The sequence below is a fragment of the Myotis daubentonii genome, chromosome 2 (assembly GCF_963259705.1).
Source record: "Myotis daubentonii chromosome 2, mMyoDau2.1, whole genome shotgun sequence".
Lineage (NCBI taxonomy): Eukaryota > Metazoa > Chordata > Mammalia > Chiroptera > Vespertilionidae > Myotis > Myotis daubentonii.
Genome location: NC_081841.1, coordinates 56,355,162 through 56,422,132, shown reverse-complemented (window position 1 = coordinate 56,422,132; position 66,971 = coordinate 56,355,162). Strand labels below are relative to the sequence as shown.

Here is a 66,971-nt window from a genome sequence, read left to right as displayed (position 1 = left end):
GATGAGGCAACACAAGGGGGGGACGGAGAGAACCTGGAGGATCTGACGGATGGGGTCTCACCGGCAACTGTGAACGATGCTGATCAGCTTTCGTTCTTCACTGTAGTACCAAACAGTTAGTCTCACCTGGCCCAGAGGCCCGGCTGGGGCCTCGCGGGGACTGTGGAGAGACGGAGGCCGGTCTGGGAGAAGGCGGTGCCCAGGGAACCTGTCGCTCACCCCTTATGTTCCTGAGGCACCCCATCGTCCCACCCGTCCTTCACCTGTCACCGTGGGTCAGGCGCTGCCGGAGCTCGGGGGCTGAGGAGGTGGTGGGAGGCAGGCCCCCCCAGGGCTCCAGCTCTTCACTCACAGATGAGGAGCTGTGGCTATGGCTGTGGCTATGAGCTTCCACTCCTGAGTGCTGGGACACCAGGATCTAGGAGGTCAAGAAAGCGGTGAGCTGGGCAGAGCTCTGCTCCACTCACTTGCCATGATGACGCAGCCCTCTGTTCCCGCCCACCCTCCCCTTCCTGCCCACCGTCGCCTGGCACTCACCCCCAGCTGTGCTCTCAGTAGCACCTGCCCTTGACCGTTGTTGAGTGTAAACCAGCGGTCCACGCAGAGCTGGTCAGCCCCCAGGAGCTCCGAGAGGGGCAGGGATAAGGAGCCCAATGCACCGGTCCCCTCACCCCGAACCTGTGGGGCCACAGCACTGTGATCAGAAGACAAAGGTGAAATCCGAGGGCTCCAGGCCCAGACGCTCGCACTCGGGTGGCTTTGGTGAGACTCCCTTTTGTGCAGGGCCAGGGAGCCCTGGTAACAGCTGTAGGTCCCTCTACCTCCCTGCCTTTCTTAACCAGAGGAGATAAGACTATCTTTACTTCCTAAGCTTTTACACACTGTACCAGCAATACCTGCACAGGGAGGAGGAAAGAACAGCAACAATTGAATTAAATTTAAAGTAAATGTTTTCTGCCCATCCTACCCCTATTTTCATACTCCAAATATGAGCAACATTCAAAGCCTCCCAGTTTCCTCTGTTTGAACATAATTCTAATTATTAATATGCCTGTATCCCTACTTCATGATTTGCCAGCTTTGGTATCCACTGCTTGCCCGCTGTGTAAGATGAGGAACTGAGCTCATTTACATCTCTACCTCTGCTCGTGTTGTGAATAGTTACATTATTTTCCTATCAACTTTCGAAGGGATCTGATTACTCCACCAGAGGAGGGAGCCAGCACTCCTGTATTACCTTCCACCTTCCCGGGCCCTACCCCCCATTCCTCTTCACATTCTGTTCACCCTTCAGCCCACTGATACCTAGCTTCCACTCCATTTATCCCACTGAAGGTGCTGCAATAATCAGTGACTTCCTAGTTTTCAAAGTCAATGCATACTTTTCCGTGATCTAATTTTACCTCTCAGCAACATCTGGCCGCTTGCTGTCTTTTGAAACACTCCTCCTTGGTCTCTGTAACCCACGCTTTCCTGGTGAGTGTCCCACTGCCCTGGCTACACTCCAGGCCCTCTGAAGAGCTCTGACTCCTCCAGCTGCCCGGCATGCCCACCCCTGGTCTTTTCATATGCACCTTACGGTGCCCTCACACTCATGATGGCCGTGGCCACCTGTCGCTTGCTCATGATGCTCAAAGAAGAAGGAAAGGGAAGAACATCAGAACAGGCCATAGATGGACCTTCTGGATGGCTCTCTGAGATCTCAAATTAAAAAAACCCTCCTTTGTGCATTCACTGTGTTGTCAATGGCACCTTTATCTGCCCAGCCACCCATGCTAAAAAGCCATGAGTTAGCATCGAGGCTGTACCTTGCTCCTCCTTCCCCCTCCGTGTCTAAACAACCACCAGATACCATCTGGCCTCTGTCATTTCTTGCTTCAGTTACTCTAATTTCTTAACCGATCTACCTGTCTCCAGGGTTGTCCATTCTTTATCCTGCTCCTCAAGTACAAATCTGGATATGTCACCTCTCATTCCTTCACATGTTTCCCTATACCTTTAGGATAAAATCCAAATTCTTAGCATAATACTCAACAGCCTCCATGATCTTGCTCCCTGCCTGCCTCTCTAAGTCTATAATTTGGCTTCTTTCTCCTCCAGTCTTTTCTCAGGCTGAAGAGTTTTCCTGCCCTTTTTTTCCTGGCCAGAGCCTATTTATCCTTAAGCTCAGGGGATATCTCAGGATGGATGCCTTTCTTACTGCCTCCACCTTTTCGCCTAGTCTGACTGAGATGCATCTTTTCCCCCGATAGTGCCTTTTATTTCAGCAGTTATCAGTCTGGAAGTATTCTCTGGTTATTTTTCTTCCAAAAGAGTGTGAGCTCCATAAAGATAAGACCTAGATCTTTTATCTCTAAATGCCCTGCGCCCAGAGGCTCCAGAACACAGGGCTTAGAACACTGGTCTCAAAATGCCCTGTGCCTGTGCCTGGTTCATCATGGGAATCTGCAAATGTTTGTAGAATGAATTTATCGCACCTGCAACTCCAGGCTCTCAGTGCTTGGTTTCCTGATGAGAAAGGAGGCACACTCGTCCCAGATGGGGGCTGAGGTTTGGGAAACAGTCTGGTGGAGATGAGGGGAATGAGCAGAGGTTGATAGTCTCTCCTCTACTCCTCTTCCCCTCCCCCACCCCACCCCACCCCACCCCACCCCCACCCCTGCTTCTTATCCCTGCAGCATTTCCTAATACCTTAGTTTTATGAGAAGTATCTCCCACAGCGATAGTAGCATAAGGGCTGGGAGGTTTGGTGCCTTTCCGGAGCTAGAAAGAGAATATTGTGTTAAATATTAAATATTTAGTATTTGATATAAATAGCCGGTTTGGCTCAGTGAATAGTGCGGACTGGGAGGTCCTGGGTTTGATTCCGGCCAAGGGCACATGCCCGGGTTGCGGCTTGATCCCCAATAGGGGACGTGGAGGAGGCAGCCAATCAATGATTCTCTCATCACTGATGTTTCTATCTCTCCCTCTCCCTTCCTCTCTGAAATCAATAAAGAAATATATATATTTTTTAAATTGTCTTAAATTGGGAGCTGGTGAGGCAGATTCCCCCCTCTTCTCACAAGTTATATCCATAGCCAGCAGTCATGTCCCTATTATCACTGAACAGCCACCACCCTCCTTGCACAGACAATTCTTCCTACCCCAGCACCACCCTGGGAAAGAGAGGACTTTAGAATTTACTGTTATTCCAAATACACCAGGAGCATCCAAACCTGAGGGAGGTGCGGGGAGGGCCAGGGAGCTATGGGGCGTGGGGCGGTCTCACCGGAAGGTCCTCTGCCCGCTCCACGTAGACGGACAGCAGGGCTGCTGCCAGTTCTCCACTTTTCTGAGTCTGGATCAGACTGTTCACCTGCAGCACCTGGGGGAAGACACACAGGGGTTGGGGAGTGGTGACTAAATCCTGGGCCTGACGTATAGAAGTGTCCCTTAAAATCAGAGAGAAGTGTTCACCTTGACCCATCCGGGCCCCCTCCCTCCTCCCGTCGCCTTCCTTACCTCCTCTAACTCAGCAGCAGTGGGGCGGGGCGTCAGGCGCTCCAGACGCAAGTGCAGGCGGCCAGACGGGACGTCCTCCAGGGTCAGCCACTGTGGAAGTGGGCAGGGGTAACATTAGCGGGGCAGGGGCTGTGAGAGTGAGACTTGGGTCAAGATCAGGCGGGAGGGCTGATGCTAATGCCATGCTCACCTCATCGAGGAAGCCGCTGTTGAGGACTGCGGTGAGGCTCACTTTACACCTGTGAAAGCGTGAAGCCAGGAGGTCAGAGCCACGTCTCTGTCTCCTGAGGCCACACTTCCGAGGCCTCCAGAGGCTCAGCCTGCCTCCCTGCTGGACTCCCACCCTCTCACCTGCCCAGAAAGTCATCCTTGTCCAGGTCCTTGTCAAAAACCTCAACCCCGAGCTCCTGGCCTGGAATTGATGTGACAATCACCTAGTGGGAGAAAAGAGTGCAGACAAAAGGGGATTCTCCTCCCAGTGTCTGGAGCCTCTCCATCCAGCCAGCGGAACCCAGAGCCTTTGGGACCACTCTCAGAGAGCGGGGAGAGTGCGGCAGGCCTGGGAGGAGTCCTGGCCACTCAATTCTGACCTCAAAAACCTCGTTCCAGCGGGGATTGAGATCCTCCCGAACAACACGGCTCCGGAAGCTCCGTCCCGCCAGCTTTAGTTTGACATAGGGGTCCGACTTGCCCTTCACTAATCCTCCCAAGAAACGGTCTTTGGCGATCAGGTCCTGGGCCTCTAACACATGGATCCGAAGAACATTCTGCAAAAAGGGATGGAGGCACCCGATGGCAGTCAGTCAGCGAGAAACCTGTCAGAACCGGCCCCAAACCGGCTCTGCACACACAGGGTGGGCACACAGACCCCATTCCTTCCCAAACAGAGGCTCACCTCAGTCCCAAAGTGACTGTCAGGAGTCGTGTGCTGGGGTCGAGGTGGGGCATCCACACTGCTGCCTGTCTGGGGGCTCTCACTGTCCAGGTCTGAAGCGCCAGGAGCACCAGGCACAGCGGGGAAGCGCACTTCTGATGAATCCAAGTACAAGATCTGGAGGGGAGGGTTATTGCCGAATCAGAGGTGTGGCTAGCCCCCAGCAGGCAGGTATGTGGGGGTTGGGGGGCGAGCAGGGGCTATAATGGGGAAACCAGGTCCCATCTTTCTGGGCTCATCTCTATGGGGTTCCCTCCACACTCGTCCTATTCCTACACCATGTCTTCCCCCAGTCAGATTTACAAACATTCTTCTGTGTGCCTGCTAGGCATCTGCACAGATACTGGCTCGTTTAATCTTAGCGGCTTCCCCCTTCCTTACCGTTCGTTAATACCCAGGAATCTACAAGACCCTGCCACACCCTCAGCGCTCCCCACCTCCATACCCTCATAACCAGTTTCATGTAGAGCCTGGAGTTTGGGCCAGAGCTGCTGAGCTGGAACCACTGGTCCAGGGTGAGTTCGGAGGCAGTCAGCAGGCGAGCCAGAGGCAGCGTCAGTGCCCCTAAAGTCAGGGCCCTGGAGTCGTCCTTCACCTATAGGCGCAGAAGGAGATGCATGAGGAGGCACTAGGGAAAAGGGAGGCCCCCTGGGAACTGTAGGGCAGCAGCTTCATTCTCTCGGTGCCAATCACAGACCCTTTGCTCTGGCCTGGGCCATCTTTTTACAGCCCTTTGCCCACTCCATGGTCCCTTCTGCCTGTGCTCATTCTGTTGCCATTACCTGCAAAGTTCTCATTCTCCTCCCTGCCTATTTAAATACTACTTATCCTGGGGGGTGGGGGGGGGGGAGGATGGGGGTTAATGGGGGGGATGATGACACATTTGTAATTCCTTAACTAATAAAGAATTTAAAGATTAAAAAATAATAATAAATACTACTTATCCTTCAAGGCCCACATGAAATCCTACTTCCTTCACAGAATCTTCAGTTACTCCAGCCACTGTACCTTTCTCTGGCCATCTTAGCACTATACTATGGGTATTTTACTCCCACTGATCAGTATTTGCTCCTCCTTGGGTGACTTCACATATGTATGTCTTGTCTATGAAACTAGCTGGTAGGCGTCATGAAGGCAGGCAGTCTTTCATGCTTTTCCTCTGACCTTTCAAATACCAGGTACCTAGCCCAGCAAGTGACCCGGGTAACTCAGTTGCTTAGAGCATCATCCTGATATGCCAAGGTTGTGGGTTTGATCCCCAGTCAAAAAAAAAAATTTTTTTTTAAAATATATATTTTTATTGATTTCAGAGAGGAAGGGAGAGGGAGGTAGAGATAGAAACATCAATGATGAGAACCACCAGTCGGCTGCCTCCTGCACGCCCCCTACTGGTTCTCGAGCATGTGCCCCTGACTGGAATCGAACCCGGGACCCTCCAGTCTGCAGGCCTATGCTCTATCCACTGAGCCAAACCACCTGGGACAATTTTTTTTTTTTTTTTTTAAGTGCCCTGGCTGGTGTGGCTCAGTTGGCTGAGCATGTTCCATACACTAACAGGTCGCCAGTTCGATTCCTGGTCCGGGAACAAGCCCAGGTTGCAGGTTCAGGACCCAACCAGTCAGTGTGTCTCTCTGCCTCTCCCCTCCCTCCCTCGCTCCCTTCCACTCTCTAAAAATCAATGGAAAGAATATCTTCAGGTGAGGATTAACAATAAACAATAATACTAGGTACCTTATAGCTAATCAATATTTTCTTTTTTTTTTAATTCAAGCACAATTTACATATTTATATACCATAAAAATCACTCATTTTAAGTGTACAATTCTCAGTTATAAAAAAGATTCTAGATATAACGGGGGACAGTAGAGAGTAGAGGAGGTAGAATCTAGATAGATGGATTAAAAACAGAGATCAAAGGAGAGCATGGAGAGAAGAAATGGTACAGCTCCGAGAAGGCAGAACAGATGACCGTCTCACCTGGACATCGAGCTCCTGGCTTTGAGGGTCTTGCAGGAAGAACCGGAAGGCCTCCTCCCATACCGGGCAGTTGTTGTTGTAGACAGCCTGCAGACGTGCAGCATTAAGGCTACAGGCCACCACTTTTATTAACCGAAGCCACCCCAATACATTTTTTTAAAGGGACATGTCACAGTACCACTCCTGTTTCTCAAGAAAGCCCTTACCGTTCCAGGCTTCCCGAAGGGAAACTCCATCCCAAGAGCAGTCCTGCCCCAGCCCCGCAGCCAAAGGACACTTCCCACCGCTCCCCTGGCCTCACCTTGCTCTCCCGGGTCACGTCCTGAACTGACAGTTGTACCATGGGGCTGGGTTCTTTGTTCCCCTTCTTCAGCTGTGGGAGGCAGAAGGCAGAAGTCGCTATCACGGGTGTTTTTCTTTCAGTGGAGGAAGGTGGGCTCTCGTCAGAAGCTTTTCTCTGAGATGCTCTCACCCCTCCTTGGGACCCTTGTGTTACATGATGCTTCTTCTGGAGCAAAGCAGGCAGGGGCAGGGGAGGTGTGGGAAGGCTCCCTGTTCACCTGCTCTCAGAAGCCACACTCACAGGGAGATCCTGGGCCCGATCCAGGTAGACAACTAAGATGGCAGCCGATGGGGGCTCTGGTCGGGAGGAGACGCCTCGATTCCACTGCAGAACCTGCAGGGGTGGCAGGAGTCAGGCCTTAGCCCCCGCGGTTCCCCGTACTTCCAGACGACTTTCTCCCCTGCCCCTTCCTGCTGCCCATGTGGGTTACCTGCTCCAGTTTTTCTGCATCTGGCAAGAGCGACAGCCATTCTAGCTTTAAGTGAACTTGGCCTTGCCCGCCTTGTAGCGGGAACCACTGAAGGAAGTAGAAGGAAGTGAGGCATGGCTGAGATCAGATAGCACCCAGCCTCTGCCCCACCAATGTAGCAACTATCATCTGCTGTAAGGGTGAGACCACCCCACCTTCCTCTTTTCTTAACTTACCTCATCCAGGACTCCAGCCTGTAACACCTTCCCTACATCCAGCTTCATTCTGGGAGGGGGGCAGGGAGAGGGGAGAGGGGGAGGCCCCTAATTAGTAGCATGTCACTGGTCCTCCACTCACTGACCCAGAAATAACTGGCAGATCTGACTCCCTTCTCCTTATACTCAGGAGAGGACTGTGTGTGCACGCGCACACGTGCATGTGCCTGTGTGTGGGTGGGGGTAAGGGATGGGAGGTTGGGAAGGAAAACGATACACAATTCCCAGGCCTGGGAAAGGATTATAATTAGCCCTAGATGGTTTGGCTCAGTGGATAGACCGTCGGCCTGTGGACTGAAGGGTCCTGGATTAGATTCCAGTCGGTGGCAAATGCCCAGGTTGCAGGCTCAGTCCCCGGTGGGGGGGCGAGCAGGAGGCAGCCAGTTAATAATTCTCATCATTGATGTTTCTGTCTCTCTCTCCCTCTCCCTCCCTTCCTTTCGGAAATCAATAAAAATATTAAAAATCTTTTTTATTTTTTTTATTTTTTATTTATTTTTTTTAATATTTTATTGATTTTTTACAGAGAGGAAGGGAGAGAGATAGAGAGTTAGAAACATCGATGAGAGAGAAACATCAATCAGCTGCCTCCCGCACATCCCCCACTGGGGAAGTGCGCACAACCCAGGTACATGCCCTTGACCGGAACCGAACCTGGGACCCTTCAGTCCGCAGGCAGATGCTCCATCCACCGAGCCAAACCGGTTTCGGCTTAAAAATCTTTTTTAAAGAAAAGGACTATCATTACCTTTGTGGCCCTGCGAGCACTGGGGCTTTAGAATCCTAACACAGGCAGAGTCTCACCTGCCCAGAAAGTCATCTTTGTCTGGGTCCTTGTCAAACACCTCCACCTCCACCTCCTGGCCTGGGACCTCATGTACCATCACCTGAGGAGCAGAGGAACAAGGGTCTCATGGGCTGTGGCTGTGAGGCTCAGCCCTCAGCCTTCCGAGGCCTCCCCATTCCACACAGCCCCATCCCCCGCTCTCCCACCTCGTAAGTCTCTCCCCACTGGGGGTTGAGCTCCTCGTCGATGACACGACTGCAGAATGTCTGGGTGCCCACTCGCACAATTGCATAGGGGTCTGACTTGCCCTCAATCAGGCCCTTCACATATTTGTCCTTGGAGCTTAATCCTCGAGCAGCCAGCAGGTGAATCCGAATAATGCCCTGAGGGTAGGAATCAGAGAGTGAGAAACGAAGGGCCTAGCACAGGGTTCCTAAGAGAAGGCTCAATTTAAGGAGCGAGGGGCCATACCCTGGGAAGAGGGGAGCGCAGCTGGGCCACATCATGAAGGTCAGGCACCAGGGGCACCAGTAATCGGTTGGGCAATACCAGGAAGGCGGCGATGGAGTCCATGATCATGGTGTCAGAGAGCGAGCTGCATCCGGGAGTAGAAAAGGAGGTGAGGGTGGCCTCAAACTGACAATAGCCCTGACCCCAACTATGTCTCCCACAACCAAGAGGCCTAAAGCCAGAAGGAAGTCCTTTCTTGAAACTCTCTTGGCTACTCTCCTTCCCTAATTTCCCACCTACGGCTCTGTCCCTTCTTCACCGCCACCCCAGCTCTCCTTCCTCTTTTCGCCCCGTGGAACAGTCTGCAATGCTCTTCATTCTCTACCAAAATGCCTGCTCCCCACAGAAGGAAAATCACAGCAGGGTACTTTTCAGGGGCATCTGTCCTATCTCCCCAGCGGCTCCAGCTCCTGGAGGGCACGGCTGCATCTTTTACTGCTCCGAAACCCCCAGGCAGGCTGCCACACTTAGCAAGTGCTCAGTCAGTCCTTGATACCTGAGTCCTGGGATGTCCAACAGGTTGGTCATCCCTGTCCAGTTGATATCTAGGGTCTGGAAGGAAAGAGCATGTGGAGGCACGGTCAGACCCACCCAGCAGTTGCCAGAAGTCAGTCTTCTTGTCAGTTCCCTCCTCCATTCCCCCCAGTTGGCCACCCTCACCCTCCCAATCCTCTCTTCCTCGTCCTTCCTCAGCATCTCTCCTTACCGGGCGTCGAATAAAGAACATTGACACAGCCCCCACAATCGGAAGGTCTCCTATGAGCGGCTCAAGAATCACCCGCAAGACACCATGAAGCTGGGACAAGAGAAGATCAAAGCCTTTCCTCAGAAAAGGCCTTCCCTCCCCACACGTCCCCAGCCTTGGTTCTTCTGACCTCCCACGTCCCCACATCCGAGGAACCTTAGGGCCAGGGCTCCCTCCTGTGGGCCCCCCCGACATCTGCCCCACCTGCATGCCCTTGACTCCTGCTTTGCAGAAATATTTCTTCACTTCCACATCAATCTGTATATCGCCCACGTAGCTGGGGGTTGGTGAGGAAAACAAAAAGGTTAGCACTCGGCTGTCGTGGGGGCAGGAGCATAAAGTCTGCGTGACCAGGATCTGTTAAATGGGAGGGTGGTGAGTGGTGTTACCTGATGTTCAAGTCCAGCAGGATCTGTTGTTTGTTCTGACCAGGATGAACTTTGACTCCTAGGATGCGCAATGGCTAGAGAGAGATGAATTCTTGAGAGAAAGGAAGGGAAGGGGAGGAGTATCTCAAGCTCCCCGGACCTCCCACTTTCCCTGTTACTTTCTCCTCCCATCACTTTCCTTCTCACACACATACCTTTTCACCCAGTTCCACTCGGGTAAATGTAAATGTTTGTAGATGAGGGTTAGATCCTCGAACAGATGGGGCCACAGTTTCAGCCAACAGCTTCTCCATATACTGTCCCAGGAAGGGCCAGACCTGGGCCACAATCTGGAGAGAGGGAGCCGGTCATAGCAGAACCCAGTCCTCCCTCTAAGGACAAGTTCCTTCAGAATCCGGCCCACAGGGTGCACTGAGGACTGGGCTGGGGCTAGAACTAAGTGTGGCAGAGGATGGCAAGAGGATGGGCCCCATTCACCACGTAGGAAAAGTAAAAATGAAGACCATCAACCCTCACCTTATTTAGCCATTCAACCTTTTCCACATCTGGGAAGCTGACCTAGAGGGGGGAAGACAGAGTCCTGAGCACACGCCTGTGGTTTCCTACTCAGGGGCTGGGGTTGGCTGCTCAGAGGGAAGGAAAGGTAAGTGTGGCAGGGGCTCCTCCACAGGTCTGGGGGCACTGAGGCCTCTGACAAGAGGAGCTCGGGGGTGTAGGCCACACTTCCTCGCTTCGTGGCTAGCTCAGGAAGGCGAAAGGACAGCTGCTGGGGCCCAGAGGAGTGAGAAGGGCACATTCTTTCTGGAGGGGGAGGTCCTGCCAAGTCAGAGTTTGAGAAAGAAATCCTGGGATTGGAGAAGGCCTGGGTCCTTTGTGCGGCCTGCCCTCCTCTCTGACGGGCACCTATGCCGGGAATGCGAAAAGGGAAGCAGTTCCTTGAGTCAGGGAGGGACCAGAAGAGCTGCGTAGGCCCTGGCCTTTATTATTATTTTTTCTTTATTTCTTTGGATCAGTGTGACTCCTTTGATGGGAAAGGGCCCCTGTGCTCTGTTCGGGGAGGAGCTGGGGTAGTGCTTCCGAAGGATCAGTTTCCATGTGGAAGAGCAGGAGGAACAAAGGACAGTGGCTGCCTGGGCGACGCGTCCCCAGGGACCATTCCTCCCCTCTGGCCTCTCCAGTCCTGGGAACCATGGCTGTGCCGGTCTGGTGTCAACTTTGATTCCTCCCTCCTGCCTTGTCCCTCTATTCGGGCGCCTCTGCTGGGAGGAGCAGGCAGGAGGGGTGAGGAGGGGCTGGGTAGCGGGCTCGTCTCTGAAAGGCCTGAGAAGGCGTCAGGCTCCCCACCGACGGAGAGGGGCAAAGAGATAGGATCTGGGCCTCAAACAGACGCAGTCTACAGTCCGGAAAAGGGTGGGGCTGCCCGGCGGCGGAGTGCGGGCTGCGGGCACTGCAGCAGCCGCTCTGCCCCCTCCTGGTACCCCCGCCCTCCAGCCCGCATCCGCCTGTGCTGCGGTCGGGCTGCCTGGGGGTGAAGGTGGAGACGCCGGAGGGTGCGGCCAGGTGCAGGGGCTCGCTCCTCCTCTCCGCCTCCTCCCCGTCCGTCAGGGCAGTGCGCCCGGGGCTGGGTCCCCGCGGGAAAAGAACCTTACAGCTTTGAAATGGGGGTGTGGGTGGGGGAGCCCTGAGGACAGGAGGGCGAAGGAAGCCCTCTGAGCGGCTGTGGGAATGGGGATGCCCAGGGGCCAGTCGGGAGGGGTGTCCCGGAGGGAGGGAGCGCCACGGCGGCGTGGGCACTGCTCTTGCCCGAGCGCAGAGGAGAAGCCCCGGTTCCGCGGCAGGATCGGGAGCCGGGCGTGCGAGGGGGCGGGCAGGGGGCGTCCGAGCGGGCCCACGGCCCCAGGTGGGGAGCTGAGAGAGGGTGGGGAGCCCGGCCGCCGCGGTGGAGGGTCGCTCACCCAGGCAGGGAGCTCCCGATGGCTCATGTACAGCGTTTCCGCCGTGAGCCGCTCCTCGTCGTCCAGCAGCTGCCGCGCCACCCGCAGGCTCCGTTCTTTCCCGTCGCGGACGCGGCGCCAGCCCAGGTAGAGGGCGAGGCCGAAGAGCACGAAGCCCACGCTGAGCCCCATGGCCCCCGCCAGGTACACCGGCACCAGCACCAGCAGCCGCCGCCCGAACGAAGTCAGCACCGCCAGGGCCTCGCCCGCCGCGCTTGGGCCGGCGGGCTGGTCTCCAGAACTCAGGTCCGGCTTCGGGTGCGCAGGCGGGGGCTGGCCCGGGGGGTCGGAGGGAGCCGAGGGCTGGTCCTGGGCGCTGGGGCTGGGGCGATCTCCCGGGGAGCGCTCCATAGTGCCTCCTCTGGGAGGACCCTGCGGACCCAGAGACCCGCTGCAGGCTGCCCCCCTAGCAAACCGTAAACCCCCAAATAGGGAGGGGACGCCAAGCCACGCCCTTCCCTCCTGATGGTTAGGGTAGGTCCGCGCCGCAGAGACCGAGGTGGAGTCGGCATCTCCAAGCCCCGCCCCTCTTCCGCCGGGAAGGGCGAGGCTCCGGGGAGGCAGGACCTCCCGGATTGGGCCAGAGTGCCAAGGGGGCGGTCTGAGATGGCGGGAAGGGAAGAAAGAGGCTGAAGAACAGCACCGGACTGGCCAGGAAGGGAAGGCGGGATGGTGTGCCATTTAAACCGGAGAGGCGGGCCCCGGAGCTCCCCGGCGCGGGGCTGGGCTGCCCGGGGTATGGCGCCGGCAGAGCCGCACCGCCAGTTACTCGGTTTTCGGAGAGGAGTCAGGATTCCCTTCCACTCCATTCGGTTTGGCAGGATTTGGCCTGCGATTCCCACAGGTTCGTCTGTCAGCTTTCCCTAATGTTCATATCCTAAGCACTTTCCTTCATATGTTCTGGCTGCCCTTAAAACAGGAAAGGAAATTACCCTATTTGGAATGAAAGTGTTCCATGACCTACCCCGCCTGTCCTGTCCTGTCCTGAGTCCTCCGGCAGACGCTAGAGAAAACTGGAGAACCCGAGAATTACAGGGCTGAGATAGTCCAGTCTTCAGGCAAGAGGGGGGAAGAAAGCAGGGTGAATAGGAAGCGAGCCTTTCTTTCTTTTTAGAAATCTCCAAGAGTTATTTAGTCCGTTATAGCATAGATGGCTGATTAAAACTAAATCGGCTCCAAAAAGGGGGGGGGGGGAGGGAGGCTCAGCTGCAGCAGAAATGATTACATTTCCAGACCCTGACGACTGATAACATGAAAATAAGAAACGAAGAGTAATGAGACGATTCCATTCCTCACTTGCCGGAGTTAGAAGGAAGATCTGGGACATAGTCATATGTAGAACTAATGCAGTTCTACATTGTACAGTATATAGGTTTAGGAAGGGGAAAGTGCAAGGTACATTGATGATGACCACTATCACTAGTTAATTGGATTTAGAGGGTGTTGTCTGGGGACTTAGACACTAGACCAGTGGTCGGCCAACTGCGGCTCTCGAGCCACATGCGGCTCTTTGGCCCCTTGAGTGTGGCTCTTCCACAAAATACCACATGCGGGCGCGCACGTACAGTGCGATTGAAACTTCGTGGCCCATGTGCAGAAGTCGTTTTTCGGTCTGGGCGAGTCTATTTTGAAGAAGTGGCATTAGAAGAAGTGGGGGGTGTTGGTTGGGCGGGAGATGCAGCGCGGGGGAGGCGCTCGCGATTCATGCACAAGTTGAGTGAGACTGGCTACAAGAGGAGTGTGGATGGGAGAGTTGGAAGGGGTCGACCTCAGCCAACGTACCTCAATCAGATTGAGGACCTTTTTAGCAAAGGCCATCTTAGGAGTACCCTAATTAAGTTAATAACAATGTACCTACCTATATAGTTTAAGTTTAAAAAATTTGGCTCTCAAAAGAAATTTCAATCGTCATACTGTTGATATTTGGCTCTGTTGACTAATGAGTTTGCTGACCACTGCACTAGACTCATTGGCCCTGGCTGGTGCACTCAGTTGATTGTCATCCCATGGTGGATTTGATTCTCGCTCAGGGAACATATAGGGTACATATCCAGGTTGGGGTAGGGGGACGTACAAAAGACAACTGATCCATGTTTCTCTCCCTCTCCCTTCCTCTTTCTCTAAAATAAATAAAAACATATTTCTCTCTCTCAAAAAAAAAAACACCAAACCCACAAAAAACTGGACTAACTGGAAGCCCTAGAGGGAAGGGTTAGTCATAAAATGGTTACTGTTTAATGCAGTGTTTGTGGAGCTTGTTGTATTATTCTGTTTGGTGCAATAGAGGAACTAGGGTTGATCTTTGAGGAAAGATTAGGTCTGCAGCTCATACATTTTATCTGGCTCTGCAGGGCATGGATTTCATCAGGCTGTTTCATCAAAGCTGCTAAAACCTATTCCTTCCCAATCTTAAAAATGTCTCATTTCCCTTTCTCTACTTCTCTGAGGCTTATCTAGACTATTTCATCCAGCTTGCAGAACTATCTAAGAAACAATTTTCTACTTGCCTCCTATGTTCTCCATATTCTCAGAAGTGAGCAGGTAGAAAAGGAGCTCAAGGAGTTTGGGGGAGGTATGAGTGATCTGTCCCCAACTGATGAAGCAGAACTAGAGGAGAAAAATGAAGTTCCTTATAGGAAAACCTCCCTATAAACTGAAATTTGCCAAGCACTGAAGTCCCTTAGGCCAGGAGAGACGAGGTTCTTTTTCAAACATCCCCTTTCTCACCATCTAGATCAGTGGTTCTCAACCTTCCTAATGCTGCGACCCTTTAATACAGTTCCTCATGTTGTGGTGACCCCCAACCATAAAATTATTTTCGTTGCTACTTCATAACTGTAATTTTGCTGTTATGAATCGTAATCTAAATATCTGATATGCTATGTTTTCCGATGGTCGCGACCCACAGGTTGAGAACTGCTGATCTAGATTATCAGACCCTTCTACTGAAGACGGTATATGGAGCACAAAAACTCATCCTAGGAAGGTCTCTTCCCAGCTGGCTCAGGGGCCAAACAATCAGCAGCTGCAATGCAGGCACCAGAGCTAGTCAACAGGCTGGGTCCCCGCCCACTGACAATTCTGCTGCCCAGGTGCCACCTGGTGGTGATAAGCAATAAGCACTTTTTTAGAGTGTCTAAGTGAGCCAGAGTGCTGAGACTTCCTGGATTTGCAATCTGCATTTATATGTAAACCACATTAGCCTAGGAGGCAGAGGATTGAATGTGGTCATCTGGTCCCAGCTCACAAGATGGAAGGGGCAAGGCAACAGAATTGGAGGAAATTTCCTCTGTATTATTCCTAGCAAGTTATAGCAAAGTAGTGGTCCCATTGTTGGATTGCTCTACATTAGAACTTGGCTCCATACCACACTAGTTGTGGAACCGAGCTGATGAACCCTCTTTAAACCTGCTTTCTCCTCTGCCAAATGGGTATGAGAATAATACCCATCGTGTTGTGCCAATTAGATATTGCAATTAAAGTGCCTTGCCTTAAATTTTAAATACTCAGTATCTAGACCAGTGATGGTGAATCTATGACACGCGTGTCAGAGGTGACACGTGAACTCATTTTTTGGTTGATTTTTCTTTGTTAAATAGCATTTAAATATATAAAATAAATATCAAAAATATGTCTTTGTTTTACTATGGTTGCAACTATCAAAAAATTTCTCTAGCCGAAACCGGTTTGGCTCAGTGGATAGAGCATCAGCCTGCGGACTGAAAGGTCCCAGGTTCGATTCCGGTCAAGGGCATGTACCTGGGTTGTGGGCACATCCCCGGTAGGAGATGTGCAGGAGGCAGCTGATCGATGTTTCTCTCTCATTGATATTTCTAACTCTCTATCTCTCTCCCTTCCTCTCTGTAAAAAATCAATAAAATATATTTAAAAAAAAATTTCTCTATGTGACACGGCCCCAGAGTTAGGTTAGGGTTTTCAGAATGCGGACACGCCGAGCTCAGAAGGTTCGCCATCACTGCCCTAGACCTCCCTGTTTATTTCCTATGCAGCACAACAGTACCTTTTTCTCCACTGGGCAGCCCTTCAGATATTCCAAGTTACCTACTGCGTCTCCCCTCAGTCTTTTCTTAGCACTTTCTTTCAGCTCCTCCACTGGTTTGCCAGTGGGCTCTTTACAAATCACATTGAGAAGAATGCACAATACCTTAGGAGTTGTTTCACGTACAGACATGGAAGAGCTGCTATATTTACAATGCATGCCTATGGTTCTGTTATCCTTATGGAGCTCCTAGAAAGGCCTAGAACATAGCAGGCTCTCACTATTTATGAACTGACATACTATAGGGACAAATATTTTTTAGCCAATTAGAAGTCCTGTGTTGTTCTCTCATTGTTCCTGTGTTGTTCTCATTATTGCTAATGTAGATCTCTGAATTTATTCCTCAGGCAGGCTCAAGCAATTTTTTTGTTTTGTTTCCCTGACCAGGAATGGAACCTGCCACCTTTCAGTGCACAGGATGATGCATCAACCAACCAATTCTTTAGAGGGTCAACCAAATTGATCCAAATTGACCCCTTGGATTTAGTCAATCCAAGTTACACTTTCAATATTACTTAGTATGTCCTTGTGTTACTGTTGATAAGAGTCTTCCACATTTTCATATAAGTTTTTAATAAAACATACCTCTTGGGTATATCACTAGAGATTTCTCTAACATGAATGCACTAATCAACATTTACTACGCACTCATGTTCAGTTTGATTCCACCAAATTCTATTATTAATGGAACCATAATTATCCTTTTATTTGTAATGATTTAGGTGAGAAAGAGGCAAGCAGCTCCTGACATTTACGAACTGGCTTCAGAGTTGTCGGGGCTGACCTGGGCTCATAGGTGGGAAATGGTGCTCTACTATTGGACACAATCTCACAAAACACCAACACAGGACAAGGGCATTCAGTGACTATGATGAAGTGAGGCAAAAAAGATCACTTCACAGTTTTGTTTAAGTACAAAGCAAGGTCAGTGTGCAAACCACAAGATGGCAAACACCTCCCTCACCCAGCTGAGTGACTACTGTTTCATTACCAATTACAACTTTGCTTCACTCTAGTCTTCCCTTTATCGGGATAAAAATAAAGAAACCCAATCAGCCCTAGCCGGTTTGGCTCAGTGGATAGAGCGTCGGCCTGTGGACTGAAGGGTCCCAGGTTCGATTCTGGCCAAGGGCACATGCCCAGGTTGCAGGCTCGATCCCCAGTCAGGGGCATGCAGGAGGCAGCCAATCAATGATTCTATCTCATCATTGATGTTCTATCTCTCTCTCCTTCTTCCTTCCTCTTTGAAATCAATAAAGAAGTATATTTAAAATAAAAAAAAGAAACCCAATCATAGAATTATCCCCGCTTTTCAAAGAGCACTCAATCCAGAATGAAGTCCCACTTCCTTAAACCTTCCCCCAAATCGCTTAACCAAAATACAAGTCCTATAGCTCCTAATACCCTTTCACTTTCTAATACCACAGTTCCCCACGGCATGCTCTCTCCATCATTCCTATGAGCATTAAACCGAACTTGTTCAACTGCACGTGTATTCCTGGTGGTCTTTAGCTGGAGGATGTTAATAAAGGACATACAATGTATAGTTTCCCAAATCTACCTCTTTCGAGATACTTAGCAAAAAGAAATAAAGTTAATGGGTCAGCATTGGGCTGGGATGAATTCATGTTGGTATCTATGATCACACTTGTCTCTAAAGTTCATAAACCATCTCTTTAATAATCCAAACTTGTACTAGAAAATCAACATTTAACTTATCAATGCGTAGTTTCTAAAATCCACAAACAATACTTTAGTATTTACCCATTTTTAGTCTTTAGATTCTTTTTTTTCTTTTTTTTTACTGGCCTTGCCTTGACCTAGCCCACCAACTCCAACCCCAGGTATATCCTGAATGATCAACCAGACAAGAGAGCAAGAGGTAGCAGGAGATATGATGAGGGAGAACACAGGATCACTGTCTCTACCCCCAAATCCACAATCCCCTTAGATTAGACACCTGAGTTGTTTCCCCGTATCAGCTATGAGCTGAGGAGGAACTGAGGTTTGGCTATTGGGGCCCTCAGCCTTGACGTTTAATTAACTTTAAAACCAATGTGGTCCTATGTGGAAGCAGAGGGAAGGAATGAATTCTGAGACTTGTATCCCCAGAACTCTCCTTTTCCCAGCACCTCCCAAGCCTTAAAGGTGTAAGGCACTGGTAACTATGGAAGGGATTGGAGGGACATTAACTGCCATCAATAACTAAAGACAGCAACCGCCACCCGCCTTGCTCTGTTTGAATAAGGGAAGGCTCTGTCAATACAGATTCCATTCCCATTTTCCAGCACATCCACCCTCCTTAGTACCTGCCCCCCTAAATGACCCTAGGAGCCCTGGTTACTAAGGCAACCTGGGAATAGTTCATGCAGATAGAAACCAGAACAGATGGGACTATTTTTAAACTGGACTAGGTGGCTCCAATGCTTTTACCTCACAAAGTGCCTTCCCCAAAGTCTCATCTGGTCTTCCTCTGGGTCCCTACCCTTGTTCCCTGGTCTCCATCCAACTTTATCCCAGCTCTGAGGGTGGGGGGTCTTTATCCCATTTTGGCATGACATCTATTTACTGCTCCCATATTCCACACAGGAACTCTAAGCAAGTTTTCACTGCCCTCATTTGTTAAAAATAATTGTTTTTTTATTTCTTTGGAAAGTGGTGGGCCCTGCCCTATGAATTTCCAGGCCAAGCCAAGGTAATGAATCCTCCCCTAGTCACTGGGCTGGATTACTATGGTCCCCGCCTTGCTACAGGCCCAGGAGCAGTTACTGTCCAACTCAACTACGTCCCCAGTTGTCTGAAGGCTCCTATTAGGCCTCCTCTTCTGGCTACCCACTTCCCAATCTTTCCTGGCTTTCCCTCTGGGCACTGTTTTCTTCCAAAGCCAGTGCTGGAACCTGTGCTGAGCAGAAGAGAGGACAAGACCAGGCATGTCCCCATCTTCCCATCAGGGGACATTCAACCCCTCAGTCAGTCCTTCCTCTCTGCTGGCTTCAGTCTGCACCCCTATGCAAGCCCCCTCTGTGAGACTTAAAGATGGACAAGAGGGCCCTCATAAAAGGGAGGTGAGAGAAAACCCACCAGCCAACCCCTTCTCAGAAGTAAACTTCTTGTAGTCTCTTGTCCTAGTTCTTGAATAAGCCCTTAAGACAGGGCACGGGAGGGCTAGGCGAGTGGGTGGGTAAAGGACTCCCCGGATCCCAGCCTGGGAGGCTATACCATGGGAGTGTCCAGCAGTAGCTCCATCAGTGTGGCATGGCTGTGATACGCATGCTCTGGGAAGCAATGGGGTAAGTCACCATGGGAGTGGTGGTGTGGCTCATTGTGATTCCTGCCAAGGGTTGGGCCATCGATACAGCCACAGGGGCCACAGGAGCCACAGATACAGCCACAGGAGCCATGGAGACAGGTGGGGGTGCCATTCCCTGGGCAATTGTTTGAGCCAGAGCAGCTGACAGTGGCGTGATCTCTGGATTCAAGTGTGGGGGTGGGGGTGGTGGAGCAGCAGGAGGTGCAGCATTAGTTGGGGGAGCAGCTGGAGCTCCCGCAGGGGCTACCAGTTCTTGCTGAGACACAGGCCGAGGCTGTAGAGCCTGGCTGCTGAGAGTAGTATGAGTCTGGGCAATGCCATGGTTAAAAGTGGCAACAGTACCCACAGTGGGAGCCAGAGTCTGCTCAGTTGCTGGTGCAGTGGAGCTCAGGGTCATGACCTTGGCTTGATTGCGGAACTGGGCATTTTGTTCCAGGAGTACCTCATTGGTAGCCAGAAGATTGCTGACCTGCTTCTTTAGCTCCTCTACCCGCTTCCTGAGCATGGCATTCTCCTCTTCTAGCAGCCTGCACTCTACCCCTCGGGGTGGAGCCAGATTATAGTCATAAGATTCAAAATGGGGGCCATCTGGGGGACAGCATCCACCTCGCCGGCGCTTGGGACCTGGCTCATGGTCCTCAAAGCCCCTGTCAGGGAGGTCATAGATATCATAGAGATCATGACGTCGTCCTGGGGGGACTGGGCCTGTTGAGCCCCCACCACCAGTGCCTCCTCCACCCCTAGTATCAAATTCAAAATCCCGTTGTAGATGACGGAACTTGCACTTGGCTCCTCTCTGGCAGTCACCTTTGAGAAAATCCCGGCAAATAGGGACCTCCTCCTTGCCATTCGGTAGGTCAGCTGGAGAAAGGCCCAGGCCTGCTGCGACTTTCTGCCTCAGCCGAGGGGGAAGCTCTCCTGTCTTCTTATAGCCATCCTCATCCTCCTTGGAGCCATGAATGAATCGGCAGTTTGGGCGACTACATTCCTTGTTCTGGAAGTCATGGCAGAAGATGAACTCATTTTTGCTCACCCCCAAGTTGGACACCTCACTCATGTCTGGATGGCGATACCGGCAACGCTTGCCTCGCTTGCACACATTCCTCAGGAAGTCTCTACAGATGGCATCTGAGCTGGCCCCTCCACTGCCTGGCCCTGTCCCACTGGCCTCCTCGCTGCCACCACTTCCAGGGCCTCCACCGCTGCTCCCAGTGCCGTTGGCATAGCTGTCCCGGTCAGGCATCCTGGTCCCCCCCAAATCAGGGCTTTCTTCTTTTTCTTGCCACCCTTGGTGACCACTAGGAGAGAGAAGAACTGTGTCAAACAAGAGTCCTCTGGAGAGGCCACACTCTTCCCGACTTTAGGGTAGGCAGTCCAACAAGAGGCAGGCCAGAGGGGCAATGGCTTTGGAGATGGAGAACCTTGGGGGTGAGAATTCTGCCCAGACTGGCTGGCTTGTCAGAAGTCCCGCCCAGGCTCTTGTGCACCTGGTCTGGGACAGAATGATTCACACTTGCCTGGCTAATGGAGAAGGGAGGGAGCTGGGGGTGAAGCCATCTCATCTCACTAATGAATGCAGGCCAAGGAGGGGGCAGGGATAGAACAGTACTGGATTTTATTTCCCCCTTTGAATTGACCTTATTAAAGTTGTGGAAATGAAATTAAAACTGTCAGTGTCTGAATAGGCTAGGAAGGTACTGGGAATGGTGGCCAAGATGGGCTGGTGGGCCACCAGGGCTGTGGATAATGGAATGCTGGTGACAAAACTTCCCTTAACCCCTCTTCCATGGAATTTCAGATGAGGGCTCTGTGAAGTATCATATCTCCAGACCCCAGGGAAGCTTGAGTGAAGAGACTTGTGTCACCACCCTGAAGGTAGTCCCTAAACCTGTCATTTTTTAGTATTCCCTCCCAGCTCAATACCACTATTGACCCCAGTGTGGTCAGCTCCCTCCTCTCCCATTTCAGGGGAAGAGTTCTCCGGCTAGGATCTCCACTTATAGACGACCAAAGGACAAAACCTATAGACTACCAAAGAATAAAAGCAGGAAGAAGGAGTTAATTTCACAGGAACAAGTGACCTTACTTTCCCATTCTATCCCCTCCTAACCCTCCATGGGAAGATACCACTGACATCAAACCACACCATTCCTCACCCCATAAAGATCCTCTTTATTTATAGACGCTATAAAAGCTTCTTAAGTCTCATCTTTCCCAAGAGAGCTCTGGAATGTCAGTCCACTGCCCTGGTTCTAGCCCGCCCCTCACCCCACCCCCCACAAGACTGGGAGTCTTGGCTACCATGTGTCTGACCTGGTAAACCTTTCCTAGGCGGTGTCCAGGCTCCCCCTGCTGTTCAAATAGGAAAACTTCATATTGTTTCCCCTGGAGTATAAGGGAATCTTTCCAATTTCTCTGGCTTTGATTTGCCACAACCACCACTTGGTTGCCTTGACTTTGCCTTCAGATCTCCCTAAAATGAACCGACCAGGGGCCAAAGTTACAAGAGAATCTGTAAAAGAAGGGTCCTTTTCCTCCAGAGGGAGGGAAGTCTCAGGATAATAGAAACAATCAAGTGGTAAGAGAGAAAATGCGAAGTTTTACTAAAAGGGAAATGACCTGGTGAAAAATAAATGCCATCTTTCCGAGCCTGACCCGCGGGCGAGTCCCACCAGGGTTTCCTCCCACCCACCGTCCCAGTAGTATTCGATACCTGAGGTAGCTCAGGTGAAGTCCGGGGCTCCTGTGGGTCTCCACCTCCACATCACTGCTGGGTTCTGAACAGGAACAAAACAGATACTTGGGTGGGAGAAAGGGTGGGAACGGAGGACTATGGGGTGACAGTTACAAGAAGTCAGTCTGACAAAACGGCAAGAGCTCTGAGCACATCAAGATTTCCTCAGGGTTTCAACTCACTTCACCAAAGGGAGACGTTGCAAGTAAGAAAAGCAAGAGACAGAACTAAGCTGGAGAGCCTAGAAGAATGGGTTGGGCAAGCAGCCGTGGGTGCACAAAGGGCGAGGGGAGCCCTGCCTCAAATGGAGGACATGGGGGTCAGAGTCCGGCTCAGGGTTGGGGTTAGGAACTCCGCCTGCGGAGCCGCGCAAGGGCCGCGACTGACAGTGCAGTGGGTGGCCGACTGGGCTTGGGGCAGTGATTATGACGCCTCGCAACACCCGAGTTTGGAAAAGTCCCGTTTCCCACAGCAAATCTTCTGGCTTGGCAGGTTCCGTGCAGTGCCGCCCGCGCTCGGCCGTGGGAGGTGAACAGGACATTCAGTGAACACGAGGTGAGGCGGGAGAGGGACTACGGGTGACATCAGGCTGAGGGGATGGGCAGGGCTGTGACGTCATGGAGCTAGCGTCGGCTCGCCCAGCGAGGTCAGTTAGGAAAAGGGCTCGGCCCTGGGGCCTGAGAAGAGCCAGCTCGGGCCTGGGGGGCCTGGCGTAGCCGGCCGAGCCTGGCCGCTGGGCCGGCGACGACTCCTCCCCTCCAGGCGCGGCCTCCACCTGTCTCCCGCCTCCCTCACCTGCCGCCGCCGCCGTAGTTGCTGCTGCTGCCGCCTGCCGGTCCTCTAGCTTCGACAAAGAGCCGCCCACCCAGCGACCCTTCCGCTTCCTGCGGAAGAAATGGCGCTCTAGCCACCAGACCCGGAACTATACTCTATGGTGTGTATAGTACTTGCGCGACTAGCCGCAGGAAGTTCCCAGCAAGCTTTGCGTGTCACCATGGTAACGGGACACCATGCCGCAAAAAACGTCTTAAAAAACCGCAACTTGACGTAAGCCTAGAGATGAGTAGGGGCGGAACCATTTGCCCAAGAACTATCGCGATACCTGTCCCCAGGCTCCCACTACTCCAGGGCCCTGGGCCAGATGTCGGGTAGGGGCAAGGCCCGCACCCCGGGGGCCGCACGTAGCTCGATATGCTACTGCATCAGGTAGTTAACAGGGCCCGCCGTGCCGACAGAATCCCCAGCCAATGGAACCAAAAAAACCACAAAGCAGACATTATCTTTCTTCAGCTAAGACAGAAGAGGTGATTTATTGTACACGTTACATTCAGCCACAGAGAACAGAACCAGTCCAGAATGTCACGGGTCCAAAAGAGGCTGCTTTTGTAATAGCAGAGTGGGCCTCTCAAAAGGGGCCGCGGCGCTCAGGTGACGCGCATGTTATGTTCCAGCTCCCGCGGAGACGCGCCGGACAGCAGGCACGCAGTCCGCCGGCTCGCCCGGCCTCTGGCTCCCTCATTCCTGCTCCTGTGGCTCTCACGGGTGCACAGCTTGCGGCTTACTTGGACCTCTGCCTCATCTTTCTTCTTTTGCGCTTCAGCCTGAAAAGCGACACAAGAATACACTCCTTGCCCTCAAGCCCACAACAAGCCCCCCGCGCAATCTTATGTGCACACAACACAGGGCGGGGAGACGATCAAGCACTACGTTCTGTCTTTTGTGTTCAATCCCTGGCTCTGACAAGTCAGCGCTCACAACGTTTTTCACCGACGATTCTTTTAGATTTCTAAACCACACGTCCCTCCCAAGTTTTGAGCAAGGCATGCACCACCCCAATCCCTCCTCCGGGGCCGGCAAAGTCTCAACATACCTGCGCATTCGCTTCTTCCTCCACTGGCCAGAGGCAAGGAATAATAATAAAAAGGTCATTAGTTTAGTTTTGAGGGGTTTAGATGGGGATGTGGAGAGCATTTTTTGGAACCAGGCATGTCCTCGACCAAATATGAGGGTTTAGTCGCAGTAAACACATCAACCATTCGGCCTCCTAACCCCCGGCCCCGAAGTAAACTCCGAATTCCACACGCGCTCCTTCCTCACCGCGGTTACCCAACCACCTCCTCTGCTTCTCCCCACACCATCCGTCCTCCCCCCGCTCGGACACCCTGGGGAGCCCGCGGCCGGGAGCCATGGCGGACTTTCCTCGCCTGGTCTCCACCCCCATCTCCCAGTCCCTGCCTCCGCTTACTACCCGGGAGTGCTTACCTTGGCTCTCATGGCGCAGAGGCTTCTACGGGCAAAGAGAGAAAGGTTACAGTTAGTTTGCTGTGATGATGGCAAGCGCAGAGACCAGATGTAAACGGATTGTACGCGGAATCCACACACGGGCCTCACAAACACCCACCTGAGAAGATGGCGCTAAGGCCGAGAGAGCGCGGCGCGCCCGCCTACCGCTATTTAAGGGCGCACTCGTGTCGTCACTTCCGCTGCTGAGCCCGCCCTCCGGGGGAGTAACAATGGCTCCCGGCCCCTTTCAGGTACCTCATAAGCGCTTTTGTCCTCTTGGAAAACGGAGTATTTAGAATTTGAGTCGCAGAATCCCCCGCCCCGTTTTGTTGTGAGGACATGGTTAGTTAAGCGTGAGCACCCGTTTCCAGAATGAGACCTAGAGGTGCTGGCGAGCAAAGGAGAGCGACTTCCTCCTCCTCTCGTTGTTTCATGGGAGTTGCAGTCCTGACGACCCCCTCCATTTTATTATAAATAGGTGCGTACTTTATAAAAATGCCTCATTTGTTTACTGGTTTGCCTGATTTTTAAACGAAGTTGCTGCAGGGAGACTCTATCTCAGAACCTCCCCCGAAGGCCCCAGGGTCCCAGAACATGGGAGAATGTAAAGTTGGGTTGTCAAGAAAGCTGTCCTATTGCCCCAAAGCGGCCACTGTTTTAGATGAACTTTTCCCTAGCCAACCGCGGTCTTCCCCAGGTGCCCGCGGCCGCATGTCATTAGGTTCCTGGCCGCGGTGCATCTCGTGCAGAAAGCACGTCAGTGATTCCACCAACGGGAGGGGAGGGTGGCTCTCTTCTCTGGGCAAGGACGGTACTTGGTTTTAAGGTAAAGAACTGCCGGTCTCGGGGCGTGGACAGGTGAGGGCACCCGGTAAGCAGATTTGGACAGTTACAAAGGATGGAAAAAAGTCCTTAAGCAGACTTGGCCTAATTTACTTTGATACTGCAAGGCTTTTATTTTTTGTTAATTCTCACCTGAGGATATTCTTTCCATTGATTTTTGAGAGTATTAGGTGGGGAGGGGTGAGGGAGAAACGTCAGTGTGAGAGAGACACATCCATTGATTGCCTCCTGCTTTCCCCGACAGGGTGGGATATCAAACCTGTAACCCAGGCAACACGCTTTGGACCAGAAATCCAACGGGCCACACTCTTCGGGGGTGCGGGCAGATGCTCTAACCACTGCGCCACTGGTCAGGGCTTGCAAGGTTTATTATAATCCCTTTTTTGATGGTTTCCGTTTGTAACTTATGCATTAACATGTCACCCTTTTAGCTCTATTAAAACAAGGTTTTTAAGACTTGGGGCCCTTGTTCTAATGTTTTAGTTGTTCCAGTATTTTCATCATCACAATATAGTTTTTGCAACAAAAATTCCATCAGAATTACTTCATTAATCAAATAGCAAATCCACCAGGATTTCACCTGTTGATTGCCTAGCCTATAAACTCTTATGAAGAGCTCCATGTTTTGTTCACTGTAGTATCTCCAGGTCAGCATTCCTGACATGTAAGATACTCAAATCTACTTATTCATTTTAGACTGGCCCTGACAACTTTTGTAACACTGAAGGCATTTTTCCTGGCTTCCTAAATCAAGACAAACACCTGTAGAGTGTTTTATTTTTTTCAGTACACATTAAAATGTGCTAGTCCTGAACAAAGTGTCAGCAGCAAGGTTGATGGTTTTACTTTAAGATTAAAATTAAATCAAGCTCCCATAGAAAGTTTACTATCTTAATTCAGAGAATTCAGGATTTATGTCTTTGGGTTGAGGAAGTATTGTTTTAGAAAGTTGCCGAAACCGGTTTGGCTCAGTGGATAGAGCGTCGGCCTGCGGACTCAAGGGTCCCGGGTTCGATTCCGGTCAAGGGCATGTACCTTGGTTGCGGGCACATCCCCAGTAGGGGGTGTGCAGGAGGCAGCTGATCGATGTTTCTCTCTCATTGATGTTTCTAACTCTCTATCTCTCTCCCTTCCTCTCTGTAAAAAATCAATAAAATATATATTAAAAAAAAAAAAAAGTTAGTATGTAGCAACACAGAGAAAACAGCTCCAAATGATCACCACTTCAACTAACACTCCCCCCTCCACCAAGTAAGAGCAGCAAAGGCACATGATTATGAGCAAATCCACATTTATTTCAACGCCATGTCGTTTTCAATGTAAAAACCTCCTAAGTTAGCGGGAGCCCTAGTTCCCTGGGACAGCATGCCAGAGGTACTGAATAAAATTCATCACCTTTCTCTCCAACCCCCTAGCAATTCATCCAATTCAAGTCCAAACAGCGTAGAAAGCCAGGAGTTGTCTCTTCAGTCAGTCTGCTCCTCTGGTTCCTGGTCTTTCTTTCAAGGGAGGGAGGTCAAAATGTTTCAAATGGGGAACAAAACCGCAGTTGAGCTTTCAGCTCAGATTTGTAAGATGGAGCAAGGGAAGAGCCCACTGACTCCAAAGTAATGGACCCGTTAAAATTAATTCCTCCTTTACAGTTTTTTGTTGTTGTTGTGTTTTTTTTTTTTTTTGGGGGGGGGGCTACAGAACAAAAATGACTATAAAGATTTACAAATGAGGATCCGTTTCATAGATGAGAATCCCTTGGTAAGTGCAGGCTCCAGCTCCTAAAAAAAAGGAGGGGCCTGACCAGATAGCCTGGATCAGAAAAGGAACCTACCACATGTGAATAAAATAATCTGAAGAACAGCTCCTCTCTACTTTGAGGCCAGATAAAATACTTATGGAGAGTGGGAAAAGAGAGGAACAAGCCCCAACAGAAGAGAAAATGCTGAATCAGAGTGTATAAAAATTTCAGCTCAATCTTTAATGGTGGTAGCTCCTTTAGCCTCCTCCCTGTTTTGTTGTAGGGCCATAAACCTTTACCAAGCAGACAGTAGTAGAAAAAGGCTAGAAAGAGGGGCTTGAAGACGATGGATTTTGATTCCTGATTTTATTGTTCAATTTCTCTTTTCTAGTTAAAGTAGTCTTCGGTGGCTGGGAAGCCTGGCCTCCCAAGACCAGAGTCAGTTGGAGCTGGTTCTTGTTGGAAGGGGTTGGGTTGGGGGACTGGGATGGGGGCAGGGAGACCCCTGATCTGCTGGCGGTCCTGGGTGGAGAAGACGAACTGCACTTCACAGAGCCTGGGGTGTGGTGGGAAGGGGATGAGGCAGGAGCGGCTGGCTGGGGAGATGGGACCCACCTCAGTCCCCAGCTTCATTCTCCTCTAATGTCTCCCCACTGGTGGCATTCTCTGCAGTCTTGGAGGCCTATATTCATGGAAAGAAGATGGAAACACGTAAATTTCCTTGGGGTAGTGTTTGGGGGACCAAGGACAAAAATGCCCTGAATCTCTAGGTCAGGCCTGAGAAGGGGGAAATAAGGATATACAAAAATCTATGCCCCACCACAACCCAGGAAGGTGGAATAAAAAGCGACGAGGTTCATTCAACCTGCCAAAAAGGGATAACAACACACCTTCTTTTTTTTCTTTTTCTGGGTTTTCCGACTGGCAGAACTCTGGAGGAGGGCCTGGGAAAAAAGGAAGAAGGAAAACAAATTTTGAGGACTTTGGAGAAAACAGTCTTACTTTCAACACTGTACCTGTTTTTCAGGACTTTGTTTACATTTAGTCCTCACTTTCAGGACAGGTTCCATGTGCTCAAACACTTTCCAGCCCACACTAACCTTTAGCTCTGCATCCTGGACCTCCTTGTCAGACTTGTAAAGGTCAGGCTCAAAGGGACCACTGGTTATCCGCATGGGGCCATTGGGCATCAGCAGAACTGTAAATTTAAACTGGGCAACAAATTCGCCTATGGGAGAGAGAAGTGTTTTGATAAAATGTTCCCTTGTTGTATCCTTTTTTCTATAAGCTATAGGGGAAAAGAAGGGAACCATATAACCAGTTCCAAAGTGAAACTCTCCTTTTAGAACTTACCCTCCTTCTCATAGAGAACATTAAATGGCTGCAGCAGCTCATGTTTGGCGCATTCCACCACACCCATCCGGGCCTTCTTCTCATCTTCAAATGCTCTGGGTAGGGGAAGACAAACTCAGGTATCCTTAACTCCGTCTCAAGTCTCATCATTTTTGCTCATGCTTTTAAATAGATCCTACCCTCAGGCAGAAATCGTGCTTAGGATTGCTCTTTTATATCCCCTTCAATGAGGGAGATAGGGAGCATAAGAGAACCCTTGCATGCAGGCTGGAGCTACAAGTCCAGGCAGGAGGGGAGGGGGAGGCAGGGAGGAGGGGAGGAGGGAATAGTATTCCTGGGTGTGTGGTCTGAGTCACACTAGTTCCAAGCCCTGGCCTTGTGAAGTGCAGTATACCTTAAAGTAAACGGCATGGCATCAAAACGCCTCTCAACCTCACTGAAGAAGGCACGTGAAGTTTTCATTTTCAGGCCATATTGTTTAGAAGGATCTCGTTTGTAAATGGTGGTTCTCTGTCCTGCGTCCTTGGCCTAAAAGAGTAAGTTAGGTCACATTTGTTCAGGTGCTCCTGGAACAAGCTTCAGTTACCCCTCTTTGCTAGCTCTGGAAACACTCCTCACCTTGCCCTCTCCTGAGCTGACGAGAACATCCACAGCATATACTTCATGTACCTCAAATTCAGCTTTCTCGTGGTCCTTCCTGAAAGGAATAAAAAGGGAACAGCCGTAAGTAGTTCCTGGAGTTTGGAGTTAAGCTGGAAGTACAGAAGAAAACATTCATGACTAGTCTTGTATGGTGGAAGGTAAAGGGTGGGACTGGCACCTACTTCTGCTGGTCTGTGGGATTCTGGATAATGGTTTTCTCTCCATCGATGACATGCTGCTTCAATTGGTGTGACAGCATACCTGTGGAGAGGACAAAGCTTATGGTACCAACCATCCAGAATCCCAAAAGGTTTCCAAATCCACCCACGTAAATAGTTTGATGAGGCGGGCAATGAGAGAGAAGCACCTGGCTATAAACTAAGGGCACTGAGGTTTTTGGCTTGGACTGTGCTAGAGCCAGGATGGATTCTCAAGGAAAGAAAACAGCCTTAATTATGCCAAATCACTGACACTTTACCCTCAACTGTGTTATCTGAGGTCTCACCTTCTATTGGCGTGCAATTGAATGAATGGGCCACTTTGTTCCAGGCTTCGGTCACTTGTGTGTTCTAGAAGTACAAGATCAAATACAAGGTGAGATACCAGGGGCTAGTAAGTTCTCTACAGTGTGAATAAGAAGCATAAAGAACTGAGAGTACATCAAGTACAAGGGATTCTCACTGGTTTTTCATGTCATAGCCCTATGAATCCCTACAATCTAAACATACCTTACACTTGCATCTCCTTTTACAAAGAGCTTTCACAAAGATGCGTCTAATTCAGTGATGGTGAACCTTTTGAGCTCGGCGTGTCAGCATTTTGAAAAACCCTAACTTAACTCTGGTGCCGTGTCACATATAGAATTTTTTTGATATTTACAACCATAGTAAAACAAAGACTTACATTTTTGATATTGATTTTATATATTTAAATGCCATTTAACAAAGAAAAATCAACCAAAAAAATGAGTTTGCGTGTCACCTCTGACACGTGTGTCATAGGTTCACCATCACTGGTCTAATTAAACAATTCTGGAAGGTGAACAGAGCAGATCTATACCCCAATTTAGAAGATGAGGAAACTGAGGCTCAGAAAGGTTAAGTGATTTCCTCAGGACTAAGCCAGTCAACAGAAAGAACCTGGTACAAACCCAGGCTTTATGACAGTAAGTTTTGTTTATTCCATTATACCTGACATTCTAAACTGTTGAGAAGGGACAGCAAACTCTTTCTTTGTTAATCCTCACCCGAGGATATTTTTCCATTGATTTTTAGAGAGTAGAAGGGAGGGGGGAGGAGGGAGGGGGGAATAGAGAGAGAAACATTGATATGAGAGAGACATATCGATTGGTTGCCTTCTGTAAGCCCAGACCAGGGCCAGGGATTGAGTCTGCAACCTAGGTACACACCCTTGACCAGAATCAAACCTGGAACCCTTAGGTCTGCAGGCCGACCCTCTATCCACTGAGCCAAACTGACTAAGGCATTGAACAGCAAACTCTTATTTTCCCCTTCTTACCTCTCAAACATGATCTGATCCTCACCTAAGCTACAGTTCTTAGACAAAAAGAAAAGTGAACAACTAATCCCAGCTAATATTATTAAACCATGTACTAGGTACTGTGATAATAATTTTACACATGGATCATCTCAATTGTTACAACCCTATAAAGAATAAGGCGGAATTTTATTTTTCCCATTTTACAGATGAGGAAATTTAAATTCAAAGTTATTTTTAAAGAGGTGACAATAGGGCGAGAACTCAGAAAGTCTGGTGTCATAGCTAGACAACACTACCTTCCAGTGAAGATACACATAGTTAAGTATATAAATAAAAATAATAAATGTGAAAAAATAATGATAAACGTGTTAAATAATAGTTAACACAAGTGTTTACTATGTGCTGGGCATTGTTCAAAGAGCTTTTTAACAGCTCTGTGGCCCTGACTGGCTTGGCTCAGTGGATAGAGCATCGGCCTATGGACTGAAAGGTCCCGGGTTCGATTCTGGTCAAGGGCATGTGCCTTGGTTGCGGGCACATCCCCAGTGGGAGGTGTGCGAGAGGCAGCTGACTGATGTTTCTCTCCTATCGATGTTTCTCTCCTAACTCTCTCCCTTCCTCTCTGTAAAAAATCAATAAAATATATTAAAAAAAAAACACAGCTCTGTGAAGTAGGTATCATTATAAGAAAACAGGTTTAAGTAAAAATTATGCAATTAAGTAGAAATGAGGAAGAAGTACAAATTGATTAAAAGCATGAAGAACAAGACAGTACAAAAAGGGAGTAAGAAAAAAGACAATACTTTTAAATATTGAACAAATCTCTGGAAACTTAAGTGTTAGAAAAATGTTTTCACTCATAGTCAAACACACTGAATTGTATTAATTCATGAAAAGTTTATGATACCTGGGCTTCCCAATATTGTCATGCAAGGTACAGAACTAACTTTTGGTCTCCCTTTGTCACCAGTTTACCAGCACTATTACGGTTTTATTTATAACCTTTAAAAATATATCTGTGTGTTATTATATGCTATCTACCTCAAATTATTTTCAGGGAAACAACGCACACCAAAAACACAAAAAAGGAAAGATCACATGTGGGGATATATGTAAGCTCCATATATCCCCATACAGCGGGCATGGAAGCGTCTCTGGTAGGCAGTCAGGGTCTGCTGTTTACTATGAAGCTATTTAGCTCCTGCCTCATCTCTTACAGAAATCCCATCCCAAGAGGTAGCTAATTTTAAAAATATAATACCTTTTTATTGATTTCAGAGAGGAAGGGAAAGGGAGAAAGAGACAGAAACATCAATGATGAGAGAGAATCATGGATTGGCTGCCTCCTGCACTCCCCACACTGGGGATCTAGCCTGCAACCTAGATATATGCCCTGACCCGGAATCACACTGTGATCTCCTGGTTCATAGGTTAATGCTCAATTACTGAGCCAGGACGCTAATTCTAAAAAGCTATGTGGCCGAAACCGGTTTGGCTCAGTGGATAGAGCGTCGGCCTGCGGACTGAAAGGTCCCAGGTTCGATTCCGGTCAAGGGCATTACCTGGGTTGCGGGCACATCCCCAATAGGAGATGTGCAGGAGGCAGCTGATTGATGTTTCTAACTCTCTCTCTCTCTCTCCCTTCCTCTCTGTAAAAAAATCAATAAAATATATTTTTTTAAAAAAAATAAATAAATAAAAAGCTATGTGTTTTATCAGAGGGCTGTGGGAGAAGTTGGCAGTTCAGCACAGAACAGTTGCAGATACCTAGTGCACCTTTGGCTCTATTAAGCTTTGGAGTTGGACTCAACAGCTTACCTGGTTTCCAGGTTTGACCAGGCGTAGGGCAGCTTCTGCACAAAGGTGAGCTGCCTTAATGACATCTGCTTTCCTCCCTGTCACTTGGGTCCCCTGTAGATAAGGAAATATAATCAGTGTTTTCCTGGAAAGCTCTTAGTTGGTTATTCCGTTAATATCTGTGTGGCCATTATGCAAGTCCAGCCAATGAGGAGAGAAAGTATCCCCCTTTTCATTTCTCTACTAGAGGCCCGGTGCATGGATTTGTGCACCAGTGGGGTCCCTCGGCCTGGCCTGGCCTGCAGGGATCGGCTGAAACCGGCAGTCCGACATCCCCCAGGGGTCCCAGAGTGCCAGAGGCCACTCTGCAAAGTTGCTGTTGTTCGGCAGCTCCTGCATTGTGTCTGCCCCCTGGTGGTCAGTGCATGTCATAGCTACTGGCCAGTCAGCTGGTCACTTAGGCTTTTATATATATAGTCTCTGTACTTACCTGGTAGTAGAGCAGTGGTTCCCAATCGCCCCACAGGGGGAGCAACTTAATTTTTAAGGGGGGCAATTTGAGAATGAGTTATTAACAGTGAATATTTTGCATTTTTTATGGTTCTAGGGACCTCAGATTCAGTGTATAAATATATATTGTTGCGGGAAGCCGGTCCATCCTTGCTGCTTGACACAGTCGCTGCAGAAAAGAAACATCTGCACAGCATATGTTTCAAGGGACCTGGCGTATATAGCATACTGTTCTTAATATGTTTGCTCCCCTTAGCGCTATGTGTTTTAACCAAGGTCACCTCTCCGAGAAAGGTTGTTTCCCCAGGTAGGGATTTTCCCCTGAAGTTAGGGAGGGAATAAAACTCCTTAACTAAGTGCCAGGCGGGTAGTTAATCACTTTAACTACGAACAATCACGCTTAAGCTACATAATCTTTACTCCCTGGAATGGAGATAAGAAACGCCCTAACCTTTGCAATAGAAATTGACAGGATTAAAATCAACTAGTATAAATACAGATGTAACAAGACAATAAACACCAGAACTTCACTGGAGATCCTGAACAGAACTTGGCTGGAGATCCTGGCTAGAGATTCTGGCTAGGCTGCTAATCAACTGAACGCTGTCTCCGTGTCATTCCTTCTTCGCCAACTCCGTCCACACCTTTGGGGACCCCTGGACCTGCTGGGGTTGGACCCCAGCATATTGTGACATATTTATGCATTTCAGTTCTCTATTATGTTTTGAAACTTTATTTGTTATTTCTTCATATCATTTCATATTATTATTTTTAACAATTTCTTAGTGATTTCTTCCTCAGTACTTCAACTGTCTTTTTGTTCTTTTATTTTTCTCTTTCATGGATGCCATGTTCTTTGGAAGCTTGTTTAGACCAAGTGAATAGCCTTTTAGGCTTCCTCCACATGATTAGGAGTTCACTTTTTGAATAATAAGAATTATATGTGGGGGGGGTGGCGGGGGGAGGGGATGGGAGGGGCATCAGGATTTTAGAGATGCTTAGTGGGGCATGGCCAAAAAAGGTTGGGAACCACTGTAGTAGAGGGTGGGGATAAGAAGCAAGCAGTAGTACACCCTCCCCGATTCCCCACAGGCTGCACAGAGTTCAAAGCAAACCACCTACCTGAGCTACACCAACCACAAAAGTGTGAGCCACATTAGCGATGAAGCCATCCACATGGACCCCAAGGTCACTGAAAAGAAAGAGCAGAGTACAGCATTAGCAACTGGGACTATATAAGTGCTTAGGAAAAAGACAAGTGCTTTAAATTGATTTAAACTTACATTTTTACCAAGTCACCTTCCTTGAGAATATAGTCCTGGTCGCTCTTCAAAGGGGAGAAGTGACACACACAGTTATTTACTGAAATACTGGTGGGAAAGGCAATACCTGTAAAGAGAGAATCATCTGCCTTACTTACTGCCTTGCTCTCTTAGAGCCCTGATGCCTCAGAAAAATGGAAGGATCTTCTTTGGGGTCTTGCCTAAGTTTAATCAGTTTGGACTGGGTAGGACACTGCTTATAACCCACTTGCCATTCCAAATTTCCAATATCTCAACCAGAGGTGGGGTGAGAGTTGCATCATTATGACAAACAAACAGGACCGAGTAAGGGTCAGATGGGGGAAAATTAGTGAGGGATTGATATTTTACCTTTCTTCATTTCTTTTTCTTTCTTGAAAATTTTCCCTGTCTCTTCCATAATCATGGCATCACCTTTCTCACACAGGCTCAGCACCGACACACCTGAGCAGGATGCTTCCACCAAAGACCGAAGTACCCCTGGGGACAGAATCCCACCATGTCAGTCCTGGATGTGTTGTCTAAGTTACAATCCAAGCAATATCTAGAAGTTGGATCCATAGTTTCTAATATTTCCTAGTGGCATTGCCCTAAGACTGAAAGAGGGAAGATCTTTTGCCTTTTATTTTATTTTTTGTTTTGCCTTTTATAATGTACCTACCTTTCATCTCTAAGTTTCTACCTTCCTATCCTAAAATGAAGACATCAACATTCCCTTCCCTTCCTTATATGACAACTGGGTATACACAATCTCTCTCCTTAGGCAAGGCAGACTTTCCCACGATGACCCCTGTGGTGTGGTAGGGCAGCATTATGAAATTCAAGGGGATCCGCACCAAAATATCCCATATACATGCAAAGCAGACTAGAAGAAATTTATGGGAGTCAGGAACAACAGAAAAGTAGGCACAGAACTGCTGACTCAAAGCCGATGCATTGTGAAATGCTACCTTCTCCCTTCAGACGCCCCAATTAGGTGTTACTAATTCAAGGTATGTAGACTTATTTCCGCAAAAACAAGTGTATAAGCCAGGGGACCTGATCTAGGGTCCCTGGGCCTGGGCCGGCTCATGGCTCACAGTTTTGGGAAGACTGCAAAGAGGTGTGTGACCTAAGAGTTTCAAACTGGTAACTGATCACAGTGCCTCAGAAGTGCAAGAGGGGGGAAAGTTTTTCTGATTCAAACCACGAATATTATGTACAAAAACGGGGGTAGTGCATTAAATGTCCATTACGTTACAAAGCATCTCCCTGGTCCATCCTGAACCTGACTGTTGTGATGATCTAAGTTCTGGTGATTCTTTGGAGCCTGAAACTCAGGTTCTCCAACATCGGACCAGAGGCGCCCTAAGTACCAACCCATACTGTCAACACCATTCAAAAGCCCAAAGACCAGCTCTCTGTCCCCTCCGACCGGGTTTTGAATGGGAAAGGTGAAATTGTAGGTGGAGGAAATAGAAAGTGAGACGTCTGCCTACCGTGGCAGGCAGCTGCCGAGAAAGTCGGAGCAGTCCTAATAAGGATGACTTCTGCGATCCTAAAAGCAGTCCCCCCCTTCCCTGCATATCCACAAGTCTGCCTGGCCGGGGTGGTCCAGCCCGAGAGCAATCTCAGCTGACGGCTAACTAGGCTGTCTGCACAAACTGCAGGCAGGAATGAGCAACTTCAAGAAAAGCCAGCTCCCTCTCCAAGAGGGGGCGAGGACTCCCAGGGTGCCCTCCAACGGCCCCCGGGCGGGCCCGGGCGCAGCAGGGGGTTCCCCCAGGGAAGGAGCTGAAGTAAGGAACCAAAGACTCCGGCCAAGCACGTGGGAGGGGAGCTGGTGTCAGGGACGGCCTCGGAGGACGGCACCCGGCGGTCCGCACCGGGACCCGGCGACACGTGCCGGCGCCAGGTTGGCTCCTGGCTCTGCTCTGGGGGAGCCCCGACCACACAGGGGGGCTCTTCCGTCGCCAACAGCTGGCGCTTCCTTTCCCAGATGGCCTCGCCGCTGCCAGAACTACAGGAGGCAGGGATCCGGACCCAAGGGTGAGCGGAGGCGCGCCCGCCCAGCCTCCTTGGCAACGGCCGAGGGTCCGCGCCGCCGGGGACCCTCCTCCGAGCCCTTGCTCGTCGCCGGCCGCACCTCCGGACTGCAGCCCAGGCCTGGACGCTCGGGTCCCCGGCGCGACAGTCCTCCTACCACGCCGCCCCCAGCGGACCGGCGCGGGGCCCTCAGCGGCTCACTACGCACGACCCCACCGCTCCAGCCCCTCCGGGCCAGCCCAATGCCGTCCCCCTTGCCTCCCTCAGCCTAGATCCCCGGACTCCGGAGGCCGTACTCACGATTGGCGATGTCGCCCCCCATCTTATACTTGGTCACGACCAGGTCCTCGGCGATAGTTTGCTCCTGCTGCTCGTCCTCGCCCGACATCTTCCCGCCGCCACCACCACTGCAGCCTGGTTCCCTTGAGCCGCCGCCTGGGTCTCCCTCCCTAGCCACAAGCTGTGGCCAGAGCCCCTTGGATTCGCGAGGAGAGCGTGAGCAAAAGCGCGAGCAAGCAAGGGAGCGGGAGGGCGAGAGCGAGAAGGGGCGAGCGCGCGGGCTGCGGCGCAGGGCACGCTGGGACAACGAGTCCTTTCCGCAGCCAACCTCTAGCCGAACACCTGGACTCCTGAACTACTACTCCCAGCCTGCCTTCCGCGCCTCTACGCCAGGCCCTGGGGCCTTGCCCTACGAGGGCCTCGCACGCTGCAATCGCCGGGCACGCTGGGAAGGGTCAGGCTCCGGCGGGAAGGCGGAGCCGTTTGGGGGTTTAAGCAGCGTGGTCGGTCGCTCCCGGAAAGTCCGTACCTACCAGGAGCCTGGAGCTGGAACCTTTAATGGAGTGGGGCGGGCTGAGAAGGGGCGGAGCCGCGGCGGGGAGAGGATTTGGAGGCGGAGAGGCAGGGTGGATCCCCGGTGATTGGGGTGACTACACTCAGGGTAGAGGCTGGGCGCGCCCTTCCCCGGATACCTGGAGCATCTGGCGGGACCTGCCCTGCCGGTGCCTTCGTCCTGCGACGCCGAGAGGATCGGGAGGGGCAGAGGGGTGTGGAAGGAGACCAGGGGTAGGGAGTGACTGGACCCGCGACTCTGAAGACACCATCCATTCACAGCCTCCCGGTCTAGAGGCCGGACTCCCACTGAAGATGGCACTGCTGTTCCAGCAACAGGGTTGATGGCGCCTAAGCGAAGTGCTCGGGAGGCTTTTTTACGAGAGGAAGTTCTCAGCCCTGGAGCGTCCAGGATAGAGCGTCGGCCTGGATTCCGGTTAAGGGCACAGGCCCGGTTGCGGGCTCCATCCCCAGTAGGGGGCGTGCAGGAGGCAGCCGATCTGATTCTCATCATTGATGTTTCTATCCCTCTCCCTTCCTCTTTCTGAAATCAATAAAAATATACTTAAAAAGAGTAAGTCCTCGCCCTAACCGGTTTGGCTCTGGATAGAGCGACGGCCTGCGGACTCAAGGGTCCCAGGTTCCATTCCGGTCAAGGGCCTGTGCCTTGGTTGCGGGTACATGCCCAGTGGAAGGTGTGCAGGAGGCGGCTGATCGATGTTTCTAACTTTCTATCCCTCTCCCTTCCTCTCTGTAAAAAAACATTTTTTTTTTAAAAAAAGAGTAAGTACTCAAACATGGAAGTTTCAGCATTTCACCTCTTGAGGGAGTGTATCTATAGGGCTTTTTCTAACTTCCCCAAACTTTTTCATTCCCAGTTGATTGCTTGTAGATGCCTCACTAAACCTTTAAATGAAAAGGACTGTGCTATGGTTCTCTCCTTTTAAATTTTTTTAAAAATACTTTTTAAAAAATATATATTTTTATTGATTTCAGAGAAGAAGGGAGAGAGAAACACCACCACAGTGAGAGGGAATCCTTGATGGGCTGCCTCCTGCACGCCCCAGCAATCCCTCAACCGGCTGCAACCGCGCATGTGCCCTGAGAGGGGAATCCAGCGGTGACCTCCCGGTTCAAAGGTCAATGCTCAACCAGTGAGCCATGCTGGCCGGGCTTTTCAAATTTTTTATTTTTAGAGGATGTTTATTAAAGCTGGGGACAGTGAAACAAGGAAGGGCCTAAGACAGAAGCAACAGAAAAGAGACTAGGTGGGGAAATGAGCCTAGGCTGGGCTGCTTTGGCTCACTAAGAAGTCAGAGAAAAGGGGGCCTTGAGGACTGGGGTGAGGGGGTTAGCTGAGGGTGAACTGCTGCTGCCAATTGTTGCCCTGGTTGCAAGTCTCTGGGATCCCTCAGAGTTTAGGAAATGGGTGCCTGAGGGGGGGAGGAAAGGTGCAGGCATGCTCCTGGGAGGGAGAGCATGCTAAGGGGATGCAATGAAAAGCAGGGTTGGAGAAAGCTGCATGGAACAGAGTAGGACCGTCCCAAAACAAAGCAGGAAAAAAAGGTAGCTATGTGCTGCTGAGGAGTAAAGGGATGGTCTACCTTACTGAAGATTTTCATTTGACAGACAGAAAGCTGAGAAACTTTGGCATCTTTATTCATACACGTATAAAAACAAAACAAAAAACTTCAGTGATAGAACAAATATCCCCATTTCCCACCCAATGGGAGAGGTCTGAAGATGGATCTTTCTATCCCAATCAGAAGCTCCCCATTATTGGGTGAGAACACTTCTAAAAGTGGCTCTTGGGACCCTTGTGAATCTGTCCCTTGGGTAAGAAGTGGAGATCCTTTACAGCACATGTAAGTTATGGTTTACACAGAAATGTCCAGTTACATTTCCTTCTGACCACCCCCTTCCTGAGATGAGAAGTCTGGGTGTAGGAGGCTGTGGTTGTTGGGGTTAGACTTAATTCAGTGCAAAAACAAGACGACAATGCCCCTTATATGGGCTCTGGTTTGTGCCTGTTTTCCTTGATACCTTTAAGAGCACACACGTGGGAAGATTTTGAATCCTGGACCTGCCACGTAATCTCTCTTAAGTCTCAGTTCCTTATTTGTAAGGAACTATAAACTAGTTCACAGAATTGGTATATGGATTGAGAAAATGCAGGTAAAGTTTAGCACACTGTCTGGCACAAAAATAAATGCTCAATTAATAGCAATCATTAATATCTACTCCTGAACTTCCTTCACATGATTTAAAATTTCCCATTCTTTCCAGGGGGTTGGTCATAGCCAAAATTTTACTTTCCCTTGCCAGGTTTTGCCCTTTTTCTTTGCCTTAGGAGTCTGATGGGAAACAAAGGCACACTTTAAAGCCTAGTCTCAACAAGTTAGAGCCTGAGAGAAAGGGACATGATACTGGAGTCATCCAATGGGTACGGGATGTAAGGGAGTAATCCTTCATATCTCCAGGGAGCTCCCCTGAGAAAGTTGGAGGAATGGGATTGGGAAAGCACACAAAACAGGGAAAACCTTCTACTTTCCAGGGATTGGGAAAGTGAAGAAAGTGCACAGCCAGCTACATGCCACAAGAACTTTGTCCGAGTGTTTAAAAGCCTCCGAAGGTTGGATGGAATTGTCTAGACTGGAGGGGAAATGGGACTGAGACCTGTGAGGGAGGAACGGGGACTTGAGAGAAGAGGGGTACCCTCTAGAGGCACTAGCTGCCATCAACTGCTCCCGGAGTACCTCGGGGAGCAGGGGTTATGTTCTCTGGGCATTAGCCTTGGGGAAAAGCCTGCTGTGCCAGTAATCCGGGTTATCAAAGGCAGAGTCGGTGGCTTCTAAGCTGCGTAGAGTTTTGAGGCGGGTGTAATGGACTTGGGGAGCATGGTGTCCAGGCCCCTGGAAGGCTTTCATCTCTTCATACCCTTGTTCAGCTGCTGGGCAGGCCCCCATGGCTGCATAATCCCCCCCAGCACCTCCTCCACCGCGTCGCTTATTCATATATTCATAGTCCTCGTCGGGAGTTGTGCCAGGAGTAGGTATGATGGGCACAGGGTGGAGTGGGCAACTCTGTGTGCTGCCCAGGGAAGCGCTGAGGTCTGATCCCACATCCATGTACTCATAACCCAGCTCCTCGAGGGAACCTGGCCTTGGGGGACGAGATGGACTGTGCCTTCTCCTCCGGTTCATATATTCATACTCCTCATCTTCATCTTCTTCTTCGGTGCCCAGGACAGAACTGAGACCCACAGAAGAAAGGGTGCCTTCCCGAGAGGATGGAGTACCTAGGGGTTGAGAAGAGAGGCTAGCTATGTGGAGACATTCACAGTAATTAATAGGCAGTAGAGAGAGGAAAGTGTCAGGCCGGGCTGGGGGAGTGGGGAGGACGGGTGTGAGGAATCAGGTACCTTTGAGGTGTGCATCTGGCATGACATAACCATTCACATCCTCTTCCTCTAACCCTGGTGGGGAGAGTGGGGTGACAGGAGTAAGCAGGCTATGGCGCTGGGAATGGTAGGCACTGTCTCCACGTGGCCGCGGGCTCCGGCTCCGGCTTCTACACATGGACACCTTCTCCTGGAGCTCAGCTTCAGAGCCTGTCACGTGACCCTCAGATGACTCTGATACCAGGCGTCCCCGTGGCATTGGGTGCAGAGAGGCTGGACGGGGGCACCGTTCACCACCCCCACAAACTACAGGCTCCTAAGGAAGAAAAAAACATAGATTTACACAGCGATGAAGAAAGGAGACTGGGTAGTTCAATGCCTTCTTTTTTTTGTAGGACACTGATGAAACCTCAAAGATTTCTACGATCTCCCACACCACCCCTATCATCCTAAGACATTCTGCCACCCAGCATCTCAGCAGCCCCTGAAAGAGAACAGACCTTACCTGGCAAGCTTCCCCAAGATTACTCTGGTTCATAGGCATATATCCAGATGATGGACTTGTAAGGCTCTGGCTCTAGGATGAAAACAGAGGTTTGGACAAAGGGAGACATCTCAACATGGGTCCTTTGAGTAGTTAATCTGAGTATCTGTGGGGTTTATGAGGGTGCAGGTGTGCAGAGTGCTCAGGGAGCAGAAAGCCTTGGGTAACTGAAGCGCCTTACCCCACGTGGCCAAGTAAGTGTTCCAACTGGCAGACTGAGGGCAGAGCCTAGTGTTGTGGCCAGGTTGTCCTCCTCTGCCTCCAAGTCCAGGTCTAGGTCTAGTTCTGGCTCCAGCTCTACTTCCTCCAGTTCCTTGTTGGTCAGGGCAGGTGGCTCTGCCCCGGGGGGAATTCCAGGTCCACTCTCTCTCTATAGGGGCAGGTGATTGTTAAGGTAGATCCTGGTTCCAGCCAAATCCCCTTTGCTCTAAATCTCCTTGACACCTACTCACCTTTATGACCAGATACCGAGGTGGGTCTCGGGCCATCCTCGTGAACTCATTGGCTAGTTCTTTAAAGGTTGGGCGAATGTTCTCATCAATCATCCAACCTGGGGGTAAGATGTGGGAAACAGAGCCATGAGAGAAGGGAGTAGGGAGGGAAGCTGGATAGCAAACAGTTGGCATCATCAGGTAACTCACACTTGACCATGACCATGTAGACATCAATGGTACAGATCTGGGGCTGTGCCAACCGCTCCCCCTTCTCCAGCAGGTCTGGTACTTCAGCCAACCGCAGCCCTGCATAGGGCTCTGCCCCAAAAGTCATCAGCTCCCAAACCGTCACACCTGGTACAGGAAGACATGACTGGTTGGTGGAAAATAGTGGCAATGGGCATGAAGATGAAGGGAAGGCATGACAATCTGACTCAAGGATCTGAAGGGCTTGAAGATTCTAAGAGGGGGTCTCAAAAGGCAACTGTGGGATTTGGGCCATGCAGATAGACTGACCGTAGCTCCAGACGTCACTCTGGTGTGTGTATTTCCCAAAGTGGATACTCTCGAGGGCCATCCACTTAATTGGAGTCTGGGGGATTAAAGGCAAAGGTGTCACCAATTATTTTCACAAATTACCTTAGCATTTCTAAACCCCAAATTCTCTGCATCCTTCTCTTTGTTGCTGTCTCAACTTATATTTCCGGCATCTTCAGGTTCCCCTCCCTGAACTTATCCTACTGCATCTGCTTCCCTCTGGAAGAGACCACTGGCTGCTCCCCATCTCCCTGCTTCACTCCAGCCCCACCTCCTCACCAGCCCTTTGTGTCGCCTACCTTGGCCTCACTGTGCAGTAGCTGTTTATCATCAGGGGGCAGCAGGTCAGCCACCCCAAAATCTGCCACCTGAACCTGACTGGTTGACTTGAGTAGCACATTTCGGGCAGCCAAGTTCCTATGAACCATACCATGCTCCTCAAGGTAGTACATACCCTACAGGAGAAGGAAATATTCTCAGGATTGGGGGATCCATCACTGAGATCCAGAACCACCCCAAACCCTAAAGGTACCACTCAGAACTCCACCCTCCCTGCCTCCTCCCTGCTGGCCCCCAGCCAGGCAGTCCCATCATAGAAACTCCTCCCGGCTCCTCTCACCTTGGCAATTTGTACTCCCCAATTGAGCAGCAGCTGTGGCCCCAGGGACCCCCGGTGTTGTCTCACATGATCCAGCAGGGATCCCAGAGGCAAGTATTGAGTGACAAGCTGCAGAGATGACCCTGGGCACAGTCCCAGCAGCCGTACAATGTGAGCGTGGTCTAGGCTGCCAATGGCCAGCATATGCTAAGGGACCCGAGAGAAGAGGGGTTATCCAAGGGACAAACAGGTTCACGTACCAGGATACCCAGGCCAGGGCCTCCCCAACATTCCAGTACATCAACATGGCTCACAGGAGCTGCTGACACAGGACCATGCTTCTGCACAATTGTAACATTGACCTCTTTCCTAGTGGAATACAGAAAACCCTTCCTTCACTTACATCCGTCACAGCTTGAAAACTTTGCCGTCCACTCTTATCCTCGATGACTTTAATGCAGACTGGGATCTTTATGGATTCGCCCTCAGGAATCCACACGCCCTGGGAAGTTGTAAACAGGAGTCAGCCTAAGGCGGTTCTCCCCGGCCAGCCCTTTCCCCGGACTTTTACTTTCGGCGGGTCACCCACCTTGTGCACAGTTCCAAAGACACCTGAGCCGAGTACTTTAAGCTTCTTCAGCTCTGTCTCCTTGAAGACTCTCGCCAGGACTTTGTTAGCCTTCTCACTGGGATCCAGAGGCTCTATGCTCTGGGGAGCAGGTGGGAAGGAGGCACTCAGGAAAGCCCACTCCCACGACCCCGACTCCCTCCTCCTGCGTGGCTGCCAAGAGCAGCCGAGCCCAAAGGGTGGCAGCAGGAAGAGGAGTTGTCTTTCGTCTTCAAAAGCATTGTAGGCATATCAGGGAATAACAGACCCCAAGACAGAGGAAGTTATTTGTGATCATGAGATTAGGAATCAAGAGGGTGGGTTTTCCCTCTGATGGAAGAAAGGAGTTGGTAATCCTATCCCTTGAGTATTTTTATTCAATTCTCTATGTTTTCAAAGCACTTTCACTTACATCATCACTTTCACCATTACAGCCATCATATAAGGATGGATGTTACTATCTCCTCTGTATACAGTCATAAACTGAGGCACAGAAGGAAAGTAACTTCTTCAGAGTCATGCGGCAAATTAATGGCAAAATCGGGGAGAAAGCATGTCTCCCAATTCTCTGGTCAGAGTTATTTCTAGGGATCAAATATCGGGGGAGGAGGAGGCTCTGAAACAGGGCACTTTTCTAGAGTAAGCTACACACTCACCTCACCCCGTTCCAAGTAGCGTCTCATAGCCCTCTTATTCTGAATCCGACGCCCCCGCAAGTAGAGGATCGTGCTGCTCAGGACCACGAAAATCACTAACAATCCTACTACCACTGCCAAAGCCATCGCCAAGTGCGTTTTGCTGTGGGGTAGAGAAACCTGGCATTACCCTCGGTCCACACCTCCCTTACAATGTCATCTGTACCTGTCCTACAAGGCATGGTGCAGACCCGGGGCAAGCAGTCAACATTCACAACATACCCCTGAGCACTAAAGAGTTAACCTAAATCTGGACCTTCCGAGGCTACTGTGAGTTAATTTTAGAAAGGGAAGGCCAGAAGTCTGGATTCTTGTGCCCTGAGTCCAGGGATAGTGAACTGTATATAGAAGGCCAGAAAGGGTAGACTCAACTCTTCCCAGCAGATAACCGCCTCTCCCTCGCTTCTCTCCCGAATCCCCCCAGCTCCCTAAGTCTCCAAGCCCATCATACCTGATCATCGCCTGTGTTTGGCCTAAACAGTCCTGCAGGTCAGGCCCATTACACCTGGAGAAGAAAGTCACCGCCTTAAGTGGGAACTGGAGAATCCCACGGGACGCTCCGTTGCACCAGCGACAGCATTGTTTCAGACCCTACCACGGCGTCCCATCCTGGAGCCCACGCGCATCCCAAGACATGGGCTCCGTCCCTAGCCGGCCCCCCCTCCCTGAGTGGTGTTCATTCCAGGCCCCAAAATTGTGGTGTGATTTTGTGCTGTATTGAGTATCCCTTCCTCCAGCCCTTCACTGTACAGCTGGGAGTAATTCTCAAATCACAGTTCCTGTCTTCTTTCTCCTCCCTGCGCCCTCCTCTCTCCCCCTAGTCTGTGCTCCCTCTCCCCTGACCCCCTCTTCTTAACATCCCATCACTGACCCCTGGGTGCAGTTCTCATGGCAGGGCCGACATTCATTCTGAGCATCTGGGAACTTGTAGATGGGACCCTTGGCACCCAGCACTCCAGAGGGGCAGCTGCTCACACAGTGGGGCCCATCTCGAAAATGGGCACACTGGGCACAAGCATCAGAGCCCTGGGTGGAGAAGAAAAGGTCAGGAAAAATGGGATTCCAGGGTCAATTCCATATCTCCTAACAGGGACCAGCCCAGCCATTCAGGATCCTCCTTCCACAAACCCGAGCATTGTCTGGCCTCCCTGTGCCGGCCTGGAGGCTGGGCCATATCATTCCCTAGATTCTCCAGTGTGGCCTGCCCCCTCCCCGAGACCCTGGTGCCGCTACTGTACCGAGCCATTGCATGTGGCAGTGCCCTCCATGGGCTGGCATTCCGGGTGGCAGGGGAAGCATTCAGCCTCCTGGGCAAACTCCCGAGGCTCCCTGCCGTGAGGAAGCGGGGTAGAGGTTGGGGGCGGTCACTCGGAATAGCCCTGTCCCAGGGCCCCATCCCTCCACCCCTTCTTTTTTAAAAAATATATATTTTTATTGATTTCAGAGAGGAAGGAAGAGGGAGAGAGACAGAAACATCCATGATGAGAGAGAATCATTGATCGGCTGCCTCCTGCACGCCCCCTACTGGGTATCTAGCCCACAACCCCGGCATACGCCCTTGACTGGAATCGAACCTGGGACCCTTCAGTCCACAGGCCAATGCTCTATCCACTGAGCCAAAGCACCTAGGGCCCTCCACCCCTAATTGACTCCGTCCCTCCTGTCCGTACCCATTCAGAAAGTTGCAGTGGGTCACACAGACACCTCCTCGGCTGTAGTTTCGACAGGACAGGCACTGACCAGGGCCTGGGCCCCAGCATCCCCCAGAGGAGCAGAGTGGGTCACACACCTTGCCCTCTGCCACTGGAAAGGAAGGGGTGGGTCAGGAGGAGTCTGAGGTCTCCTTACGCTTCCAGCCCAACATCCCTCTCTCCTTGGCTCCACCCCCGCGCCCCCATCCCTACTTCCCTACTCCCACTTCCAGGGCAGAACAGTCCTTCCACCCCTCTCCCAACTCCCTCTCCCCACCTCCCCGCGGGCCTCTCCCTCACCGCAGTCTCTGCGGAGCCGGTTATGCTTGATGTCTAGTCTCTCTTCAGCAGGCCCTCGAAGCAGCCTGGTCCAGTTCAGAGAATGGTGGTAGCAGAGCTGCCGATTGGCACTTATGTAGATACGCCCAGCACTTATTTCTTTCAAGGATCGGAAGCCCAGAGATGTTATGTTTAAGTTCTTCATGATCAACAATGAGAAGCCCCGGCTGAGAACAAGGAGACGGGATGAGAGGGGAAACGACAAAAGGAAAATTTACCACGCGGACTCATTTCCGTTCAACAACCTGCTCTGGGCTACGAGACACACTGAAAGGGACTCCTCCCTCCTTCTGCCTTTTCTCCATCAAACTCTCAGACCCTTTGGGGCTGCCGTCTGAGAAAACGCCTCTCTTGATTTTCACTCACAGATGCCTAAGAGGCAGAGTTCATTACCTGGAGGTGGTATCACCTCCACACTCTTACTCACTTGTAGAGGCTTCTGCCCCCGATGGTCGTCAGGTTGGAAAAGACACTGAAGTTGTGCATGTGGGGAGGCCAGGACTGAATGTTCAGGTAGCCTGAGGGGTTGGAGAGAGGTATATGAGCAGGAGCCTTCTTCTCTCCCTCTTTCTCATCTCCCTCTTTCTCAGGTTCTCCTGGTCCCTCCCCTGTTGCTTGAAACTTGATTTTTCTCAAGTGGTTACACTACAGTTCGTGCCAATGGTTGATCTTTTCTTCTCAGAAAGGGTAGCTCCTCCCACTCACCAGTGATCTCCCGTACTGTCCGGAAGACACTGAGCTTCTCAGGGTCCAAGGCAGGGATCTTGTGCCAAGGGTCTCTGAAGAGAACGGTAAAAAACAGTCAACAAGGTAGCGGTACAGGCCATCAGCAATGAGCGCCTAACCTCAGAACTTGGTTTCTAAATACCATTCTCCACTGAAAGGACAGAGCTCCTTAGAGAAATAGCTGGGGCAGGAGAAATACAACAGGAACCTACAGCATCTTTTTTTTAATTGATTTTTAGAGAGAGGAAGGAAGAGAAAGAGAGAAACATCAATGTGAGAGCAAAACATCACATCGCTCAGTTGCCTCTTGCACATGACCAGGAATCCAACCTGCAACCTGGGAATCGAACCCGCCACAACCCAACATTCCAACCAATTGAACCACACTGGCCGGTGCAAGCCTACAGCATCTTGCAGAGAAAACTAAGCAAATGTTCAAATAATAAGCGGTCCAAGCCCAAAGAACACAGGAACCAGCTTGAAGGGGCCCCCAGAAACCCTACTAGAGACAACTGGACACCAAAATAATGATTGTAAAAGATTATAAACCATTGAATAAAACAAATACCCACACTGACTAGATAGATCAATAGAGAGATAAGTAGGAAGGGAAGACTCTTCCTAACACTAGAATGCCAACAAATAAATGCAGAAGGAATAATGGAATTAGAAAATAATTATCTAGCAATTCTCATTATAAAATTAATTCAGGCCGTAACCGGTTTGGCTCAGTGGATAGAGCGTCGGCCTGCGGACTGAAAGGTCCCAGGTTCGATTCTGGTCAAGGGCATGTACCTTGGTTGCGGGCACATCCCCAGTAGGAGGTGTGCAGGAGGCAGCTGATCGATGTTTCTCTCTCATCGATGTTTCTAACTCTCTATCTCTCTCCCTTCCTCTCTGTAAAAAATCAATAAAAATATATTAAAAAAAAAAAAAAGAAGCAATTACCCTTTCTTTAAAAAAAAAAAAAAATTAATTCAGGCAAAATCTCCCCACAAGATACTTATTAAGCCCTGGATGGTTCCGCTCAGTGGTTACAGTGTCAGCCTACGAACCAAAGGGTCTCAGGTTCGATTCCCGGTCAAGGCCACACACCTGAGTTGCAGGTTCAATATCCGGCCCACTATGGGCGCGTGTGGAAGGCAACCAATCGATGTGTTTCTCTCACATCAATGTCTCTCTCCCTCTCCCCCTCCTAAAAATTCAATGGAGAAAATATTGTCATGTAAGGATTAACAACAACAAAAAACATGCCTGGCAGCAGTGGCTCAGTGGTTAAGCATCAACCTATGAACAAAGGGGGTCACGGATCAATTCCCAGTCAGGGCACAAGTCTGGGTTTCGGACTCGATCCCCCTGATTGTGCAGGAGGTATCAATGATGATTCTCTCTCATCATTGATTTTTCTATCTCTCCCACCCTCTCTCTCCCTTCCTCTCTAAAATTATATATATACACACACACACATACTAGAGGCCTATTTCACGAAGAGATTCATGCAATAGGTCTTCCTTTCCCCTGGCTGCTGCTGGCACCGGTTTTCCTCCGGCACCCGGGGCTCAGGCCTTCGCTCTGTCCAAGTTCTGGCTGGAGCTGGCCTCGGAAACGTCAGGCCTCACATACTTATATATATATAAAAAGCATAACTTGGCCCTATCCGATTTGACTCAATGGATAGAGCGTCAGTCTGTGGACTGAAGGGTCACGGGTTTGATTCCAGTCAAGGGCACATGCCTGGGTTGCGGGCTTGATCCCCAGTAGGGGGTGTACAGGAGGAAGCTAATCAATGATTCTCTCTCATCATTGATGTTTCAATCTCTCCCTCCCTCTCCCTTTCTCTCTCTGAAATCAGTAAAAAAATATTTTTTAAAAAAAGCATAACTTGAACAGGAATGTAAAGTACAGCAAAGTTTTGCAATATAGTCATAATACTGCAATATGTATGGTGCCAGGTGGGCACTGAAAATATCAGGGGAACACTGTAAAGTCTATGATTGTCTAGCCACTATGCTGCACACCTGAAACCAATGCAAAATAATACTGGAAGTAAACTGTAATTGAAAATTTTAAATAATAAACTTTAAAAAAAAATTTTAAAATATATTTGTATTGGTTTCAGAGAGGGAGAGATAGAAACATCCATGATGGGAGAGAATCATGGATCAGCTGCCTCCTGCATGCCCCACACTGGGGATCCAGCCATGACGTCCTGGTTCACAGGTCGACGCTCAACCACTGAGCTGCGCTGGACAGGCGATAAACTTTTTTTTTTTTTTTAAAGCATAACTTAGAGACTCTAAGTATGAGGAACCATCACAAAATCCAAACTGAGGAAGGTTCCACCTGTTACCTGACCTGTACTCATCAATAATGTCAATGTCATGAACTGTTATAGATTAAAGAAGACTGAAGAGATATAACAACTGAATACAATGTGTGATCCAGGACATTGTGAGACAGAGTGAAATGTGTGTGTAGAAAGAAAGAGAAATAATAAAGCATCTATATGTATAAAAGCCTAAGCAACCATAACTACCGGTCGACCAGTAGCTATGACATGCACTGACCACCAGGGGACAGACACTCAATGCAGGAGCTGCCCCCTGATGATCAGTGCACTCCCACAGCCAACCTCCCATGGCCAGCCAACCTACCTTGGCCCCCGCCACCCACCCCCAATCCTTCCAGCCCCATCCAGCAACCAGCGGGCCCCCGGGTCCCTGGCCAGCAGCCAGCAGGCCCCAGCTGGCTTGGCCCCGATTGGGACTGGGCGAGACAACCTTGATAAGCCCTAATCACCAGCCAGGCCTAGGGACCCCAGGCCTCTAGTACGGTATAATGTTAACACTTGGGGGATCTGGGGGATCTGAACAAAGAATGTATAGGAAATCCTAATACCATTTTTGCAACTTTAGTGTAGATCTAAAATTCCATCAAAACAAAATTAGAAAACAGGTGGCTGTAATGTCACACACACACATATACGCACACACTTTAAACGGATCAGAAAGTCCCTTTGCTCTCTGTGGCTCTTCTCTAAGGAGCAGAACTAGGGGAAATAGCTGGCAGATTTTTATCTAAATTTAAGAAAACTTTAAGGAGGACACAATGTTCCTGTCCCTTGCCATTCAGCTGGGTGATGTCAGACTGCTGAGGGTATGTCTGAGGGGGCTCACGCCCTCGTGGAGGCTGAGTTAAGCACTGTCAGGTCCTTTGTGATTTCCAAGATTTTATGATTTAGTTTCCTAATCAGCTTCGCATATGAAGCGTGAAGCCGATGCAATGAACTGTGAGGGGATGTAGGGGGTGGGGGTACAGGAAGAGAAGGCAGAATCTCTAACCCATTGAGGCCAGTGATGAGAAAGTCCAGGTTGCCCAGGATCTTGGTGCAGTTCACAAATCCATCAATGTTGCTCGAGTCCACAGTCTGGTATCGGCTCCCGGAGCCGGTCCCCTCACAAGCTGCAAACAAAAAAAGAGACTCAGTGAGGGTTGAGGGAGAGGGTTGCGTAGTCTCAGGGTAAAGGATGTCTTTTCACCAACTTCCTTACCTTTGGGGCACAGCCCCCCACAAGGTTCACATATCTTGAGTCCATTTTTATCCACTTCCATCTTGTCAGGAGGACAGGCCCTGACACAGGACGTCTGATCCACCACGAAGTTGTCTAGGGAAGAGGAGGGCACCCACGGAGGTGAGGGAGGAGCTCTGCCGCTCCCGCCTGAACCTCGCTCCCTCCTGCTCTGCGCTGGATCTGCCCCAACCCACCACCCAAAGTTCCTTCGTGCCGTCCTATGGATTAGGAAGGCCCTTTGCTCTGTGCTGTTCCAAGGAGCAGAGCTCGGTGCAATTGCTGGGAGACACGGGGAAGGTCATGAGAGGCCGGGACACAGGGGTCATTCCCTGGGGCTGGTGGATGAGCACAACCGTTTGCCCTCCAAGGCCCCTACTCACCACCCAACTCGATCCCTTTTGCCTCCTACAATTTTGTCTAAACTACTGGTTCCATTATGGTTTCTTCCTTTCAGATACTCACGGGGACAGCTGGCTACACAAACTCCTCCATACTGATACTTGGTGTGAGGGTTGGGTTCCAGCTGGAAAGTCAGCTTGTTGTAGACAAGAGGCTGCGGGCACTGGCGTACACAGGCTCCACTGTCATTGAAGAGCCGGCAGGCCTAGGCACACAGGAGACTCATAAAACTCATGCTGCATTAGGTCCCCCTCCTCCCCCCAACAAAGCCCACATGGCCACCCCAGAACCCAGGCAAATGGTGCTAACAGTACGTACAAAGCAGTCGGTGTCCTGAGGGCCTGAGCAGCCCCCTGCGCACTCATCATGGCAGCACTGGTTGGGGTCGGGCCCAAAGCAGTGACCATTACACTGAGGCGCACAGATGGTCTTGGTCACTAGGGAAGGAGAGAAGGCTTGCCTGTCAGGGTTCTCAGCCCTGCGTTCTGAGGCCCCGCTCACCCTCCTGCCCTCCAGGCTCATCCCTACCCACCATGGTGGCCAGGCTGGGGAGGGCAGGGATATGAACGGGAATGAATTTAAGGATTTTAGAGGGAAGTAAACGCACATGTCTGGCAGTCTTTTGGTCCGGGACCCCAGCATCGCCCCTTGCAGACCTCATGACACGGCTCACCTAGTCGGGAGGGAAAGCAACACAAGAGGCCATCAAGGATGAGAGAAAGACTTGCCTGAATCAACAGGGAATGACGTCAGCACACAGGCACCTGAGCCCCAGGAAGCAAAGAGCCAGGCAGCGCCCCTCCTTGCCCATGCAGAGCAGGGTGGGGCTCAAGCGAACCTGTCAACAAGGGGTGGAGCCACGCCTCCACCTCGCCCACAGGGCAGCTAAAGGGGAGGGTCTGGGGCAAATGCCAGGCTCAGCCCCAGGCCCAACCCCGGCACTTGGTTCCTTCTTGGCAAACTGAACCCAGGAGGTCTGTACGCGTGTGAGTGGACAGGCAGGAGCAGATTGCGGTCAGGGGTAGGTAGGTTCTGAGGAAAGGGGAGGTGGTGGTTGTGGAAAGCGAAATGGATGGAGTCCAAAGATCTGGCTTCCCCACTTAGTGCAGAGTCTTTGGCCCCTTTTCTTGACATACTGCTTCTGCGGTTTGGATCCCGGGGACTGACCTGCTCCCTCCTGGCAGGCTCCTCGGGTCTAGGGCCTGAGGTGTTTGCTCAGTGGAGAGGAGGGTTCAGGTTAGGGTTGATGATGACGGAAAGGAGTCACTCTGGTTTGGTGGGGACGGGGGAGCAATCCTGACCAGGGCCACTCACAGCTCTTGCCATTGTCCTTCACCACGATCTCGGCGTCTCGGTCCCTCACGATGTCCCTCCAGTCAATGGTGTCCATGTGACAAAGTTTATCATTCTTCTCAATATACACGCCCCCTGACAGAATCTCTGCGGCAGAGAAGTGACAGGGTTAAGGGCTGCAGCAGGCCTCCTCCCCTTAACCTCCCCACTTCCAAATGCCCCCTCCCCCCAATCTTAGGAGCAGGGAAAATGGGGCAGATGGGCATGTCCAACTAAATCCAAAATGCAGAGAAGGCTGGCCAGGGGAGGCAGAGGAGGAGCTAGGCTGAAAGAAACCCCCGCCTCCTCAGACACCTGTCCAGATCCGGTTTAGCCAGTGGGGGAGGGGAAGGAAAAGGAGTGAAGATTCCTGACTCAACACCCCACCCCCTTCCCCTGCCCTACCTGTGTGTTTTTCAACTGACTGGGACAGAGAGAAGCAGAAGCTTGCCAGGTGGTACTTAACCCCTATATTCCTTCAGCGTGTGGGGAACTGGGAGGGGGGAGGTAGGATTCCAATTCCTGGGGAAGGAGGCATCTCAGGGTACACTGTACTTTGAAGTTAGAGGAATGTGGCTCACAGATCCAGCTCCAGTTCCAGCCCCACCAGGACATAAGGGCGCTCCCCCTGGGCAGAGGCCCCCAGTTCCCGTAAAGGACTGGTGGCCTTTGAGATGAGTGGTCAAAGTGGGCGGCACCTTGGGAAGGGCACCTGAGAGTGAGCAGTCCTGGACTGTCCCCAAGGAGGCACCTGCCAGCGGCAGGCTGAGGGGCAAGACCAGGAATCACCAGGAGCTGACCTGTGAGCTGGGTAAAGCCGAGCTGGCGCAGAGCGTGGCTGGAGTTGGTGTTGTAGTTCAACATGACGAAGATGGCAAACTTCCCGTCGTACACCTGGGTGCCCCGCACCACGCGGAGGTTGGGCAGGGGCAGCGTGGAGAACTCGTTCATGGCCACGAGCACATAGCCGGTCACTTCTCGAATCCACTGTGATGGAGCCGATGGTGTCAGGGAGAGATGAGACAGGACAAAACGTCTCAATCCCCTCTCCCTCCATGAGGCATTCAGGAACCCCTCACTCCTCTAATCCCTTCTGCCAGTGAAAAGAGGCAGCAGAAATGATGGAGGGATTCTGGTCTCCCACCCTTTCCTTCTCAGAGCTCCTCATGCCAGGGGGGTCCTTGCTTGGTTCCTTACCCACTTCCCCCGGTGCCTCTCGGTCCTCAGGTGTTTTTCTACATCAGTCCCAGCGTAGAACACCACCCTGCCCCTGTCCCTGCCCCTGCCCCTGCCTCTGCCCTTCTCTCGGCCAGCCCTGGTGTATCCCCGGTTACAGAGGCCAAACCAGAGGTCCCAGAGTCCAGTCACTGTCCCCATAAACACACAAATTTGGATCTTAGGGACTTTCGGGTCTTAGAAAGGCTCAACTCCAGCAGAGGGTGGCCCTGAGGAAGGGACGGTGTCTGTGGGGAGGAGAAGGGGGGACAGGTGGAGGAGGTCGGGCACTCTAACCTGCAGGAAGGAGAGGTCAGCGTTGTGTCCTGTGAGCACAATCTCCAGGTTCCCCATCACAACCTCACACCTCTCGTACTGCTTGTGCAGGGTCTGGTATTGGTTCTCAGCATCGCCGGTCACACTCAGGCCGTTCAAAGTCCCGGGACACACTGTTCAAAGTGGAGCAGCAGGAGTGGCAGAGGGCTGGACACAAGTTTTCAGCCCCGTCCCCTGAGACCACCCTCTGGGTTGCCCTTTTCCGGAGATCTTCAACAGGATCAGGGGGCTGCCTCCACCCCTCACCCCTTCAGATAGACACGAAGGCCTTTGTTGTTAGTCTGAGAGCCTGAACTTTCTTTTCCCAGAACCCCCCTCACCATTCCCCAGAACAGGAAGGTGAAAAGGTTTCCGTTTTCCACCAGACCTCCTCGGTGCCTCTTTCGGTTCCTAGGGGGTTAACCAAGGAGGATGTAGGGCTTCTCCCCCTCCCCCGGACAGAAGTTAGAAAAGGACACAACTTGGTCACCCTCCTCCTCTTCCCCTCCCCCTCCACCCTCTACCCCCGTCCTGCCTCTAAGTCCTGGAATAAATATCTCTTTGGGCTAGCACACAGCCCCTATTGTGTCTACCCAGGGTGGGATGGGGGCAGTGCCTGGGGCCACAGCCCAGCCCACAATGAGGCGATTCTATATAGGAGGAGGGGGCTGCCCCACCCTGTCCCCAGACACCCTGTCCTCGGCAGCACCCCCTCCACCCTCAAGTCTTGGGCTCAGACAAGTGATCTCACTAGAGGGGGGAGCTCTGGGGCTGGTGGTGGGGTCAATGTGAGCTTTGTCTTTAAAGCTGCAAGATAAGGAGCTGGTTGCCTACCCCGCAACCCCCTTCCTAAACTCTGGCTTCCTTCGCGCTCCCTTCTCCTATCCCAACACACTCCAGCCCCCTCAGCATCACACTGTCCAGCCTAGAGTGTTTTCCAGCAAATGCAGAGGCCTGGAGGGAAACAGCAGCAGACTCCCGCCACACTAAGCCAGTTTTATTGTCAAAAGATTCATTCAAAAGCCTTCCAACATGGCAACCCGCACTGACATGAGGTAGAGCCTAGACTCGAGGTCCATGAGGCCTGTTGGCCTTGCAGGACCTAGAAGCTACAGGAAATCTTGACCTTGAAGCCCTATTCCTATCTCTTTCCTCTGGTTCGTGAAAGAGGGGGTGGGGGTGGGGGTGGGGCTGAAGAGATACCACCTGTTCCAACCACCCTTCCCTGAGGCGGTGGCAGCTTTAGTGGGAGGCAGGAGCAGGAAAGGAGGGAGAGTGGGAAGCCGGTGAGGCCCCAACTCCTCCTCCTAGACTAGAGACACCCTTACTCTGACCACTTGACCTTTGAGGGCACCCATTCCCTCTAACTCCCCACAAAGGGAAGGGACAGACTGGCAGCTCCCAGAAGAGCCTGGGAACTCCAGGGTCCTTGGGCTGAGAAGAAATAGACTAGGAAAGGTTAGTCACTTCTGGAACAGCCCCACCCCAACCCCCTTCCCGGCAGGACACCCCCTCTTCCAAGTCAAGGCGCCAACCCTTCTCTCTAGATAAGGGAGGAGCCAAGATTACTGCCCAGGGAAATGGTGTGTGTGTGTGTATGTGCACACACTCGCACGACACACATACAGAGGGTCATGTACATAGCTCCCCTTCGGGCCAGGAATCTACTGGTTCTGTCCCTGGGTTTCTTTATTAGGAGGTATTTCAGGTGGCTCCATCCATCCCACTGCCCGTTGTGCAGCCTGGGAGTCTGTGTGCTTGGAAGGCTGCAGTGTTGAAGGCCCAGTTCCTGCCGCCCAGAGGATAAAGTCCATAAACAGGGAGCAGAGGGCCAGGGCGGGAAGAGCGTGAACACCTCTGAGGAGGAACCAGGGAGCTTGGGGGAGGGGCAAGGGGAGAGGAATTATAAAAATCCATTCAGTACTCAGGGACCAGGGGCTCAGAAGGGGCACTGTCACAGGCCGTCCTTTGGTGGAGAGCCCTGGGGTGGGTCACAGCAAGAGTCTGCAGCCCCTCCTCAATCAGAGGCCTCCTCTCCAGCGTCCCCCACCCCCACCACAGCCAGGACAAAGGGGCTATAGAAGGACTGAGACAGGGCCGGATGCCCAGAGACGGCAGGGACCCAGATAAGGGGTAAAAACACCCACCCGAGCCTGCCCCCTGGCTCCCTCGGGGAAGGTGGCCAGGGCCTTAGGCTCCTGGGTTCCTGGTTGAAGATGCCGAGAACCTGGAGAGGACAGTGACAGTCACTGTCCTCTGTCCCTACCCTAGTTCCCAGGTCCCCCGCCCTCCACCACCAGCTGGGAGTGTTCCGCATCTCAAGATCCCAGGGTCTAAATTTAGGCCCAGCAACTGTGGGAGAAGCACAGGTGTTTCCTCCCACTCCCACTCTGGGGTAGGGGCCCTGGGTGGGTCAAACCCCAAGCTGAGATCTAGGGGGAGGGGAGACCAACAGGATTCCTCCAAGGCCAGCAACACCAGCACCCCTCAGGTGTCCAAGGTCCCAGGGATACCCAAAGGGGTGGGCTCCGATGGCATGGGAGTGGGAGGAGGAACAGAGGAGCAATCTGACTCCTAGACACAGAGACAATAAACAGAATGGGGTGAGGGAGAAGCTGAGTCTAGGAAGGACTCCCCGGGACATGAGGCTCTGAAGGTGGGAGGGACGCCCTGTTAGCCCTCCGGTTGCGGGAGAAAAGACAAGCAGTGATAAATACAGGCCAGACGTCCCTGACCCTACAGTTCCTGGCTCTGGGCCTTGTACCTAATAGATGCTCAATAAATTTTAATTGATTTGATCTGGGTCTTGACAAAGAGAGGCTGGTGGGTGAAGTTGGGGACCAGCCAGCTTTATAATTTCGAGGGAAAGAAGACGGTCAACCTGTGCAGGGCCTCTCCCCTGAGGTCACCTGGACTTGGCTCCCTGGTTCATCCCAGCCCTCCCAGGGCGGGCTCCCTCGCGGAAGAGGAGGTGCCGCTCTTGTTTTCCCAACACTGGAGAACAACAACCCCCTCCACAGCTCCGCCCTGTCGGCAAAACAACAAAATTGGAGGTTGATGAAAACCTGGGGGTGGGGGCAGGAGGTCGGGGAGCAAACAGACCCCACCTTCCTCCAAAATCACCACCTCCAACCACCTCACGTTTACAAGAACCAGGGTCTCGGCGCCCCTCCCCGCAGGGCCCCCCAGAAGGGTGCACGGTTTCGGCATCAGCCCTGTCGTAAGGAACAGATTAAGGAGTCGGCGACGCGCTGGGGAGGTGGTGGGGGCGCGGGTGGTGCAGGAACGCGCCCGCGAAAGGACCACCCTGAGAACCGAGCCTGACGGTCCCCACCCAGGTGGCCCCAGCTGCCCCAGGGCCACCCCGCCCCGGCCTCGCTGCCCCAGGACTCGGCGCACTGGGTCGGGGGCCCCAGGGTCCGAGCCTGCGGATGCTCCCGCGCCGCTTACCTGACTGCGAGTTGCCCACCTCGGAGCCCCGGGCCAGGCTGAGGAGGAAGCCCAGCACCTGCAGAGCCCGATGCGCCCTCATGACTCCGCGCGCAGGGGGCGCGCAGCGCAGCCGAGTCGGCCCGGGAGCCCCGGGACTAAGACATCGAAACCAGCCACCTGAGTTCCCGGCGGGCTGGCAGCGGCGGCAGAGGAGTTGCAAAGTGCAACCGGAGCCGGAGCCAGAGTCCGGGGCGGGATGGCAGGGGAGGGGTGTGTGTCTGCGAGGGAAGGAGGGAGCGCAGGGGGAGGGGGTGAGTCACGGCCGCGCCCCCGCGGGCGCGAGGCTGGAGCGAGGGCTGCGGGAGCCTCGCCCGCCGCCTGCGCCCCGTGCCCCCTGCCTGGCGGCTGGGCCAAACGGGTCGAGGAGGGTCTCGTCCCGAACTGTCCTTCGGGAGTAGGACTCAAGAGGGGTCAAGATTCCCAACACCCCCAAATGCCTGCTGAGGGTAAGGTAATGGGGTGGAGAGAGTGCGCCAAAGCCCGGCCCCTGAAAGTTGGCCGCGCCCATTAACCAAATCACTCAACTCCCCTAGCCGGTTGGGTCACTTGGGGATGTTTCTCTCCGAAAAGTGAATGTTTCTCTGTATTTGGGGGGCTGGGGAAGGGTGTTTCCTCGTGCTCAGGTCGCCTCCGTTTCCTCGGAGACCCCTCGAAACCCCATCATTCATCCACCCTGCTGAGGAACCCGAGCCCCAAGGCCGCGTGAAATTGCACTGTCTCCGGCCGCTTCCTCCTCCAGACCCGGCGCCGGCCGGGCCTCTCCCGGGGATTTGGCTGGGGGGCGGGGGTGGTTTCCAGCCTGGGAACAGACCCGAAGCCCGCCTTCCCTCTTCCACCCCGGGGGGGCTCCCGCACCTGTCGCCGTCCCCTCTGCTGCCCCCCACGGCCGCCTGGGAGAACAGCTGCTTCCCCTTCCACACGAGCCGGAGCGCGCCGTCGGGGCGCCTGGAGTTCTGCTGCTCTGCGGGGACGGAGGTGGGCACGCTGTCCCCACCAGGTGCGCGCACCTCCGCGGGCGCCTTCCTGCCGGGGCTGGCGCGGGGAAGGGAGAGGAGGGGCGGTGAAGGGGGGCGTGGAGAGGGCTCTAGACACTGCGGCCTCGGATGGCCGGGGTCCCCGGCATCTCCAGCACCACCCCGCATCCTGGCCGGAGGCGGTCGGGTGCCCGGCCAGCCTCTGCACGGGCCCGCGGGTCGCCCCCTGGTGCCAACCCGCTGCAGTGAAGCCCCACAATGGGTATTCCGGGGCTCCCCCAGAGGACCTAATTATTCTCTCCAGAGTTTCAAGCCTGAAGACGTCAAGAACAGTTGAGCTCTAGCCGGTTTGGCTCAGTGGATAGAGCGACGGCCTGTGGACTGAGGGCTCCCAGGTTCGATTCCGGTCAAGGGCACATGCCCGGGTTGCGGGCTCAGTCCCCAATGGGGGGCGTGCAGGAGGCAGTCGATCAGTGATTGTCTCTCATCATTGATGTTTCTCTCCCTCTCCCTTCCTCTCTGAAATCAATAAAAATATATTAAAAATAAAAAATAACAGTTGAGCTTTAGTGAAGAAAAATTTCGCCGGTAGCTAAAATTCTTGAAACTTACTGTGTATTACTAGGGCCTGCTCTCTGCTGAAGGCTTACCTTTGCTCTAGGGCGTTGGCCTGGCCCTGACTACCTGCATAACAATCCTAACACGGCAATAACAACATCAATGAAACATTAACGTATGCATGCACAACCACTGCATTTGCAAGCGTTTCCTACAACTTAGAGAATGCTCCACTTCACATAAAAATGTGTGCTAGCCAGACATCTGTCCACAGTTTATGGAGCTGCAAAGGTGTGACTTCCCAAGGTCATCCACCTGGTGACAGGGTGGATGAGTAGGAGGGGCTCGGGTTTTTGCCCAGGATTTCTTTATGTCACACTGAGACCGGAGCTTCATCTGCTCAGAATCAAACCCCCATCAGATAACTGAATTACATGCCAGGTTAAGGAGCCTTTCATTTTATTACTCACCCACCTCAACCTAGTGTTCAAGGCCCTGATTCGGAAGGAGGAAACCCCTTTTAGTTTTTTGTTTATAAAACAGTCGTATCTATCTATTAAGGTTGTTGTTCAGATTTAATGAGAAAAGGCTGGTAGAGCTCTTAATTACTGTGCTATGCTGGATCTTTAGAAGCATTCAACGAATGCTTGCTGTATTTAGTCCTACTATCACCAGCCCCTCCCTTCTCCCTCCCCAACTAAATCCCACGATGCGTTGCTGGTATCCATTCTTCAATACATAGAGAAGCATCCAGCTAAGAGCATCAGGGATATAACCTGGATAAAGCTGACCAGTAAGGGTGCTACCCTGACTACATAACTAAAGGAAGGCTTTGTTCACAAAAGCTCTCTGCACTTACCTGGCACCATTTACTTTTCCTTACTTTCTTTTAAAATATATTTTCATTTATTTCAGAGAGGAAGGGAGAGGGAGAGAGAGAGGGAAATATCAATGATGTGAGAGAATCATTGATTGGCTGCCTCCAGCACGCCCCACACTGGGGATGGCGCCCACAACTAGGCATGTGCCCTGACCAGGAATCCAACCATGACCTCCTGTTCATAGATTGATTGATGCTCAACCACTAAGCCATGCCAGCCAGGCTACTTTTCCTTACTCTTTTTTTTTTTTCTTTTCCTAATTGATTTCAAAGCAGAAGAGAAAGAAACATCAATGATGAGAGAGTACCATTGATGAGTTGCCTCCTGCATGCCCACAATGGGGAATCTAGCCCACAACAGGGGCATATGCCCTGATTGGGAATTGAACTGTGAACTCCTGGTTCATAGGTCGTCACTCAACCACTGACCCACACCAATCAGGCATTACTCTTAATTGATGACTTTGGTTCTAATTTTACTGTGAAAATTAAAAGTAACCGGAAGAAAACATCCTATCTTTCTACCACCAATCTGGCCAATTTTCCTCCATCCTGATTCCATCTTGTTACAATGGATTGTCCTTGCTGCTATTAGACCAACTCTCACTCCCCCATTCCCACCTCTCACCCCACCCTCCAGTTCTACACCTCAGCCCATTCCTTGCCTTTCTCCTGTACTGTTCTCCTATATTATTCCCCTTTTCCTATATTACCCAATTCTCTCTGTACTGGATCATTCCCATTAGCATACAAATGAGCTGTAATATCTGCCATTAAAAAATACAATAAAACAAGTAAACTTTCTTTTACCCCTTGGGCTTCTAGTCCTGTGCTCCTAACTGCGGCAAGATGTTCTGTCTTGTGGATTCCTACTCTGATTGCCTCTAGTTTCTGGCTACCACATCGATGTTGCAAGAGCAATAAAATGCCTTTTTACTTGTCTCCTTTGGTTCTGTGATAACTTCTTGTGCATATTGAGCTGCACACTCTGGAATATCACACCATCAGCCATGGGGTTTCTGTATCCCAACTTCCTCACCAATACTTGACATTATTCAAGTTTCCTTTTTTTTTTTTCATTTGCCATGAATTAAAAATATTTCAATGCATTCCCTTTTCCATGCCTTTTTTTTTTAAGTTATTATCTGGAAACTAATCACATGAAACTACAGAATTTTTTAGAGAGAGAGAGAGAGAGAGAGAGAGAAAGAGAGAAAGAGAGAGAGAGAAACATCGATAAATAAGTTGTTCCACTTAATTATGCATTCATTGGTAAGTTCTTTTTTTAATATATTTTTTATTGATTTCAGAGAGGAAGGGAAAGGGAGAGACAGATAGAAACATCAATGATGAGAGAGAATCATTGATTGGTTGCCTCCTGCATGCCCCCCACACTGGGGATTGAGCCCACAACCTGGGCGTGTGCCCTTCACCAGAATTGAACCTGGGACCCTTCAGTCTGCAGGCCTGTCCACTGAGCCAAACCGGCTAGGACGATTGGTAGGTTCTTGTATGTGCCCCGATTGAGGATCAAACCAGCAACATTGGCATATGGGGATGGTGCTCTAACCAACTGAGCTAACCGGCCAGAGCAAATTTTTTCTTGACCCATTTTGCTGTTTATATTTTCCCAGAAATCTATTTCATCTAGGTTTATAAACTCATTAGTGTATGGTTATTAATAAATACTGTTATTTTATTTATTTAATTTTTTAAAAAATATTTTTGACTTCAGAGAGAAAGGAAGACAGAGAGAGAGAGAGAGAGAGAGAGAGAGAGAGAGAGAGAGAGAGAGAGAAACATCAATGATGAGAGAGAATCATTGATTGGCTGCCTCCTGCATGCTCCCCACTGGGGATCAAGCCAGCAACCTGGGCATGTGCCCTTGACCTGAATCAAATCTGGGACCCTTCAGTCCCCAGGCTGACACTCTATCCACTGAACCAGGTGTCCTCAAACTTTTTAAACAGGGGGCTGCCGGGAGCCGGTCCATCCTTGCTGTTTCAAGGGACCTGGCATATATGGCATACTGTTCTTAATATGTTTGCTCACCTTCTTGGCACTATGTGTTTTAACCAAGGTCACCTCTCTGAGAAAGGTTGTTTCCCCAGGTAGGGATTTTCCCCTGAAGTTAGGGAGGGAATAAAACCCCTTAACTAAGTGCCAGGCAGGTAATTAATCATTTTAACTACAAACAATCATGCTTAAGCTACATAATCTTTACTCCCTGGAATGGAGATAAGAAACGCCCTAACCTTTGGAATAGAGATTGATAGGATTGGAATCAACTGGTATAAATACAGATGTAACAAGACAACAGGACACAGAACCTAGACACAGAACTTAGACACAGAACCAACACAGAACCTAGAGACAGAAGAACTTTGCTGGAGAGAACATGGCAAAAGATCCTGGACAGAAACTGGAGACAGAACCTAGAGACAGAACCTAGGGAGAGAACATGGCAAAAGATCCTGGACAGAAACTGGCAACAGAACCTAGCGAGAGAACCTGGCTGAAGAACCTAGAGACAGAACCTGGCTACAGAACCTGGCTAGAACATGGCAAGAGAACCTGGCTAGAACCTGGTGACTGAACCTGGCTGAAGAACCTGGACAGAACCTGGCTGGAGAACCTAGAGAGGGAACATGGCTACAGAACCTGGCTGGAGAACCTGGAGAACCTGGCTGGAGAACCTAGCAAGAGGACATGGACACAGAACCTAGCAAGAGGACATGGACACAGAACCTGGCTGGAGATCCTAACCAGAACTTCGCTGGAGATCCTGATCAGAACTTGGCTAGAGATCCTGGCTAGGCTGCTGATCAACTGAACGCTGTCTCCGTGTCATTCCTTCTTCGCTGACTCCGTCCACACCTTTGGAGACCCCTGGACCTGCTGGGGTCGGACCCCAGCAGGGGGCCAGTTCACTGTCCCTCAGACCATTGGAGGGCCGGACTATAGTTTAAAAAAAAACTATGAACAAATTCCTATGCACACTGCACATATCTTATTTTGAAGTAAAAACACAAAACGGGAACAAATACAATATTTGTATTTACATGTGGCCCGCAGGCCGTAGTTTGAGGACCCCTGCACTGAACCAAACTGGTTAGAGCTACTGCTATTTTTTTAAAAATGTGTTGTGGCCCTGACTGGTGTGGTTCAGTTTGTTGAGTGTCATCCTGTGCACCAAAAGTTTGCCGGTTCAATTCCCCATCAGGGCACATTCCCACGTGCAGGGACAGCCCTTGGTTGGGGTGTGTATGGGAGGCGACCAATCAATGTTTCTCACATCAATGTTTTTTTCTCTCCCTCCCTCTCCCTCCCGCTCTCTCTCTCTAAAGTCAATAAAAACATATTTTTAAAAATCTGTTTTGCCCTAACCAGTTTGACTCAGTGGATAGAGCGTCAGCCTGGGGACTGAAGGGTCCCAGGTTCGATTCCGGTCAAGGGTATGTACCTTGGTTGCGGGTGCATCCCCGGTGGGGCGTGTGCAGGAGGCAGGTGATGGATGTTTCTCTCTCATCGATGTTTCTAACTCTCTATCCCTCTCCCTTCCTCTCTGTAAAAAATCAATAAAATATATTTTTTAAAAATCTGTTTTGTTGTCTGTGTCCCGTTTTCTTTCTGTATTTTGTCTATTTGTATGTTTTTGTTTTCTTTTTTTTTTGTTTTTTGTCTTTATCATTCTAGCTAATTCTCTTTGTTTCTTTTCTAGTTCACTGATTATATCATTGATCTGTTTCTCGCCCAATGGCGTAAACTGGGCCCTCTCTAGAGAAGAAACCTGGGTTCCCCATGATCAATGCCGGGGCCCTGCGGGCAGGCGAGGGGATTCCAAGGCAGTTGCTGGGCGTGGAGGCCACAGGGGCATAGGCTACCAAGGAGACAGAACTAAACCTCACACACACTGCTTGGCCCTGGAGGATGGATGGTTAGTCAATGACGGGTAAGATTCCTCAGGGAGGAACGACCTAAGACAGGCACAGTCACAGAGGGGCCTCAGGAGAGAACTTGGGGGCCAACAGAGGTGGGGCAGATCCTCACCCCCCCCCCAACTATGCAGGGGCTTGAACACTCTCCCCTTCTGAGGGAGGTCTCCTGTCCCCATGGCTGCTTCTCGATTCCCATGCCCAGCTCAGATCGGGACCCAGATAACAGAAAGAGACTTAGCCCAGCCGAGATCGATACCCAGAGAACAGAGACTTGGCTAACAGAAGCTACCCTATATCTAAATACAGCTTAACACCAGGAATGCTCAGGGCCTTCTCAAGGATGCAAAATAATCCTTTCCATTAATATTTACAGTGTAAACTAAGATTGTTATTAGAGTATTAAATCTAACAGTAATATAGTAATCAAGTTTTCAGATTAATTAAATTTTGCTAATTAATATAAGTAATTATTTAAGAAGTATTAATCAAAATTTTCATTTCATAGTAAAATTGCTTAACATGCAATGAATTTAAAGCAGTTATATTTTTGTGCTTAAAAACAAAGAAGGGGGATCTGTTGGGGGCCAGATGTAAGCTGGCAAGGTCCTTGCACCTGAAGGGGCTAGCAAGGCTGGGACCCTTACCCACACAGTTTTCCCAGACTTGTTTGGATGGTGGTTATCAGTAGAATGAGAGCAACCTTTGTAGAATGAGAACAGCCTTTCATGGCTTACCAAGAAGTCTGTAACTATTTACTGAGATATGCTGTACTGAGAACTTGTCCTTCTGCTGTGTCCCTCCCTTAGAGATTAAGAGGAACAAAGAATACATTCCTCTTGACAGACCTCCTATTCAGTGTGTTGTGTATAAATAGGATTGTATAGCTAATAAACTTGCTTCAGTTCCTCGAGAACTGGAGTCCTCCCGATCCCCCTTTCCTGTCTTTCTTTCTTTTCTCATTTCCCACCTCCCTACCTCAGCCCAACTCAACCTGTCAGGCTGGCCCTGACACCTTTCCTCTCTGAAGTCAATAAAAATATATTTTTAAAAAAATCCCACTCTTTGGTGAGCAAGTATTTACCAAGGCATCTGACGTACTTATACTTCCTGCTCAACCAGTCCAATTTGCATAATGTTATAATATAGCAGGTCAATGTAGAATGATTATTTTATTTTATTTTATTTTATTTAGAATGATGTTTTGAGAGAAGCCCAGCTACTCAGGTATTACCAAATTATTTTATGACAGAGGTCAAGAGAGTTCACATAGCCCTGGGCAAGGCTGGACCTGGTTGTCTTTTCCAAATGAAGGTGACTGTTTCTGTTCCCCTCTCTGATAAGGATGGAAAAGAATGCACTTGCCAAAACTGAAGTTGCATACCCTGTATCTGCTAATCTGCTAATGGTACCACACGTGGCAAAGCAGCTGCGATTGGGAGAACTTTGTTGAGTATGAAGTCATTTACTGTCATTGACAGGATCGGTCGGGTTTTGCAGGAACCAGATTGATGAATTAAATAAAGTTATGATGGGGACTCCTGCCTTTGCATTCTTTTTATTTTTACTTATTTTTTAAATTTTTATATATTGACTAGAGGCCTGTTGCACAAAGAGATTCGTGCAATAGGCCTGCCCTTCCCTTGGCTGCTGGCACCAATTTTCCTCTGGCACCTGGGACCCAGGCCTTTGCTCTGGCTGGGTCCTGTGAGCCCTTGCTGCTCAGCCGGCTTCAGGGCCCTTTGGCTTCGCTCCACCGCTTGGAGCTTACGTATGCAAATTAATCACCATCTTTGTTGGTGGTTAATTTGCATATCACCCTGATTAGCCTATGGGAAGCATAGGGAAGGTACAGTTAATTGCCCTTTTTGTCTTTTTTTTTTTTTTCAGTTTAAGTTTTTAATGAAAGTTGTATATAATATTACTTTATTCCTGCATCTTCTCAATTGTTTCTTCCTTGTATTTTCCGTTTTCCTTTCCTACTTGGCGAGATTTGGCTTTACGTTCGAGGATCTTTTTGTGGTCTTTGTCCAGCTTTAGTCTAGTGATAACCACCTTGCTGGGGCGAATGCCCACGTGAACCGTTGTCCCATTAGCTTTCCCCCGTTGCGCTCGTTCCATGTAGATGACGTGTTTCTTCCTGTAAACCTGGGCTACTTTGCCAGTTTGCTGCCCTCCGTAATGTCCTCGAACAACCTGAACCTCGTCATCCTTTCGGGTGGGCATGGACCGAACATTGTACTTCTGTCTCAGCTCTTTGGAAAGAGGAGACAACATGATCTTCCTTCGAATGTGGGAAGGTGCATTGAAATGCCTTTTACGGTTCTTGCTCCGGTCAGAAGTCACAAAGGGGTTGAACTTCATTTTGACCGCTGGCACTCCTACCATGGCCGCAAGAGGGAAGAGCACCCTTTTTGTCTTTTATTAGATAAGAGTGATTTGTTGTTAAAACATTTCTTGGTTGATTCCTGGTTGTGCCCTGACTCGGGATCGAACCCAAAACCTTAGCATATCAGGATGATGCTCTAACCAACTGAGCTACTCGGCCAGAGCACATTCTTTGAAATTATTATTATTATTATTATTATTATTATTATACACTCCACAGGTCTGAAATTACTTTTTATACCTAGCATGCCATGAATTCACAGGGAATGGATTCCAGCAGCCCAGCCGCCTTCCCTTTGGTTCTCATAAAGTGTGCTTCTCTTGCACCTCAGTTGAACCCAAGTACCTTTACCTTCGGTTCCCTTCTTTTCCTAACCATTTTACTTTACATATTTCAGGAAGCTATCTCAGCTCTTAAGAGTGCTTAGTGCCCTAACCTGTTTGGCTCAGTGGATAGAGCGTTGGCCTGCAGATTCAGGGGTCCCAGGTTCGATTCCAGTCAAGGGCATGTACTGTGGTTGCAGGCATATACCCAGTGGGGAGTGTGCAGGAGGCGGCTGATCAATGTTTCTCTCTCATCGATGTTTCTAACTCTCTATCCCTCTCTCTTCCTCTCTGTAAAGAATCAATAAAATATATTTTTTAAAAAAGATTGCTTAGTATGCTCTATACCAATATTAATTCTCTTGGCAGGAATTTTGCCAACAGCATGCTGGGTAACACCATAGGCTCTCCTAGTTTTGCCATGGTAATGTTTGTGGGGCATTCCACAAACGGGTGATGGGAGGCTAAGAAGGTGAGAGCTAATAGGTAGGAGTTTTCTTTTTGAGATGATGGAAATGTTCTAAAATTAACCATGGTTGCACATATCTGCAAATATATTAAAAGCCATTGAACTATACTTTAAAAAAATATTTTAAAAATATTTTTATTGATTTCACAGAGGAAGGGAGAAGGAGAGATAGAAACATCAATGAGGAGACAAGATCATTGGGTTGCAGGTTCGTTCTGGGCCAGTGAAGGTGCATTCGGGAGGCAACCAATGGATTTGTCTCTAACATCGATGTTTCTCTCTCTACCTCCTTCCCTCCCTTCCACTCTCTCTAAAAATCAATGGGAAAGCCCTAGTCAGTTTGGCTCAGCGGATAGAGCATTGGCCTGCGACCAAAGGGTCCTGAGTTCGATTCTAGACAAGGGCACGTACCTTGGTTGCAGGCTCCTCCCCGGCCCAGGCCCTTGTAGGGACTCATGCAGGAGGCGACCAATCAATGTGTTTCTCTCATAGCGATGTTTCTCTCTGTCTTTCCCTCTCTTTTCCACTCTCCCTAAAAATCAATGGGGAAAAAATATCCTTGGTGAGGATTAAAATAATCCTTGGGTGAGGATTAACACATAGGAAAGTAGACTAGTGGTTGCTTAGGGCTGGGGAGAAGAGTGATGGGAGGGTAGGAAGGTGATAGCTAATGGTATGAGATTTCTTCTTGAGATGATGGAAATATTCTAAAATTGACCATGGTGATGTTTGCACATATCTGCAAATATATTAAAAGCC

The 66,971-nt window shown here is 50.5% G+C and overlaps 5 protein-coding genes and 2 long non-coding RNA genes across 12 annotated transcripts in view; 1 reads left to right on the top strand and 6 right to left on the bottom strand.

Annotated features, from left to right (window-relative positions):
• Window positions 1-12,348, bottom strand: part of ESYT1 (extended synaptotagmin 1) — a 14,267-nt gene extending 1,919 nt beyond the window's left edge. The window contains exons 1-27 of the mRNA XM_059683226.1: window positions 11,829-12,348; window positions 10,390-10,431; window positions 10,068-10,202; window positions 9,874-9,947; window positions 9,689-9,761; window positions 9,446-9,535; window positions 9,236-9,291; window positions 8,701-8,824; window positions 8,436-8,612; window positions 8,247-8,329; window positions 7,404-7,452; window positions 7,189-7,275; window positions 6,999-7,091; window positions 6,717-6,788; window positions 6,416-6,502; window positions 4,884-5,033; window positions 4,400-4,555; window positions 4,095-4,271; window positions 3,856-3,938; window positions 3,695-3,743; window positions 3,505-3,594; window positions 3,272-3,367; window positions 2,692-2,763; window positions 2,478-2,564; window positions 538-678; window positions 264-418; window positions 62-160 (exon numbers count right to left, since the gene is read on the bottom strand). Coding sequence (XP_059539209.1) covers window positions 62-160; window positions 264-418; window positions 538-678; window positions 2,478-2,564; window positions 2,692-2,763; window positions 3,272-3,367; window positions 3,505-3,594; window positions 3,695-3,743; window positions 3,856-3,938; window positions 4,095-4,271; window positions 4,400-4,555; window positions 4,884-5,033; window positions 6,416-6,502; window positions 6,717-6,788; window positions 6,999-7,091; window positions 7,189-7,275; window positions 7,404-7,452; window positions 8,247-8,329; window positions 8,436-8,612; window positions 8,701-8,824; window positions 9,236-9,291; window positions 9,446-9,535; window positions 9,689-9,761; window positions 9,874-9,947; window positions 10,068-10,202; window positions 10,390-10,431; window positions 11,829-12,218 — 2,987 coding nt within the window. The 5' untranslated portion in view covers window positions 12,219-12,348. The remainder of the gene's footprint in view (window positions 1-61; window positions 161-263; window positions 419-537; window positions 679-2,477; window positions 2,565-2,691; window positions 2,764-3,271; window positions 3,368-3,504; window positions 3,595-3,694; window positions 3,744-3,855; window positions 3,939-4,094; window positions 4,272-4,399; window positions 4,556-4,883; window positions 5,034-6,415; window positions 6,503-6,716; window positions 6,789-6,998; window positions 7,092-7,188; window positions 7,276-7,403; window positions 7,453-8,246; window positions 8,330-8,435; window positions 8,613-8,700; window positions 8,825-9,235; window positions 9,292-9,445; window positions 9,536-9,688; window positions 9,762-9,873; window positions 9,948-10,067; window positions 10,203-10,389; window positions 10,432-11,828) is intronic.
• A 4,237-nt stretch (window positions 12,349-16,585) lies between these two features.
• ZC3H10 (zinc finger CCCH-type containing 10) lies at window positions 16,586-22,871 on the bottom strand. Of its 2 annotated transcripts, none has more exons than XM_059683227.1 (3): window positions 22,767-22,871; window positions 21,951-22,014; window positions 16,586-20,535 (listed from the first exon to the last, which is right to left on the bottom strand). In XM_059683227.1, exon 3 carries the CDS (start codon window positions 20,478-20,480, stop codon window positions 19,173-19,175), a length of 1,308 nt encoding a protein of 435 aa, XP_059539210.1. In that variant the 5' UTR covers window positions 20,481-20,535; window positions 21,951-22,014; window positions 22,767-22,871; the 3' UTR covers window positions 16,586-19,172. The 2 variants fall into 2 exon arrangements, with proteins under 2 accessions (XP_059539210.1, XP_059539211.1); XM_059683228.1 differs by lacking the exon at window positions 22,767-22,871 and adding an exon at window positions 22,154-22,760.
• A 376-nt stretch (window positions 22,872-23,247) lies between these two features.
• Window positions 23,248-24,387, bottom strand: LOC132227746 (uncharacterized). The gene is made up of 3 exons (XR_009451228.1): window positions 24,234-24,387; window positions 23,842-23,864; window positions 23,248-23,572 (listed from the first exon to the last, which is right to left on the bottom strand). It is a non-coding gene; the product is annotated as an uncharacterized LOC132227746 (long non-coding RNA).
• A 1,984-nt stretch (window positions 24,388-26,371) lies between these two features.
• On the bottom strand, window positions 26,372-36,493 carry PA2G4 (proliferation-associated 2G4). Its single transcript, XM_059683229.1, has 13 exons — window positions 36,258-36,493; window positions 34,284-34,412; window positions 33,915-34,020; window positions 33,754-33,823; window positions 32,143-32,235; window positions 29,330-29,393; window positions 29,007-29,085; window positions 28,801-28,879; window positions 28,577-28,710; window positions 28,183-28,277; window positions 27,930-28,057; window positions 27,720-27,773; window positions 26,372-27,511 (listed from the first exon to the last, which is right to left on the bottom strand). Exons 1-13 carry the CDS (start codon window positions 36,343-36,345, stop codon window positions 27,446-27,448), a joined length of 1,185 nt encoding a protein of 394 aa, XP_059539212.1. The 5' UTR covers window positions 36,346-36,493; the 3' UTR covers window positions 26,372-27,445.
• Window positions 36,494-38,426: 1,933 nt separating this feature from the next.
• On the bottom strand, window positions 38,427-56,888 carry ERBB3 (erb-b2 receptor tyrosine kinase 3). Of its 4 annotated transcripts, none has more exons than XM_059683223.1 (28): window positions 56,643-56,888; window positions 53,175-53,326; window positions 52,463-52,649; window positions 51,645-51,770; window positions 50,938-51,003; window positions 50,649-50,767; window positions 50,394-50,535; window positions 49,911-50,024; window positions 49,701-49,821; window positions 46,339-46,412; window positions 46,061-46,151; window positions 45,595-45,800; window positions 45,274-45,406; window positions 44,842-44,932; window positions 44,475-44,629; window positions 44,055-44,108; window positions 43,565-43,706; window positions 42,891-43,010; window positions 42,705-42,803; window positions 42,323-42,508; window positions 42,003-42,158; window positions 41,683-41,758; window positions 41,374-41,520; window positions 41,185-41,282; window positions 40,914-41,102; window positions 40,694-40,765; window positions 40,210-40,501; window positions 38,427-40,086 (listed from the first exon to the last, which is right to left on the bottom strand). In XM_059683223.1, the coding sequence occupies exons 1-28, from the start codon at window positions 56,722-56,724 to the stop codon at window positions 39,560-39,562; spliced, it is 4,017 nt and encodes a 1,338-aa protein (XP_059539206.1). In that variant the 5' UTR covers window positions 56,725-56,888; the 3' UTR covers window positions 38,427-39,559. The 4 variants fall into 4 exon arrangements, with proteins under 4 accessions (XP_059539206.1, XP_059539205.1, XP_059539207.1 ...); XM_059683222.1 differs by having other exon boundaries at window positions 40,210-40,504; window positions 56,643-56,887; XM_059683224.1 differs by lacking the exon at window positions 44,055-44,108 and having other exon boundaries at window positions 40,210-40,504.
• A 5-nt stretch (window positions 56,889-56,893) lies between these two features.
• LOC132227747 (uncharacterized) lies at window positions 56,894-60,205 on the top strand. Of its 2 annotated transcripts, none has more exons than XR_009451230.1 (3): window positions 56,894-57,130; window positions 57,308-57,659; window positions 57,963-60,205. It is a non-coding gene; the product is annotated as an uncharacterized LOC132227747 (long non-coding RNA). The 2 variants fall into 2 exon arrangements; XR_009451229.1 differs by having other exon boundaries at window positions 57,941-60,205.
• A 4,691-nt stretch (window positions 60,206-64,896) lies between these two features.
• Window positions 64,897-65,429, bottom strand: LOC132226159 (large ribosomal subunit protein uL24-like). The gene has a single exon (XM_059681018.1). The coding sequence runs from the start codon at window positions 65,417-65,419 to the stop codon at window positions 64,958-64,960; it is 462 nt and encodes a 153-aa protein (XP_059537001.1). The 5' UTR covers window positions 65,420-65,429; the 3' UTR covers window positions 64,897-64,957.
• Window positions 65,430-66,971: the final 1,542 nt, after the last annotated feature.

Coding starts and splice junctions, on each gene's coding strand:
- LOC132226159 (XM_059681018.1), bottom strand. CDS start 65,419: ATGGTAGGAGTGCCAGCGGTCAAAATGAAGTTCAACCCCTTTGTGACT.
- ZC3H10 (XM_059683227.1), bottom strand. CDS start 20,480: ATGCCTGACCGGGACAGCTATGCCAACGGCACTGGGAGCAGCGGTGGA.
- PA2G4 (XM_059683229.1), bottom strand. CDS start 36,345: ATGTCGGGCGAGGACGAGCAGCAGGAGCAAACTATCGCCGAGGACCTG. Junction 34,021..34,283: donor AGAAAAAGAAATGAAGAAAG/GTAAAATATCAA, acceptor CTCTCTTTACAG/GTATTGCCTTTCCCACCAGT. Junction 29,086..29,329: donor CAATTGCACGCCAATAGAAG/GTGAGACCTCAG, acceptor TCCTCTCCACAG/GTATGCTGTCACACCAATTG.
- ERBB3 (XM_059683222.1), bottom strand. CDS start 56,724: ATGAGGGCGCATCGGGCTCTGCAGGTGCTGGGCTTCCTCCTCAGCCTG. Junction 46,413..49,700: donor CTCATCACTGGCCTCAATGG/GTTAGAGATTCT, acceptor CGTTCTCTTCAG/AGACCCTTGGCACAAGATCC. Junction 41,521..41,682: donor GAGTGACGTCTGGAGCTACG/GTCAGTCTATCT, acceptor TTCCTGTACCAG/GTGTGACGGTTTGGGAGCTG.